Below are 72089 nucleotides of genomic sequence, written 5' to 3'. Positions count from 1 at the left end.
ACTACGTGACAAAAGGTGAAAGTCTATAAATACTCCACATCTCTCATTGAGAAACTGACTGAATAATCTGATATAAAACTCCCTTATCTCTCTACAATATACTTTGCCAAGTTAAACATACAATTTATCCCTCTAAGTTTACTGACTTGAGTGTCGGAGTGAGTACGCTCGGCCCCAAGCCGAGCCCTCAGTTTGTTCATCTTTACAGGAAAGGGAGAAAGGAAGAGACGAGCAACGACATCATTCTACAAGCTTAAGTGGTCACAATCCTGCTCTGGAATTACACCCGGAACAATTGGCGCCGTCTGTGGGACACACGTACTAAAAGCTAGTCACCTACATTAAAAAAAAAAAAAAAAGAAACCATTCAGCGAGCTAAGAAGATGTCAAAGCAACAAGAAACTGTGAGTGAGGGAACTGCATTCTTCCAGGATGACACGTTCCATAATTCTGAGATCGGGATGTCGAAAGAGCCAGAAACACCGCTGCCTACCGACCAAGTCACCGTCATGGGACATGTGGTCGATGCGGCCAAATTAAAGCTATTTCTGGACCTGATGGGTAGTACGCCGGTTACCCCTGTCACGACGACGGGGGTGGCAGCGCATCCACAGGTGACCAGGGCCCATAGGGTGACTCCGAACAACTTGTCCGGAGCGATACAAGGAGCTGGGCATGCTAGAACGCCAGCAGAGCCCGTGGTGCCGTGTGGCGGACACGAGTCCTTCCCCCACTCGCGGGAGGACAGCGTCGCCGCGGCAACAACGAGGCCAGCCCCGAAGGAATGAAAGAAGTCCGACTCACCAAAGTCGGACAATGACCAGAAGCCCTTCCCGCCAGAGGGAGATAAGCCGGACTAAGGTTGCGTGGAGCCGATCGCCGCGTGTCATTCGACACGTGGTCAGACAGCCCCTCAGCACCTATGTCCTCGAGATCCTTGTGCCGACTAAGCTGAAGCTGCCGCCCTTATCATACAAAGGGGATAGCGACCCGACCGACCATGCCGAGGCTTTCGAGTCGTACATGTCGGTATGGGAGCAGCCTGATGAGGTGTGGTGCCGAGTCTTCCCAACGACCCTGCATGGGATGGCTCAGAGTTGGTACAAGGGGCTACCTAATGGCTCGATATACTGTTATGCCGACCTGAGAGACAATTTCATAGCCCAGTATGCTTGCAACAAGAGAAGGGCCGTGGAAACGTCAGATCTCCTAACTATCCGACAGGGGGAGGACGAGTCCCTCCGAAGCTACGTGAAAAGGTTCGACGCTAAGGTTCAGCAGATCCGTGAGCTGAACACCGAACTGGCGGCCTTCGCGCTGATGAAAGGCCTCCCGAAAGGCGAGTTCAAAAACGAGCTGATCAAGTGCGAAGACCTCAACTTAGACTCCGCCAGAAAGATGGCCGACCGAGCCGTAAAGGTGGAAGACTATCACAAAACCTGGGTAGGCCACAGTGAAGCTGGGCACCCAGAGAGGAAGAGCCGCCGGGACTACATAGATGAAGGTCGCCGTGACGGGAATAGGTCACGGCCTTAGAGATCTAATAGGAAACAGCACTCGGCGGGCACCGGGGGGAGTTCGGGACCATACAACCAGAAGCGGTACAGTAGTCTCACCCCCTGGTTGCCTCTCCAGCCGAGGTCTTTACCCTAAGCAAGAATGATGGACAGAAGTGGGCAAGGCCCCCCAAGGCGAGGGGGGGATGGTGACACAAGCCAGTTTTGCGAGTACCACGGCCACACCGGCCATAAAACTGACAACTGTCGACACCTAAGGAACGCCATCGAAGAGCTAATCCGAAAGGGGGGCCTCAGCAAGTATGTAGCTGGAGGCCCAGGAACAAGCGCCGACGGGGCGAATAGAAAATCCGGTTTTCAATGGATGGGAGTAATCCAGGTTGTCATCGGGGGAAATGAGAACGGTGGGTCAGCTAATGGGCACAAACGGCACCTAAATGAGTTATACCAAGCCATCAACTTTGTGCCTAAAACAGCGATCCCCGCCTCCACCATCCCCGATATAACCATTGGAAAGAAGGACTACGAGGGAGTCGTCGCCCCGCACAGCGACCCGCTTGTAGTCCACCTGGATATAGCCAACCACTTGGCAAAAGGTGCCTGATTGACACAGGAGCCTACACGAACATCATGTTCAGGGAGTGCTTTCTCAATCTCGGTCTGAAGATTGGAGACCTGAGCCCCTGCATTAACCCGCTATACAGCTTCTCCGGGGCCTACCGTACCCCCGGGTCAATCGACTGCGGTGATGTTCGGCCAAGGGGATGCGGCTAAAAATGTTTTATCTGAGTTCGTGGTTATCGATGGTTCGTCTGCCTACAATGTTCTCATAGGCCGGGTCACTTTGAGCGAGGCCGATGCAGTGATGTCCATCCGGGCCCTGACATTGATGTACGTCTCGGACCGGGGGGAAGCATAAAAGCTCGTCTCAAAGGACGAGAAAGATGAAATAGTCAATATCCAAGTGTCTTCCAGGGGGTGCAACATGCAATCCCTCAAAGTGGCGAAGAAATCGGAGAAAGGGAAGAGCCCATCCTTGCAGCAGGAGGGCGAACCGATGAATACTGATGTCGGCATGGTCGAAGGTGCCGAGACCGAGGAAGTGGAAATTGACCCAGGGCGCACCGTAATCGGTGTGCGACACGAGCCAAAATTCAAACCGATCTCCTAGACCTACTGAGGAAGAACAAAGATGTCTTCGCATTTTCAGCTGCCGAGATGCCAGGCGTGAGCCGGGAGGTGATCGTTCACAAGCTGAACGTACTCTCCACCGCTCGGCCTGTCAAGCAGAAGATGAGGAACTCCTCGGCCGAGAAGGATGAGGCCATCAAAGCTGAAATAGACAAATTATTAGCGGCGGGCTTTATCATGCCTTGTACTTACCCTGAGTGGCTAGCAAATGTTGTAATGGTGAGGAAATCGTCAGGGGCGTGGAGGATGTGTGTTGATTTTACCAATCTTAATAAAGCGTACCCTAAAGATTGCTATCCCTTGCCTCGAATAGATAGTTTAATTGACGCCACGGCAGGCTACACTATGCTAAGCCTGCTAGACGCCTTCTCAGGGTATCATCAGGTATTTATGGCCGAGGAAGATATGCCTAAGTGCGCATTCATCACCAGTCACGGCACATTCATGTATAAAATGATGCCGTTCGATTTGAAGAGCGCTGGCGCAACTTACACTAGGTTGGTGGACAAAGTGTTCCAAAATAAAAAAGGGCGAAACATCGAGGCTTACGTCGACGATGCTATTGTAAAAAGCAAGTCTGACAGCGAGCACTTAGCCGATTTAGGCGAAACATTTTGTTCACTAAGGAAATATAAAATGAAGCTTAACCCAAAGAAATGTAACTTCGGTGTCCGGGCCGGCAAGTTCCTCGGCGTGCTTGTCAGCGCCAGGGGAATTGATGCCAATCCGGAGAAAGTCAAAGCAATACTAGACCTACCGGAGCCGAGAAATCGAAAAGAGGTTATGACGCTGACCGGAAGGATGGCGGCTCTCGCCCGCTTCATCTCTCGGTCGGCCGACAAGAGCACTCCGTTCTTTAAAGTGCTGAAGGGGAATAAAGACTTTAGCCGGGGAGGAACAGAGCACGGCTTTCGTGCAACCGAAAGCCCACCTTCGACACCGCCGACCCGTCCAGTGCCGACGCTGGGGAGACGCTATATCTATACTTAGCAGATTACCTCGGCCACGGTCGGTCCGTAATCGTCGTGGAAGAAAATAAGCAGCAATACCCAATTTACTTTATCCGCCATACACCGCTGGCCGCGCCGAAAGAAATTACCCACTAATCAAAAAAGGCGCCCTCGCCGTCGTCGTTGCCGCAAGGAAGCTGAAACCCTACTTCGACGCACATCCCGTGACGGTCTTAACCGACCAGCCATTGGAGAAAGCATTAGAAAAATTCGAAAAATCCGGCAGACTTCGATAAAGGGGCAAGCGCTTGCAGACTTCCTGGCCGAGTGCACGTATCAAGAAGAATCACATCCCGGCGTGTGGGAAGTGTATACCGACGGGTCCTCCACGGCGAATGCAACGCTCAGAGCCGGCATCCTTATCATCAGCCCTAACGGAGACGAGTTTGAGTACGCCTTGACGTTTACCTTCTCGGCCTCAAATAACGAATCCGAATATGAGGCGGTGATAACTGGAGTCGAGTTAGCTAGAGCTGCCGGGGCGGAGCATATTGTGGTGAAAACAGACTCGCTCTTAGTGACTAATCAAATCCGAGGAGAGTATGAGACTCGAGACGATGGGATGGTAAGGTACCTGGAGAGGGTAAAAGCTGACACCTCAAAATTGAAATCTTTCCAAATACAGTGCATCCCCAGGTCTGAGAACAACCGAGCCGACGCTCTCTCAAAACTTGCCAATTCAAGCATAAAAAATGTCAGTGGAACCGTGCTGGTGGATATCAGAAATGCTAAAAGCATCACTGAGACCGTCGACATGGTGGGCGACATCGAAGCCGAGACGACGTGGATGACTCCGATAATGAAATACAAGCTGACAAAAGAGTTGCCGGAGGACCGCAGTCGTTCTCAGAAGATAAGAAGGATCGCTGCAAGGTACTTAGTGTTTGAAGGAGAATTGTACAGAAGGTCCGTAATAAGACCACTCTTGAAATGTGTCGGCCCAGCCGACGCGGAGCTTATACTGACAGAGATTCACGAAGGCATCTGTGGACATCACATGGGGGCGAGAACGCTAGCCCACAAAGCTCTCCGAGCCGGCTACTTCTGGCCTACCATGCTGAAAGATTCCAGGGCAAAAACCAAGAAGTGCAAGAATTGTCAGATGCATGCTCCGTGTACATGCACCTTCCCGAGACCTCGCAACAAGTACTTAGTCCCCTACCATTTGCACAAAGGGGATGGATTTATTAGGACCATTTCCGACGGCCTCCGGAGGAAGGAAGTACCTGATTGTCGCCGTTGACTACTTCACCAAATGGGTCGAGGTCGTCATGGTACTGCCAAAACCACGGCGGCCGTAAGAAAGGTGATTTGGGAGAACATCATAACTCGTTTTGGGTTACCCCAAGTCATTGTATTTGACCACGGCCGAGAGTTTTGGAGCGACATGGTGATGAATTGGTTGGAAGAGCTCGGTATCAAATTTTCATACTCCTCCGTCTGCCACCCTCGTAGCAACGGGCAAAGGAGGAGGCGGCTAATAAAACAATACTGAACGGGTTGAAGAAGAAGGTTGAAGATCTAAAGGGAAGATGGGCTGATGAACTACCCGGCGTCCTGTGGTCCCTTCGAACCACGGAGAAAGAAGCAACAGGTGCATCCATTCCACCTAGTCTATGGGTCCGAGGCCGTCCCGCTAATTGAAGCAAGGTGCCGACATTCGAAATGCAAACCTTTAACCCAGTCGAAAATGAAGAAGGCCTGAGAGCCTCCCTAGACCGGGTCGAAGAAAGTCGAGATACGGCACGGCTCAACTTGGCAGTATATCAAAACCGAATGAGAAGAGCCTACAACCGTAGGGTCCACAAAAGGGACTTAAGAGTAGGAGATCTAGTCCTGAGAAAGTTGGCCGCAACCAACAAAGGAAACATCCATGGTAAGATGACGACCAACTGGGAGGGACCCTACAGGGTGGTTGAAAAAATGAGGCCGGGGACATACCGGCTGACAGACATGGAGGGTGTGCCTCTAATGAGCCATTGGAACACAGACAACCTTAGGAAATATTTCGTATAACGGCGGAGGTGTCCGAGACTGTTGTGGGCACCCCAACGCGTGATTATATCTTATGAAGAGTGATCCAAGTTTCACATCGAAATGCTTGTCCCCTCCGTAGTCGTACCAAAGTAGACGCCACGGCCAAAGCCGGGCAGTCACTACAAATGCAGTTGATACTCGCGAAAGCGACCAACATGCTTAAGAACGTATAAGTACAGTTGAGAAACGCAAAATCTGACCGCCTCGGCCAATCCGGGAGTGGCAGAGGAAGCGATCAATATGTCTATAGATACGAATGCAGTCGAGCCGTAACCTCGATTGCCTCGGCCAAAGCCGAGAGTGACGGGGGAAACGACCGATATGCTAACATGTTTACAACAGCAGCTGGGAAGCGCAAATCTGACCGCCTCGGCCAGACCGAGAGTGGAGGAGGAAGCGACCGACATGCCAAAATGTTGCTGAGCAAATTGGGAAACGTGAATCGTGCTACCTCGGCCTGTTCAGGTGCAGCAGAGGGCACGACCAATATGCTAAAAACGTTTAAGTACAGTTGAGATACGCAATCTAACTGCCTCGGGCCAAGCCGAAGGTAAAATGAAAAAGCGCTCAATATGTTTAAAAACGTAAGAAGACAACTGAATGGAGGATGAGATCAAAGCCTCGGCCAAGCCGAAGGCAAATAAACAAACTTCATTAAAAATGTTTACAAGTGAGACAAAATAAAGTCGACGGCCGTCCCCATAGGGATAGCCTAAACTCAACCTACCATAGTTTAACAAAAAAGAAGGAACAACAAAAGATTACAACATTAAGACATGAAGCGCCAAAAGGATGGCAGGGAGGAAAAGCTCAATAGTTGGCCCCCGAACAGCTAAAGCTGTCCGAAGGGCCAGGTGAATCTGGTGACGACCGCCCGTCTCCCTATGCTTGTTGCCGCTCGCCACCGGCAGCAGCAGCAACATCACCATCAGTGGGCGGCCCAGAGGACGACTTGGCAGCTTCACTTACCTTTTCCTTCTCAGCCTCCTCTCTAGCCTCCTTCACCTTAGCATCATGGGCCGCCTTGGCCGCAGCTTCCTGAGCAGCCTTCGTCGCCTTCGCATCGGCCTTGGCCTCCGCAGCAGCCGCCTTCTCATCCAGAAGCTTGTCAAAATCTTGCCACGGAAAGGTACCTTCAGGAAGGAGCTCCTTAATCGCATCCCTTGTAGCATCTTCAGCTTGGTCCCGGTACCGGGCACACATTTCAGGGATGATGACGGTTTTCAGCAGCTCAATATCCTTCTCCCTCTGAGCAAGGATAGGCTTTGTGCCCTTATGTTCCTTCGCCTCGGCCGAATGCAGGTGATGCGTGTTATTTATATGATGTTTTACATCCCATTTTACACGCATTTCAGAGCTCATTCTTGTAGTTTGTGCTACATTTCTCCCTATTTCCGTCTACTTCCGTATTTTGTACATTATTGCAGAAATGTGAAGAATTCAACGGGAAATCAAGCCAAATCCGTCCCCGAGTAAACTGCATTGCAAATGACGTAAAGGAATCACTTAAGGAACGAGCTTGGTGCGCAATCCAAGGCCCAAAAGACAAGTCCACGAGTTTCAAGAAGTCAAGTAGCAGCTCCATTAGTCGATCGACCACCACCCTCAGTCGATCGACCAAGGATCGGGTTCCAGAAGCTACTGTTTGCTGAGGAGCAGTCGATCGACCAGCCTTATCAGTCGATCGACCAGATTGCTATTCCAGACGAGAATTAGAAGACCGAGAAAGCGCAAGCCCATGATGCTAGGTTTAGGAAATAAGATGTTACGTTATTTGCTATATAACGTAACATAAAACATTCAGTTTATTATCGAAGTTTTTATCGAAGTTTTTATCTAAGTTTTATACAGTAACTTTCAGTTTTGGTTTATTCGAGTGATTAGGGTTTGGAACATCGTTTTAGCATTGGAATTCTGTTCTTGTTCTTAATCTTTCCTCTGAAATCTCGGTATTCCTTCTACCCTAATTCCAGTTTATTGCTTTACTTTCGTCATTAGTATAGATTTGCTAGTTAGTATCCCAAAAGCCAATTATCGTATTATCGCTGTTTGTTATTTACTTTAAGCATGAATTCAGTAATCGTTATTAGATTTATTGTTGTTATCACTTTCATCATGAGTAGCTAATTCTTTAGTGCTAGGATGTAGGTGATTTATGGCAAAGGCGGCATTAGATTAGACATGGACTGTCTCGCGTGTTGGTCGATCGACTGACATTGTCGGTCGATCGACTGACCTCGTAGGGTTTTCCTTCGTTTTAATTGAATTTAATCCTGTATTTAACGAATCGAATGCATGCGACCAGTTAGATACTTATTTTGTGACTGACCCATTAGATCGAAAGATAGGGGAAGTTATTAGACCATCAATGAAATCGACTAGACTGTGCTAAGATCGAAAGATAGGTATAGTTTAGACCGCTAGTCACTTTTCAGGACGAAAGTTAGTATTAGTGACATTAGGGACCTATAGCGAGATCGAAAGATGCTATTTGTTAAGAGTGGACCGAGAGGACCTCTTTATCTCCCGCCTTACCTGTGTTTGATTCAGACCGACTTAGTTTGCTGCCGCCGAAGCTATAATGAACCGACCATCCTAGTACCCTTCTTTTATCTGTTTAAATCGTTTATTTAGTTTACTATCTTTATTCACTTTTAGTTGTAGACCAATTCAATTCAACCCCCACAATAGTTACCTCAGACTGAACATAAATCAACTAGAATTTACAACTGCCTCCTTGTGGTTCGACCCTGTTACCACTAGCCTAGGTTAGTCTTAATAGGAATTATAAATTTTATCTTTGGTACTCACAACGACGGGTATCAGCAGGGTCTTCCATCTTTCACTCTGCTCAACCATGGCTTTATAACCGCCCTCAAATTTGTTTCTCTCCTCCCGCAACTTAGCGGCATCAGCCAACGCGGATCCAACCTTAGCTCTCTCGGCCAGGACCACCTTCTCAGTGTCCTCCTTAAGCTTTCGCTCAGCGAGGACGTCCTGCTTCACCTTCTCGGCCTTCTCCCTAGAAGAGACAAGCTCAAGCCTAAGCCGTTCGAGCGTAGGGGCAGTTTGAGCCACGAGCTTTTCTTGCTCGATAAGATGAGTGCCGGCAACTTCAGCCCACTTCACCAGCCTTTTGGCCAACCTAATGCCGTCCGCCCTGAGCTGAACGAAGGAAGCCTTCTTGGACGAGGCGTCGGCGGCGACATTTTTGTCGCCCATCTCGCGTTCGCTTCTCCAATTGCCGTTCGGTGAGAGCAACAAACAAGCGACGGCCGATCTAGAAAAACCTGCAAAGCGTCCATGTCAACATTCATCGACATATCGTAAAGCCTGTCATCGGAATGCATAAGGAACCTGCTAAATCCGAGCCATGGGTTAGATCCGTACCAGTCCTAGCCTTCTTGGATTGAGGGCCGGCTGACCCCTTCTCTTTCCCTGCCTCGGTAACAGCAGCAGCGGCAGGCGTTGTTTCTTTCCTCTTATTTGAAGGAGGAGGACCCTCCAGAACGGTGAGGTCCTCGTCAACAACATTGACGACCTCCTTATCTTTTTGGACTATGGGGATTGGAGATCGAGTTGGAGTTGACGTCGTAGCCGCCGAAGACGTTGCTTTTGGTTTTCGGCGCGACGTTACCGCCAATCTGCGCTTGAGTCGCCCCACGTCCATTGCTTTCAACGCCTGCTCCATGAGTTCGTGCGGGGCCTGCTTGCGATCACGCGGCGCGGCCTTAGGGTGCAGTTCAACAACTCTCCTGTCCTGGTCAAGTCCCAACTTGCTTAGGATGGAGACAGAGAGATCCCGGCCAAATCGATCTGCATGAAACAAAGCAGGAGTTAAGCAAAAGAAGTAAACCGAGGCTTAAATATCGAAGCATAAAAGCAAAGGGTTGGCCTCATACCGACCCCACTCACCCTGGCTGAGGGCCGGTATGAGGCCGACGTGACAAAGCGGCTCGTCTTGAAGGACGATCTGCGTCGGAGGCATCCATCCCTTCGGCGTGCCATCCCTCTCAGCCTCGAACATGCTCATTGCCCGCACTTCGTCGTCCTTAAGATAGACCTTCTTGGCGTCCATCTTAATCTTATTACGGAGACATATCTTTCATGCTCCCCCGACTCTCACAACAAGAAATTGACGCGACCGAAAGGACCGGGCAAAGTGGATAGTCCTCCGGAACCTCGACGTATACCCACCGCCCCTTCCAGTCTTTGCAGGATGTCAGCTTGGAGACGGACACGTAACCCGGCTCGGTTTGCACGCTGTACCACCCCATGACGCCTTGGGTAGACTGCCGAAGATGGTGGAGCCGGCGGAAAAGGTTCACCGTTGGGGCCACCCCCTTAAAGAGACAAATTCATACGAAGCCAATAATCGTCCTAATGGCCAACGGGTGCAGTTGTGCCACGGCGACATTCATGGCTTTGATTATGGCCGAGACATGTTCATTAAGAGGAAAACGGAGCCCATACTCCAGATGTCTAATATACACGCCTATACAACCTTCGGGAGGGCAACAGACTGCCTGATCACCCACAGGGACAATAATTCTATACCCCCTGCCGAAGTTGTAGTGGTCTTCAAAAAGTTCAGGCCCGGAGACAGAAGCGAACTTGTTCGTCCAAACGCGATCAGGTTTAATCGAGCAGGCTTCGCCGTGCCACGAGTAATGCGGCCTCTCTGAATCAGATTGGGTCTTTTCCTCCTCCTCATCATCAAAATCCTCGAGATATTTCTCGTCGATTTCAGGAGAAGGCGACTTGCGACCACCGAACCCTACCGGGGTGACAACCAGTGGCTCCTGTTCATCGGGACGCGACGGTTCGCCCCCCGGGGTTGAGGTACTAGGCGGAGCGTCAGCAGCAGACATGATGGCAATGAATACTTAACAAATAAAAGTTGGGGAAGAATTTGTTTTTTACCTTGAAAGAAAGTGTTACGCCGAGTAGCACTTCGAAAATTAGAGAGAGAAAACTCTTCGAAAACTAGAGAGAGGAAATTTTTCAAGAAAATGAAATTTGCACAGCAAAATGAGGGGCATACTGCTCTATTTATAGAGCAAAGCCCATTCAGTGGACCAATCAGAGCAAAGCCCATGAAGCGTCCACCAATCGGACTCGAGCCACGTGTCAAGCATGCGACCCGCAATCAATCGACATACAGTAACCAATCTTCTTCGACACGCTCCTTGGTATCTACTTGCCAACGGCCACCGATCAACCAAGCTTGGCAAAGACCGGCTGGGGCAATCAAAAGCACACGGCACTCTCAATCTTGGTCTCGGCCAGCGCCATTTCCTTTTTTCACATTCGATGTCCATTACACAACAATGTGGAGGGGGGATATGGTACGGCCTGAACAGGACCAAGCCGAGGAAGAAGTTCGACATGCGCAGAATACGCTCAACACGCATCGAAGGTCCATACCACGGCATAGACTACGCTGGGGGCAAATTGATGGGGGATATTCTGCACCCGCTGACCGAGTCAACATATTGACCAAGGTCAAAGCTAAAAGACAACAAGTCAAAAGAAAAACGGCCTAACCGACAAAGCCTGTCGGCTGTCACTGGGGTCTCGGCTCGGAACTAGCCGGCCGAGAGGCATATCCGTGTACTCACATCCAGTCCCCTCGACATGGAGTCAACCAGGCCTGCCGGCCTGTCATGGGTCCCTCGGCCGAGGGTAAGACAGTCTTTCCACCTGCTACGCCACTTGGCCACTACGTGACAAAAGGTGAAAGTCTATAAATACTCCACATCTCTCATTGAGAAACTGACTGAATAATCTGATATAAAACTCCCTTATCTCTCTACAATATACTTTGCCAAGTTAAACATACAACTTATCCCTCTAAGTTTACTGACTTGAGCGTCGGAGTGAGTACGCTCGGCCCCAAGCCGAGCCCTCAGTTTGTTCATCTTTACAGGAAATGGAGAAAAGAAGAGACGAGCAACGACATCATTCTACAAGCTTAAGTGGTCACAATCCTGCTGCGGAATTACACCCGGAACAAATGGGAAAAAACCACGGGCACCAAGCCAGGAGAGGATTTCACTATGTAATTGGGAGAGTAAAAGTATGATAATGACAATATTTGTAGTATTTCTCTAAGTATTGTATGCGTAGAAGTATGCTTTGTCTTGTGATGATGATCTCCAAAATGTTTCCCAAATGTTCTTTATATAAGCTCTAGCTAAACGGCTGCCTGATGCTGGAATTAATGCAGATTATTCTCCTTAATTGCCCGTAATAATTGACAATATTATTTCCTTAATTGCTGCATTTACTGCGAGATCTTCCCATTTAATGCTGCGTGTATATTCATTTTATAATGTGAATTCCTGGTCTGATATCGTCCTGATATTTTGACCGTTGTCCTCTCCATGGCCTGGCGCCTATCTTCATGTGTCCTGATAGCCTGACGTCCTGACAGCCTGATAGTCAGGTTAAGATGAGATACTGATCAGGGAGGTCTGCGGATTTCCAGGCCTAACAAGGATCATGTGAGAATACTCTATCTTTTTGATGATTGAGGATTTCGTTACAATATCAGAGGTTCTTCAATACAATATCACAGGTTATTCGATAAAATATCACAAAAAAAAAAACATCTGTGCAAAATAAAAATTATAATTTTTTTTTCTCAAAAAACAATTTTTTTTTGGCAAATTAAAGGTCATATTTTTCGTGATATTGTATTGAAGAACCTGTGATATTGTATTCACTATTCCTCAATCCTCAAATATTTAGGAATTCTCAACGGATCACGACTCTCTCTCTATATATTCTCTCTCTATATATATATTCTCTCTCTCTCTCTCTCTCTCTATATATATATATATATATATATATATATATATATATATATATATATATATAGAGCCTATTTTGCATACTATTATAACATTCTATGGTCATTTTATCCGTCAAAACCTTCCTATTTGCTTTTCTATCGAATTTCATATGTTTTGTAGAAAAGGAGATAATAAGGCGGAAATTCCCGTCTTTCGTGCATATTTGGAAGCTTATTTGACGATATTAGATGGACTAGTATGAAGAGGAGGCAAGAATGATGACCAATGATGTAGGAATAAAGAGTATATAGAAGGGTCATAAGGTTTAAAGCAAGGAGGAAAAGCAAGGAAGCCATTCATGAAGAAAATTGCTCGGAACGCAAACCAAGAGTTGCTCCTTTGGCTCTGAAAATATGCTAGATGGAACGGCGTCGAAAAAACAAGCGATCTAGGCTTTTGAATCACTCCAATAGGAGTCCGGATGAGAAAATGACGTCCGTTTTACAATCCGAGCTCAAACAAAGAAGTCAGACAGAATCCGCGCGTCCCGCGCTTAAGACGCTCGGATTGTCCCAAATCCGCTCGGATTGCTCCAAATCCGCTCGATTCCTCCTTGCTACAATCCGAGCGTCTTGCTCCAAATCCGCTCGGATTCCCTTGCTACAATCCGCCCGTCCCGACACCAATCCGCCCGGATTCCAGTCCAGCGCAAATTCGTTCTTCAAGCTTTCAAGAAAGACGCCCTTCCTTCGAAAAATACCGGCTCCTCCCTGCTCTAAACTCAAAAGTGTAATTACTAGTTTAGCCCTTAGTTAACCCTAATGCATCCACCTAATTTCCACTATAAATACCCCATTTGTAATAATCAAACCAACAAGTTTTATTAGATTAGAACCAAGTTTTATTAGATTAAATCAAGCTTTCTTAGATTAGATTAGGAGTAGATTAGAATAGATTAATCTCAATCTTTCCACACAAATTACACATTAATCTCTCCTTAATTATTGTTCAAGCTTATTATTCAAGTTTATTATTGGGTAATTGAAGATTATTGGGTTATTATTGGGAGATTGACAACCTTCCATCAATCATCAATTTCTTCTATTATTCTTTGCATTATTATTTTGGAATCTCCATAGGTATAACTCTCTTAATCCTTGTTTTAATTATTGTTAATCTTTCTTACTTGTTCATCATGTTTTACCTTGTTAATATGATTGACAACCTTGTTAGCATGTTAAACTTGATAATGAGTGAGTAGTCTCTTAAGCTAGGATTAGTGGGTAATTAGGGGAAACCAACATGGGATTGATTCATGCTTAATCTAATATGTTCACATGATTAAATTGCTTGCTTGTTGTGATGTCAACTTTATGCACATGTTGTGTTTGATGAAATGCTAAGCCTATGAATCCTTGCATTTACAACCATCTCTTATCTACTCAACTTGACTTGTAAGATATAACCCAACTCGAGTCTTGTTAGACCATGCATAGAAGTTGATTAGGAGGAAAGTAAGTCGACTTGTAGGTGTTGTACAATCTAATCGATTCGGCTCCGGGACCCAACTCTTCCTAAGAACCGTAAGATATAACCCAACTCGGTTCCTCCACAACATTAATTGCTTGCAACCTTGTAAACATGTTTGTATGATCAACACCATGAATCCCCTATGACCCCATGATATCCTAGCACTTTTAACCATTTGTTTACATCCTTCATTTTATTATTTGTTTTACTCTATCGCTTTTATTAGTCTAGAACACAACTACAAACCCAACCAAATCGTGACACTAGCACAAATTAAGATAGATAGACTTAGAACCCAAAGCACACCGTCCCATGGATCGACCTCGACTTACCGCTAACTAGTTGTATGTTGAGTATTATAAATGTGTTTGATGGACGTGTGACGACCAACTCTTGTCCTATCAAAATGGCGCCGTTGCCGGGGATGGTGCTATGTGATTAAGTTCTTACTTGTTTGTCTATTTTAATTGTGCTTTCACCTTGAGGAATCGTTTTTACCGTTTTCTTGTAGTTTCCATGTTTGTAGTTGTATCTTTATCTTGGCTATGATGATGACCCAAGACTTGGTACATGGAGTATGTGGTGGATTTTTTGAGTATGACTATGGGTATGGGGAGTTTGAGGAGCGAGTCAACACAAACCTACCTTATTATTTGTACAACGAAAATCCTAATCACTACCCCAATTTTCCCCACCAAAATCACCACACCCAATATCAACAACAACCACCCACCCGATACCCATTTCACAATGAACTTCAATCGCCACAATACAACCATTTTCACACCCGCCCACAACAAAAAGATGAGCCCATTCAAAATGTGATTCTCCAAATGATGGGAGATCAACAAAACTTCTTCAAACAAATGTTAGAAGAGAGCCGAAAAGATGATAATGTTCTTAAAGACATTGTTATCCAAAGAGAGGAATTGGGGATTCAAATTGCCCAATTAAAAGAATCCCAAGCAATCACTCCCCACCGTTCTTTAGACATTGAGCATGAATGTGAATTTGAGGCAATGACCTTTGATGAAGAAGATGTGAAGTGGGAAGAGCCAATCTCCTTGAGCTCTTGTGAGTATGAAAGTGTGGTATTTGATGATGAAGACATGAGGTTGAGTAAGCCAAATACTCTTAGCCTTTGTGAGTATGAGGGTGTGTCATTTGAAGTGGATGTTGAGATGGTGGAGGAAGAATTAATGAAGAGGAGTGAAGCTCCCATCTATGATTCATATGGAGATAGCGATGATGACAAGCCTATGGAAGAAGCTTATACGGGATATGTGTCTTGCAATGAAAAAGAGGAATGGAGTTGTGAAATTGCCTTACTTGAGGAGCCCATCCTTGAGAAGTTTGAGGTATGCTTCCATGAAGAAGATGAATTCCTTTTCCCCATTTCCCATGAAGACTACTTGGCCCCTACCATGGAGCCAATGATTGTTGGAGAGGATATGGTGGACCTTCTTCAAAAGGTCAAGGCATCATACAAAAGCTACTTGGTGGCAAAGCTCAAAGAGAAACTTGCACGTGAAGCTACTTGTGGAAATTTGGCACCCACAATGTCCACTTCCAAGGAACTTGGTCATCAAGATCATAAAGATTCTCCTTCTACTCATGAAGGATTGATAAATTCAAATGCTATCATCATCACCGAAAGTGAAAGAGAAGGTGGTAAGTGGAAGTCTTCGGATGGACATGAACCATACTTCATACCTAGTGTTGACAAGAATCATGGGCTTATTACTTTGAAGCATTGGGAAAGCTCTAGTGCCAAGGACAAGGTGAAAGAAAAGATATATGACAAACTTCCTTGGCCGAATTTCATGTTCAAATGGAGCAACCCATACTTATGCTTATTTGGAGCTTGTTCACAAGCTTTTGATCTTCTATTGAGAGCCTTGAGCTCTATGGACAAGAATTTCTACAATTTGAACTAGTTTGGTGGAGTCCTACCTCAAACCACCATTTGTAAGATACCCTTTCCTTTCACTTTTCATTACATTTCCACTTGCATTTAGTTATATACATATACATTTAGCTTGCATTTGTATTATATTTCATATTGCATTTACATTAGTTAGTTCATAGTATAGTTGCATTGTAATATAATTCATATAGATAATTGCATGTAGACTAGAATTCATGCATTGTCACTAAATGGCCAAACCTATTCATTTCTACACTAGAAATAGTGTTTAAATCGGTTTGGGGAGGTTTGATCATAGGTGACCATAATTTACTAGAAATCATGCATCATCTAGTATAGTGTAGATTGCATTCATTTGTTATATATCTCATATAGAATTGCATTTAGTTAGAGCATGCATTCATTCATATCATATCATTGCATTTGTACTTCAATTTCCATAAAATCAAAAATCCAAAAACATGTTTTTCTTTTTATTCCTACTCCTACATGTACATTGAGGACAATGTCCAAAATAAAGTGGGGGATGGGAATTTATATTCCAAAAATGCATAAAAATTGAAAAATTTCGAAAAATCACAAAAATATGTCTTTTAATTTCATAAAAACAAAAACCATAAAAATTTGAAAAATTGAAAAACCCAAAAACAAGTTCATTTCCTTTGTATATATTGTGTTTGTTTTATCCTTGTTCACATTGATTGACTACGCCACATCCGAGACATGAGGATATTGAAGATCGCATGGTATGATCTTTCCAATCTCCTTTTTCCTCTTTATGTTAATGACTATGTGGCTTTATTTTGATTGATGCGGTATAACAATGTGAATCTAGGACTTGCATTTAGATTATATGTCATATTAGTTGGTAGAATCATTTGCATTAGGATGTTTATATGTTAGTTGCATCATGGCATGTAGTTGCATGTTAGAAAAATTTGGCGAAACCATCTACTTGGGAAGCTTGACAAGTGTATATAGGCCCTAGTAGATGCCTTTTGTTCTTAAGACTTTGCTTGTTAGAATGCTTGTAAAACACCCTAGGATGTGTCATGCTAGTATCCTTTGACCCATGGTTTAAGGCCTAGTCAAGAGTACCTTGTGGTGTGATAACTCCTTGGCTACCGTTTATTCCAAGGTGACCCTTGAAACCATGCATCCATCCATCCATCATCCATGTTCTACCACATTTTGTCATCAAAGGGAATGGGCACAAAAAAAAAAAAAAAAAAAAAAAAAATCAATTTGAGTTCAATGAAATGAAAAGTGAAAGAAAGTTTGCAAAAATGCATCAAATGAAAAGAGGAGCAAAAATAGAATCCTAAAGCTTCAAATACAAGGCACCCTCGTTACTAATTGGGGTGACTTTGAAAATGTTCAAAAAGAAATGCAAAAAGTTGTCAAGTGTTGAAATGCCAAAAATCAAAAAGAAATGGCAAGAAAGTGTTCTCAAATGTCAAATGCCAAATGAAATTGGGGGGAAAACAAAAACAAAAGCAAACTCCCAAAGTGAAACTCAAAAATCTATCGATCCCTTTATCCATCGTATCCATTTTTGTGCATGGTAGAGAGGGGACGACCCTTCTTCTTGTCTAGGCAAGAGGGGGAATTCCGCGATCCTCCAGTGTTTCTAACACCATAGGGAGTCTACTCTTGACAAAAGCATTTAACGATTGAGGACAAAGGTACCCTAGCTTGACACCTTTTGGAGGTGATTTATTGGTATCCTTCTAGGCTTAGTAGTTTGAAGAAATTGTATCTATGAAGGAGTGTGTACCCTTGAATTGCTTCCCTTGTAGGTAATTTCCGCCACTTAGATGAGGAAAGTGGCTATTCTTTTGTAGATGCATCCATTACTTGATTTTGTGTGCTTAATGATTGGATGTGTCGCCATTTTGGCAAGACCCACCTTGCCTTGCAAGAAGGCATCCTACCTCATGGTTGTCTTGTTGTAAGTTGAAGGGGCGGAGTGAGACCCGCTAATTGTCTCATATCGGCTATATTATTAGGTTAGTTTAAATAAAGGTCTAGTTTTAGTCACCTCTTTACTCGGGACGAGTAAAGGTTCGGTTTGGGGATATTTGATGTGAACATTATTTGCGCACATTTAGTCCCCTAATTGAGCCTATTTTGCATACTATTATAACATTCTATGGTCATTTTATCCGTCAAAACCTTCCTATTTGCTTTTCTATCGAATTTCATATGTTTTGTAGAAAAGGAGATAATAAGGCGGAAATTCCCGTCTTTCGTGCATATTTGGAAGCTTATTTGACGATATTAGATGGACTAGTATGAAGAGGAGGCAAGAATGATGACCAATGATGTAGGAATAAAGAGTATATAGAAGGGTCATAAGGTTTAAAGCAAGGAGGAAAAGCAAGGAAGCCATTCCTGAAGAAAATTGCTCGGAACGCAAACCAAGAGTTGCTCCTTTGGCTCTGAAAATATGCTAGATGGCACGGCGTCGAAAAAACAAGCGATCTAGGCTTTTGAATCACTCCAATAGGAGTCCGGATGAGAAAATGACGTCCGTTTTACAATCCGAGCTCAAACAAAGAAGCTGTACAGGAATCCGCGCGTCCCGCGCTGAAGACGCTCGGATTGTCCCAAATCCGCTCGGATTGCTCCAAATCCGCTCGGATTCCTCCCTTGCTACAATCCGAGCGTCTTGCTCCAAATCCGCTCGGATTCCCTTGCTACAATCCGCCCGTCCCGACACCAATCCGCCCGGGATTCCAGTCAGCGCAAAATTGTTCTTCAAGCTTTCAAGAAAGACGCCCTTCCCTCGAAAAATACCGGCTCCTCCCCGCTCTAAACTCAAAAGTGTAATTACTAGTTTAGCCCTTAGTTAACCCTAATGCATCCACCTAATTTCCACTATAAATACCCCATTTGTAATAATCAAACCAACAAGTTTTATTAGATTAGAACCAAGTTTTATTAGATTAAATCAAGCTTTCTTAGATTAGATTAGGAGTAGATTAGAATAGATTAATCTCAATCTTTCCACACAAATTACACATTAATCTCTCCTTAATTATTGTTCAAGTTTATTATTCAAGTTTATTATTGGGTAATTGAAGATTATTGGGTTATTATTGGGAGATTGACAACCTTCCATCAATCATCAATTTCTTCTATTATTCTTTGCATTATTATTTTGGAATCTCCATAGGTATAACTCTCTTAATCCTTGTTTTAATTATTGTTAATCTTTCTTACTTGTTCATCATGTTTTACCTTGTTAATATGATTGACAACCTTGTTAGCATGTTAAACTTGATAATGAGTGAGTAGTCTCTTAAGCTAGGATTAGTGGGTAATTAGGGGAAACCAACATGGGATTGATTCATGCTTAATCTAATATGTTCACATGATTAAATTGCTTGCTTGTTGTGATGTCAACTTTATGCACATGTTGTGTTTGATGAAATGCTAAGCCTATGAATCCTTGCATTTACAACCATCTCTTATCTACTCAACTTGACTTGTAAGATATAACCCAACTCGAGTCTTGTTAGACCATGCATAGAAGTTGATTAGGAGGAAAGTAAGTCGACTTGTAGGTGTTGTACAATCTAATCGATTCGGCTCCGGACCCAACTCTTCCTAAGAACCGTAAGATATAACCCAACTCGGTTCCTCCACAACATTAATTGCTTGCAACCTTGTAAACATGTTTGTATGATCAACACCATGAATCCCCTATGACCCCATGATATCCTAGCACTTTTAACCATTTGTTTACATCCTTCATTTTATTATTTGTTTTACTCTATCGCTTTTATTAGTCTAGAACACAACTACAAACCCAACCAAATCGTGACACTAGCACAAATTAAGATAGATAGACTTAGAACCCAAAGCACACCGTCCCATGGATCGACCTCGACTTACCGCTAACTAGTTGTATGTTGAGTATTATAAATGTGTTTGATGGACGTGTGACGACCAACTCTTGTCCTATCATATATATATATATAGAAATTGAATCATGTGAGGCACCCTTTTTAGGGTGAGGCAGCTGTACCCATCCTAAACCATTGGATTAAACAACTATAAGTGGCTCAGATGTTGACACGTGTCCCTTTATATAACCCAACAAACTGCTGATTTCCCCTTATACGCATTTACTCCGTTCAATTTCCCTCTCTTCAGTCTTCACCCAGATTTCGACGCCATTTCTCACCGAGCTTCCGTCCACCATTATCACCGAGCTTTTCGATCTCCATTATCATTCGGAACTTGGGTAATTTCGATCAACTAATGTTCAGATGTAAGCATTCTTTGTCCAAATAGTCAAAAAGCTTACCTTACACTTGTCTAATGCGATCATGATGCTCTTGTATTTTCTTCATGTTAATTCTTATTTTATTGCTTCTTGTTGTACTTACAATGACTAGCGCTGTTTACATCCAATTCTAGGATTCTGTTTTACTTTTTGAATTCTGCTGCCCAGAGCAGCTCATTAGTTTAATTTTACTGATTCATGATTAGGCTCTCTGCCCGAGTGTGGTCAGGCAAATGGTTTCATTGATGATTTGATTACGGGTGCATTCATCCTGATAAAGTCCAGCAGAAGGGTGCTAACCTGCAGCAGAAATATGTGGCCGAGAAGGTGTTTGACTTGTTGAAGGTATTGAACTTGCGTTTTCTTACGAAATATTACCAGTTGTATACTTGTATTATTTTCTGTGTTTCGTACACCTTGCTAATTTTGAATACCTGATAGGGAAGCTTTCTACCAAGTCACTTGCTTTCTTATCATAGCTATGTACATCTATTAAAATTCTTGACCCCATTTCCATCCTGTGTGTTTCAAAGTAACACTTCCTCTCTTCAAATCATAGTACCCATAAATTCTAAATCCCTCTTACGAAAAAATCCTAGTACTCATACTCCAACTCCTTGACAAATACATTATGTATTCTATATGTACAAAAGTTAATTAGGAATACAAATATAAACTCACTGTTTTTGCTCTTTTTTGCCCCTCAAAGACAAATATAATTATAATCGTTGAAGCGCAAAAAAGATAAAAAAAACACAAAAAATGGTAAAATCTACTCGCTTAATTATTTGTATAATTGATAGGCAATTGTAAAATGGAGGGAATATCTACATCAAATCACTAGTGTTTCGATAGGTTTGTTATTTGTTAATACATAATTTTTTTTTGACTTATATAATCTATTAGCTCAAAAGGTAGAGCATTGTGTTATAGCGCAAGATGTGAGTTCGAGTCTCATATAGATGAACAAATATAAATATAGGATTTTATTTACTTTGTTAATGCCAATGTACGTCAACAGTTTCTCAACCAGTTCTTAGATTTACAAAATAAGGTAGAGGTTCACAAAATAAGGTTTTAAGTTTCACAAAATAAGGTCCAAGTTTCACAAATCAGGTCTAAACTCAGGTGAGGCAGACTACCTCGCCATAATTAACAACCCTACCCGATTGACTTCAACCATTTATAACCAAGTTTCACAAAATCAACTTCTAGTTTCACAATATAAGCTCAAGGATTCACAAAATAATATGTTCAGTCACTTCGGAAGGAATCAACTTGTTGGTGAAATTCCTCCTCAGCTGTTCAATGAGAATATGACATTGATTCATTTGTAAGTACCAATGAAGATATTGCATACAAATACTAGTTTCATAGTTTCATCTTCAACATGTTCTTACGGTTTATTTGTTTATGTCATCGTATCAATCTCTCGGTCTATTTTATCATACTGTATGTCCTTTTCGCTGATTGAGAGGGAAGATAGGGCTCAAACTGCTGTTTTATACTTTTATTAGTTATTTTATCAGTAACTTACAGAATGTTCATAGTTGAACTTGTTACCTTTTTTTTATATTAAACTCTGACTGATAAGCGTTGCTGACAGACTTTTGGACAATAATCAACTTACCGGCAGTGTCCCATCGACTTTAGGCCTAGTGCAGAACCTGAAAGTCGTGTAAGCCTCCTCTGGTCATACATTGCCAACCGTATTTGACAGTATAAGTGGCTAAAAGGTTGTTTATGTGTGACTAATATATACTCTTTCTTGACATGCTTGCATATCAGACGACTTGACGGGAATTCCCTGACTGGATCTGTTCCTACCAATATCAGCAATCTTACTAACGTTACGGATATGTAAGTGATCGAAACAGCTGACTATTTGTGATCACATTTTCTGGAAATAGGTATAAAATCTGTGCAGCCCTTGTACCCATGGTATAAAATCTTAGTTTGAGACTTCATCTAGGAAATAGGTTGATTTGGCTTGATCTCAGTAGCTGCGAGACAAATGAGGCAAATATCACCTCAAAATGTTATCTCATTAACATCCAAATTTAATACCATGTTTAATAACTACAAAATTTACAATTTTTGGTCAGTAAGATTTACAGAATTCGGCATTTGGTTTTTTCCAGGTCTCTATCAAATAATCAACTGACTGGCGCCATACCAGATCTTACTGGCATGGACCTTCTTCGTAATCTGTGAGTGTATGGTCATGTCGTATTTCAAAGTTGCCAGAATACAGGTGTAGATCGCCATTATGCTGGCCTACTTATACAACTATCATATAACAATCTTGGTTATTTCGTGTTCAGGGACATGAGTAATAATACCTTTGAAGTTTCTGAATTGTCGTATTTCTAATGCTTTTTATGAGTACATTGGCTTTGTCGATGACTTAAACTACGAGAAGATAGCGATTTTAGCTGGTACGAGTATCATCTACTTCTAAAAGAACTGTTAGCCCTTAGGCATTAAGTTGTTTCCCATAGAGCCGTTAGCAAGAGTTAGTCATGTATAGCAATTGTCCGTTAAAATGTAATTTAGGTGTGTAACTGTTGTCTAATATTTACTTCCGTAGTTCTGTCAATACTCTACGTATCAAGATCAATAATGAAATAATGAACCAATCTTTCCCATATTTCGAATTTTCGACTTCCTTATTCCCTGCTACCTTCGACATTCTCCTGAACCGGCAATGGATTTCTCTTGTTAAGAAGTATTTAGTATGTGTATTACTTCACCTGAACACTTTTCATGTGTGATTGGGATCAGGATTAGTGGTGATTTTTATGAAATGATTATCCAGTATAAGACCTATCTAATTGTTTGTCTGAGCTTTTCACTACATATACATGAGAAAGCGTGGCACTAAATAGGTTAGTGCATATATATTTACAGTTCATAAACCTGCTTTCGGATGAAAGTGCATATATATTTACAATTTTCCGTGTTGGCAGGATTATTTGAAGTCGTTTTGCAAGCAAATGATCCTTCTGAGATGGACATGTGTTCAATAGCGGAGGTCCGTTGATTCAGTAGGCTAGTTATGGATATACTTTTTCTGTCTCGTGTCATCTTTATAACGGGAAAAGGAAGTGACATTTATAGCTTGTTAATGGCAGATACCAGATGTTATGTTGCTTAACTTGTAACTTGTATTAGTTTGACCTTCAAATATTGTATTCAACGGTCCTATTGGTGTCAATGTATTAAGTTTTCATAATGAATTGCTTATTAATTATTTAGCTTGTGTCTAAGTTTCACAAAGTAATATGTAGGATTCACAAAAAAGGGTGTAGGATTCACAATTTGTGATCCTACATCTTTGTATTAAGGCAAAAATTCAGACCCTTGTTCAAAGTAAACGATTTCACACATTTAAGTCTAGGCTTCAAGAAATCATCTTCCAGTTTCACAAATTAAGGTCTAAGATTCACAAAATAAGGTCCAAGTTTCACAAAATAGGTGATTTCAACCATTTATGACCAAGTTTCAGAATATTAACTTACAGGTTCACAAAACAAGCTCTAAGATTTACAAAACAAGGTTTGAGATTCACCAAAAAAAAAAAGCAAAATAGGTAATTTCAACCACTTATGAAGAATTTTTACAATATTGCCTTCCAATTTCACAAAAGAAGCTGTAAAATTCACAAAACAAGGCGTATGATTCACAAAATAAGAAAAATAGCAAAATAGGTGATTTCAACCACTTATGACCAAGTTTCAGAATATTTCTTCTAGGTTCACAAAATAAGCTATGAGATTCACAAAATAAGGTCTAAGATTCACAAAATAAGGAAAAGAGCAAAATAGGTGATTTCAACCATTTATGAAGAATTTTTACAATATTGCCTTCCAGTTTCACAAAACAAGCTGTAAAATTCACAAAACAAGGCGTATGATTCACAAAATAAGAAAAATAGCAAAATAGGTGATTTCAACCACTTATGACCAAGTTTCAGAATATTATCTTCTAGGTTCACAAAATAAGCTCTGAGATTCACAAAACAAGGTCTAAGATTCACAAAATAAGGAAAAGAGCAAAATAGGTGATTTCGACCATTTATTGGAGCATACAATTATGCGCTTATGATGATTTGAGAGGTTTAAACCCAAGAGTAATGAGAACAAGAAGTTCTGAAATTAATAGTAATCAAATGGAGGGCAAAAACAAGAAGAAGTGTTTGTTTTTGTGAGAGAATTTTATGGTTTAAGGAACAAGTAAATGTAAAGATATGAAAGACTTAATATTTCTACTTAATTCAGCCACAAAGGTCGAGATTAAGGTTACTCCACAAAGGTAGTAAGCTCCACGAAGGACGAGTTTTTTGCACAAAGCAAGGTTTTTTTTTCATTAATCAAATTCTACCTTTTACAATGAGGAACAAGCTTTTATATAGGCAATACAAGTAGGGATTCCTAAGATTAAAAGTGCCAGCAAAGGAGGTTCTAGCAGCATCCAACGGATGAGAATTAAACAGTACAATGCAATTCTAATAAGAAATAAACTAGTGTAAAACTTGGAGAGCAAGGTGAGTTGTGAGGCTTCTATTTTGTCTTCATTTGAAGAAGAGTGGAGTAGATGTTGTCTTTGGTGGTGCTCAAAATGGCTGTAGTTCAGACCATAAATCCCAAACTGTCATGTTTAAGAAAAGGACAAAGTGAGGACCACAGGTTTGGTGTGCATTCCTTCTCATTTCTGATTCTTGAGCTCAAATCCTTATGCCATATCCATCTCATCACCTCTATCATATTGAAAACATTAAAGCCCCATGCGATATCCTTTTTAGGATGGAAGATGGGTGTTTTGGAAAGGACAATAATGCATTTTACATAACTCGGCTTCAACAGGAACTCAGCAGTACTGTCAGCTTTAGTGTCTACTTGCAGCACCCATAAATAACTAATACCTTGGAACTACCAGCCCCAGGCTATACCATTTAGTAGCTATACGTGTTAGCTATCAAACCCAAAAAGAAACACCCATAAACATGGCCTAGAACTCAGTATATGAAGGTTTGAATGGTAGCAGGTCACGGCTGAGCTCTGCTGTATGTGGTTTTTTGCAGACATCATAACTATTTCCTCAGGATGAACCAATGTATGAGCCATATACCAAACGAAAGCTAATTGAGTTTGCTACCACCTCCAAAAAGAATTACCCCAATATGTTTCCTAGTTTAGGAGATATGATCTGTTTAGTACTGACAGGTCAGTTTCAGGAATGGTATAGCATTCACGCGTGACAATCTTTGAAGACTTCTTGGGAAACATACCCTCGGTAAAACTTGTTGATTCCAAAGCCATTGGAAAGTAGACTTTTTCAAGATTTTATCCATGTAAAGAACGTAAATTTCTCCCATGTATAACTCCAGATATGAAGCAAAAAACATGACCATAGTTCTGAATTCGAAACAGAATGATGTGCATTGATATTCTTTGCTTAGGGAGTTTATTTCCTGGATTTAGCATTTCCCCTTTGATTGGTACAAAACAACATAACCATATCTCAACTCCTGTTGCAAACTCCCTTTCTTCAAAAGAGTTTGTCCTCAAATTTCAAGATGTGAGTTCGAGTCTCATATAGATGAACAAATATAAATATAGGATTTTATTTACTTTGTTAATGCCAATGTACGTCAACAGTTTCTCAACCAGTTCTTAGATTCACAAAATAAGAAAAAGAGCAATTAGGTGATTTCAACCATTTATGACCAAGCTTCGGAATATTATCTTCTAGTTTCACAAAACAAGCTCTAAAATTAACAAAACATTGTCTGAGATTAACAAAAAAGAGCAAAATATGTAATTTCAACCATTTATGAATAATTTTTATAATATTGCCTTCTAGTTTCACAAAACATGCTGTAAAATTAACAAAACAAGATCTATGATTCACAAAATAAGAAAAAGAGCAAAATAGGTGATTTCAACCACTTACGACCAAGTTTCGGAATATTATCTTCTAGTTTCACAAAACAAGCTCTAAGATTCACAAAACAATGTCTGGGATTCACAAAATAAGAAAAAGAGCAATTAGGTGACGTCAACCATTTATGACCAAGTTTCGGAATATTATCTTCTAGTTTCACAAAACAAGGTTTAAGATTCACAAAACAATGTCTGAGATTCACAAAAAAGAGCAAAATACGTAATTTCAACCATTTATGAATAATTTTTATAATATTGTCTTCTAGTTTCACAAAACATGCTGTAAAATTCACAAAACAAAATTTATGATTCACAAAATAAGAAAAAGAGCAAAATAGGTGATTTCAACCACTTACGACCAAGTTTCGGAATTTTATCTTCTAGTTTCAAAAAACAAGCTCTAAGATTTACAAAACAATATCTGAGATTCACAAAATAAGAAAAAGAGCAATTAGTTGATTTCAACCATTTATGACCAAGTTTCGGAATATTATCTTTTAGTTTCACAAAACAAGCTCTAAGATTCACAAAACAATGTCTGAGATTCACAAAAAAGAGCAAAATACGTAATTTCAACCATTTATGAATAATTTTTATAATATTGCTTTCTAGTTTCACAAAACAAGCTCTAAGATTCACAAAACAATGTCTGAGATTCACAAAATAAGAAAAAGAGCAATTAGTTGATTTCAACCACTTACGACCAAGTTTCGGAATATTATCTTCTAGTTTCACAAAACAAGCTCTAAGATTCACAAAAAAATGTCTGAGATTCACAAAATAAGAAAAAGAGCAATTAGGTGATTTCAACCATTTATGACCAAGTTTCGGAATATTATCTTCCGGTTTCACAAAACAAGATGTAAAATTCACTAAACAATGTCTGAGATTCACAAAATAAGAAAAAGAGCAATTATGTGATTTCAACCACTTATGACCAAGTTTAAGAATATTATCTTCTAGGTTCACAAAGGTCTGAGATTCAGAAAAAAAGAGCAAAATAGGTGATTTCAACCACCTATTTATCCAAACCTTTTGCCCCGCTATTTATCCAAGGACACCACAAGAGACAATGAACTCGGATAATCCCCAAACATTATTGGATCCAGAAACCTGATTATACAGAACATCATTGTTAAGTACTCCGTAGTGATATTTTCGTAGTTGCATTATTTTCTAAAGTATTTCGAGTTGAAAATCATAAGGCATGGCAACTTATTTCAATCAACCCCGAACATCGTCGGCAACTCAGGTCCGCTACATTTATACGTGCATTTACATTAACTCTACATAGAATAACATCTTTGATTGCCCTCCACAAGAATACCCTAACTTCTGGAGGAATTTTAAGCTTTCAAAGTTGAGTCCAGTAGCCATCATTATTTGAGCTTGAGGATGCTTGTACCATGTCTGTCATATTTCTCACAAAATGATATGCAGACTTAACAATGAATAACCCTTTCTTTCAAAATGATCTAAGATTCACAAAACAAGGTCTGAGATTCACAAAATAAGAAAAAGAGCAATTAGGTGATTTCAACAACTTATGACCAAGTTTAAGAATATTATCTTCTAGTTTCACAAAACAAGCTCTAAGATTCACAAAACAATGTCTGAGATTCACAAAATAAGAAAAAGAGCAATTAGTTGATTTCAACCATTTATGACCAAGTTTCGGAATATTATCTTCTAGTTTCACAAAACAAGCTCTAAGATTCACAAAACAATGTCTGAGATTCACAAAAAAGAGCAAAATACGTAATTTCAACCATTTATGAATAATTTTTATAATATTGCCTTCTAGTTTCACAAAACATGCTGTAAAATTCACAAAACAAGATCTATGATTCACAAAATAAGAAAAATAGCAAAATAGGTGATTTCAACCACTTACGACCAATTTTCGGAATATTAGCTTCTAGTTTCACAAAACAAGCTCTAAGATTCACAAAACAATGTCTGAGATTCACAAATAAGAAAAAGAGCAATTAGGTGATTTCAACCATTTATGACCAAGTTTCGGAATATTATCTTCCGGTTTCACAAAACAAGATGTAAAATTCACTAAACAAAGTCTGAGATTCACAAAATAAGAAAAAGAGCAATTTGACTGAGACTCTCCATCAGTAGTTGGTTCTGGTGTCTGATCTTTAGGAGACAAACGCATGGATAAACTGCTGGTAAATCTTGCAAAAGCCGACTTCCCTGAGTTCCCATCTGGTGAATCCTCTTGTCCTCCAGCCAAAGGTTGTGGAATTTTCAAGTTCTTTGCCCATGAAGACAACCCCGAGAGTGATTGCTTGGGGATGCCTCATTTGCGTGCTATTTATCAAGCATCACCGGGACAAGAGGGGCACTATGTCCGGCGGTGTGGTAGCAGTGTAGTTGATGTGTCCCGAGACTCAGTATCGATCTTAATAACCACTTGAGTCAGAGCTCAAAGCTCATACATTTAACTTATGTATGTTATGTACTGCATTTAAGAGCACAAAAAAAATTTGACTATCAAAGGTAAGTTACATAGCACGTTAACCGTATCTCAATCAATAACTTCAATTTGGCTTTTTAATTGATTAAATTTAACTTCAGCCTGTCTGCAGTTCTCACACTTTATGTTACTCTTCCTAATAATTAAGGTTTGTTGATACTACACAAATTTCTCGAATGGATGGCAACAATTCATACCCTCGTGTCGCTATTTCGAGCAAAAGCAACAAGTGAAACAGAACCTTAGAAACAATGGCGTAGCAAATTAGCAATCTAATCTTTTTATCGAATGAAAGAATCAAAGATCATAATATATTCTAGCTAATTTTACGAAATTGGCGATTTCAGCATCTGTAATTTCTTATAATCAGTGACCTATCTTAATATGTTGAATGATCATTCGTCCCAATCATTTGTTTGACTTCGATTAAAACACCCCTCACAAATAGAACCTTATATTTAGGAAATCACTCAATTTTGATCAAAATCGAGCCTAATATCATCTATTTATGAGTGAATTAACAGAATTATATGAATGAATATGCTCAATTTTGATCAAAATTATGAAATTACCTGGAAATTAATCGAAATCTTCTTCTTAAATTGCTGAAATCACGTTGTTGCATGCTGTTTTGATGAAATCTACGAGCAATCGTTGCACTTGATTTTAGCTGATTCGAATTTTGGAGAACGAAAAATCGCTGTGATGGAAGAATTTAGTTTATTATATTTCAGAGATAGAGTGTAAAGTATTTTGTTATTTATTTGTTTGTGGCAGATAATTTGGGACAAATTTTCAGCCTATATTAAATGAGTCGTGCTAACAGTCCGCCCAGTTCAACGAAGGAATTTGGTGAGGCCGTCCGCCTCGCCATAATTAACGGCCTCACCGGATCCGGCCTATATATATATATATATATATATGTATATATATATATGTATGTATGTATGTATATATATATGTATATATATATATATACATATATATATATATATACATACATATATATATATATATACATACATATATATATATATATACATATATACATATATATATATATATACATACATATATATATATGTTCCGGGTGTAATTTCGGAGCAGTGTTATGACCACGTAAGCTTTGTTGAATGATGACTTTGCTTGACTCTTCCTTTCGCTCTTTCCTGTTTAAGATGAACAAACTGAGGGCTCGGCTTGGTACCGAGCGTACTCACTCCGACGCTCAAGTCAGTAAACTTAAAGAGATTAAGTTGTGTGTTACTTGGCAAAGTATATTGTAGAGAGATAAGGGAGTTTATACCAGATTAATAGTGAGTTTTAGGGTGAATTGTGGATTATTGGATCGTTTTCTCAATGAGGATTGAGGAGTATTTATAGACTTTCACCTTTTGTCACGTAGTGGCCAAGTGGCCAAGTGGCAGAGCAGGTGGAAAGACTGTTCTACCCTCGGCCGAGGGACCCATGGCAGGCCGGCTGGCCTTGTTGACTCCATGCCGAGGGGTCTTGGATATGAGTACGCGGATATGTCTCCCGGCTGGCTGGTTTGCCTAGCCGAGACCCAGTGACAGCCGACAGTCGCGGTTGCTTAGACTCTAATATGTTGACTTGCTGTGGATGTCTTTGACCTTGCTCAATATGTTGACTCGGTCAGCGGGTGCAGAATATGCCCCATCAATTTGCCCCCAGCGTAGTCTATGCCGTGGTATGGACCTTCGATGAGTGTTGAGCGTATTCTGCGCAAGTTGAATTTCTTCCCCGGCTTCTTCTTCCTCGGCTTGGTTCTGCTCAGGCCGTATCATATCCCCCCTCCACATGGATGTGTAATGGACATCAAATGTGGAAAAGAAAATGGCGCTGGCCGAGACCGAGGTTGAGAGTGCCGTGTGCTTTTGATTGCCCCCGGCCGGTGCTGCCAAGCTTGGTTGAACAGGGGGCCGTTTGGCAAGTAGATACCAAGGAGCGTGTTGAAGAAGATACGTCGATTGGCATTCTGTCAAGGAGCGTGTTGAAGAATATACGTCGATTGGCATTCTGTCAAGGAGCGTGTTGAAGAAGATACGTCGATTGGCATTCTGTGGCTGCATGCTTGACACGTGGCTCGGTGTTGATTGGTTGACGCTTCATGGGCTTTGCCCTGATTGGTCCGTTTCATGGGCTTTGCTCTATAAATAGAGGAGTTAGCCCCTGATTTTGGCCACCAAAAATTCATTTTCTCAAAAAAAATTTCTTCTCTCTAGCTTTCTTCGAAGAAACTTCTCTCTAGTCTTCAAAGCGTTACTCGGCGTAACACTTTTCCAAAGTAAACAAACAAATTTTTCAACTTTTATTTGTTAAGTATTTGTTGTCATGTCTTCTCACGATCTTTGGACCCGGTAGATTTCGCGCGGGGCGAACTGTCGATCTGATGAAGAGGAGGCGCTCGGTTGTCACCCCGATAGGGTTTGGGGTCCCAGTCTCCTTCTCCCGAAATTGATGAGAGATATTTGGAGGGTATTGATGATGACGATGATGAGGCGACCCCTTCGTCGTAAGGAGGCCGCTTATTTCGGGCACGGTGATGCCTCGCCGATCGATCATGACCGTGCTGGACGAACAAGTTCGCCAGTTGTTCCGGTTCTGAACTTTTTGAACACCATTACTCCTTCGGCAGGGGGTATAGAATTGTTATCCCTGAGGAGGGTCAGGCCGTCTGTTGCCCTCCCGAGGGTTGTATCGGCGTATACATCAGACACCTGGAGTATGGGCTCCGGTTTCCTCTGAATGAATACGTTGCTGCTATTATTAAAGCGATGAACGTCGCCGTGGCCCAACTGCATCCGTTGGCCATCAGGAAGATTGTTGGTTTTGTATGGTTGTGTCTTTTCAAAGGGGAGACCCCAACGGTGAACCTCTTCCGCCGGCTCCACCATCTTAAACAGACTACCCTAGGCGGCTCGGGGTGGTACAACATACAGACCGAGCCGGGCTTCTTCACCATTTCCAAGATGACGTCCTGCAAGGACTGGAGGGGGCGGTGGGTATACGTTGAGGTTCCGGAGGACTACTCGCTGCCCCGGTCCTTTCAGAGCCGCGTCAATTTGCGGTGTGAGAACCAAGGGGAGCATGACAAATATGTCTCCCGGAGTAAGCTTAAGATGGACGCCAGCAGGGTCTATCTTAATGAGGACGAAAAACGGGCAATGAGGCTGTTTGAGGCTGAGAAGGATGGGACGCCGAAGGGATGGATGCCCCCGACGCAGATCGTTCTTCAGGATGAGCTGCTCTGCCATGTCGGCCTCATACCGGCCCTCGAACAGGGTGAGTGGGGTCGGTGTGAGGCCCATCTTTGCTTTTTATGTTTCTGTATTTTGAATCTTGGTTTATTTCTTTTGTTTAACTCCTGCTTTGTTTCTTTTGCAGACCGATTTGGCCCGGAACTGTCTGTCTCCGTTCTCTAGAGGTTGGGACTTGACGAGAATGGGAGAGTTGTTGAGCTGCATCCTAAGGCCCAGCCACGTGATCGCAGACCGGCTCCTAACGAACTCATGGACCAGCAGTTGAAGGCACTGGATGTGACGGCGGCTCAGGCGCAGATTGCCAGTAAAGTGCCGCGCCGCAAACCAAAGACAACGTCTATGGCGGCGACGGCGTCAACTCCGGCTCAGTCTTCAATCCCCGTGGTCCAAAAGGAGAAGGTGGTCATAGATGTTGAGGAGGAGGTCACTGTTGCGGAGGCTCCTCCTTCTTTGAATAAGAGAAAAGAGACCGAGTCTGCCGCCGCTGCTGTTACCGAGGCCGGTAAAGAAAAGGGTCCTCCAACCAAGAAGGCCAAGGCTGGTACAGATCTAACCTATGGCTCAGATTTAGCTGGTTCACTAGGCATTCCTGATGACAGGCTTTCTGACATGTCAATGAATGTTGACATGGATGCTTTGTCCGAATTTTTTGTAGATCAACCGTCGCCGGCTGCCGGTCCCACTGAACGGCAATTGGAGAAGCGGCCAGTGCAGACGGGTAATCAAAATGTCATCGTCGACACCTCCTCCCTGAAGCCTTCCGCCGCTCATCTTGTGGCGGAAGGCACAAGGTTGTGCAAGAAGCTGGCAAAGTGGAATGAACTAGCCGACGCTCATATTATGGAGCAAGAAACGGTCATGGCTCGAGCTGCCCCTGCGGTTGAACGGCTTAGGCTCGATCTTGCCGCTGCTAAGAAGGAGGCCGAGAGGTCGAGGGAGGACTTCCAGGCCGTCAAGAAGGACCTCCTCACTGAGCAAAAGCTTAGGGAGGACGCTGAAAAGGCGGTCCTAGCCGAGAGAACCAAGGCTGAGGCTACGGTGGCTGACGCTGCTAAGCTGCTGGAGGAGAAAGCCAAATTTGAGGGCGGCTATAATGCCATGGTTGATCAGAGGGAAAAGTGGAAGTCCCTGCATTCGACTGAGGTAAAGGAGCACAAGAGCACAAAGGCTGTCCTTGCCCAGAGGGAGAAGGACATTGAGACGCTGCAAACCGTTGTCATCCCTGACATGTGTGCCCGGTACCGGGACCAAGCTGAAGAGGCTACCAGGGAGGCAATCAAAGAGCTCGTTCCTGAAGGCTCCTTCCCGTGGCAAGCTTTTGACCGGCTTCTAGATGAGAAGGCCGATGCTGCGGAGAAGGCGGAGGCGGCGAAGGCTGCTCAGGAAGCTGAGGCCAAGGCGGCCCATGCTGCAAAGGTGAAGGAGGCCAGAGAGGAGGCTGAAAGGGCAAGGGCACGTGAAGCTGCCAAGCCTTCTTCTGGGCCGACCACCAAAGATGATCTTTGCTGCTGGTGGCGGCGGCAAAGAACAAGCATAGGGAGACGGGCGGTTGTCACCAGACTCACCTGGCCCTTCGGATAGCTTCAGCTGTTCGGGGGCCAACTTTTGAGCCTTCTCTCCCTGCCATCCTTTTGGCGCTTCATTGTCTCAATGTGATAATTTTTGTTGTTCCTTCTTCTTTTTTTTGTAAAATTTTGGTAGGTTGAGTTTAGGCTATCCTTATTGGGACAAAACCGCGACTTTTTTTGTATCACCTGTAAACATGTTTAATAAAGTTTGTTTATTTGCCCTCGGCTTGGCCGGGGCTTTGATCACAATCCTTCATTCAGTTGTCTTCTTTCGTTATTAATTGAGCGCTTTTTTTTTTTCGTTTTTACCTTCGGCTTGGCCGAGGCAGTTAGAATGCGTATCTCAACTGTACTTAACGTTTTTAAACATGTTGGCATGTCGGTCTGCCGCCTCCTTCACTCTCGGTCCCCGAGCCGAGGCGTCAGATTTGCGCTTCCGAACCGCCGTTGTGAACATGTTAGCATATCGGTCGTTGTGTCCCCGTCACTCCCGGCTTTGGCCGAGGCAATCGAGGTTATGGCTCGACAGCGTTCGTATCTGTAGACGTGTTGATCGCTTCCTCTTTCACTCTCGGTCTGGCCGAGGTGTCCGATTTGCGTTTCTCAACCGTACTTATACGTTCCTAAGCATGTTGGTCGCTTTCGCGAGTATCAACTGCTGTTGGCAAATCGCGTTTCCCTCGTCACTCCCGGCTTTGGCCGAGGTAACCGAGTTTACGTTTCGACTGCTTTCCGTATCTATAGACATATTGATCTCTTCCTCTGCCACTCCCGGATTGGCCGGGGCAGTCAGATTTGCGTCGCAATAGTGCTTATACGCTTTTATACTTCGGTAGTGACTGCCCGGCTTTGGCCGCGGCGTCTACTTTGGTAGTGACTTCGGAGGGGACAAGCATTTTGATGGAAAACTTGGACCACTTTTCATAAGGTATAATCACACGTTGGGGTGTCCACAACGGTCTCGGACACCTCCGCCGCTATATGAAATATTTCCTTAGGTTGTCTGTGTTCCAGTGGCTCATTAGAGGCACTCCTCCATGTCTGTCGGCCGGTATGTCCCGGCCTCATTTCTTCAACCACTTTGTAGGGTCCTTCCCAGTTGGCCGTCATTTTACCATGGATGTTTCCTTTGTTGGTTGCGGCTGACTTTCTTAGGACTAGATCTCCTACTCTTAAGTCTCTTTTGTGGACCCTACGGTTGTATGCTCTTCTCATTCGGTTTTGATATACCGCTAAGTTAAGCCGTGCCGTGTCTCGGCTTTCTTCGACCAGTGTCTAGGGAGGCTTTCAGGCCTTCCTCATTTTCGATCAGGTTAAAGGTTTGCGTTCGAATGTCGGCACCGCTGCTTCAATTGGCAGGACGGCTTCAGACCCATAGACTAGGTGGAATGGACTGTACCCCGTTGCTTCTTTCTCCGTGGTTCTAAGGGACCACAAGACGTCGGGTAGTTCATCAGCCCACCTTCCCTTTAGATCTTCAACCTTCTTTTTCAGCCCGTTTAGGATTGTTTTGTTAGTTGCTTCCGCCTGCCCGTTGCTCTGAGGGTGGCAGACGGAGGAGTATGCAAACTTGATACCGAGCTCTTCTAGCCAGTTCATCACCATGTCACTCCAAAACTCTCGACCGTGGTCAAATACCATGACTTGGGGTAACCCAAAACGAGTTATGATATTCTCCCAGATTACCTTTCTTACGGCCGCCGTGGTCTTGGCAGGTACCGCGACAACTTCGACCCATTTGGTGAAGTAGTCAACGGCGACGATCAGGTACTTCCTTCCTCCGGAGGCCGTCGGAAATGGTCCTAGTAAATCCATCCCCCATTGTGCAAATGGCAGGGGACTAAGTACCGGTTGCGGTCTCGGGAAGGTGCGTGTATCACCGGAGCATGCATCTGACAATTCTTGCACTTCTTGGTCTTAGCTCTGGAATCCTCAAGCATGGTAGGCCAGAAGTAGCCGGCTCGGAGAGCTTTATGGGCTAGCGTTCTTGCCCCCATGTGATGTCCACAGATGCCTTCGTGAATCTCTCAAAGATGAGCTCCGCGTCGGCTGGGCCGACACATTTCAAAAGTGGTCTTATCACGGACCTTCTGTATAGTTCTCCTTCGAACACCAAGTACCTTGCGGCGATCCTTCTTATCTTCTGGGAGAGACTGCGGTCCTCCGGTAACTCTTTTGTTAGTTTGTATTTCATTATCGGAGTCATCCACGTCGTCTCGGCTTCTATGTCGCCCACCATGCCGACGGTCTCAGTGATGCTTTTAGCATTCCTGATATCCACCAGCACGGTTCGGCTGACATTCTTGATGGTTGAACTGGCAAGCTTTGAGAGAGCGTCGGCTCGGTTGTTCTCAGACCTGGGGATGCATTGGAATTGAAAAGATTTCAATTTTGCAGTGTCAGCTTTTACCCTTTCCAGGTATCTTACCATCCCGTCGTCTCGAGCCTCATACTCTCCTCTGATTTGATTAGTGACTAAGTGTGAATCTGTTTTCACCACTACATGCTCCGCCCCGGCAGCTCTAGCTAGCTCGACTCCACTTATCACCGCCTCGTATTCGGATTCATTGTTCGAGGCCGAGAAGGTAAACTTCAAGGCGTACTCAAACTCGTCCCCGTTTGGGCTGATGATAAGGATGCCGGCTCCTGAGCTGTTCGTCGTGGAGGACCCGTCGGTGTATACTTCCCACACTCCGGGATTTGGTTCTTCTTGATATGTGCACTCGGCCAGGAAGTCTGCAAGTGCCTGCCCCTTTATCGAGGGCCTCGGCTTGTATTGAATGCCGAAGCCTGATAGCTCTACTGCCCATTTGATGAGCCTGCCGGATTTTTCGAATTTTTCCAATGCTTTCTCCAATGGCTGGTCGGTTAGGACCGTCACGGGGTGTCGTCAAGTAAGGTTTCGCTTTCCTTGCGGCAACGACGACAAAGAAAGGTCGCTTTTTTCGATCGGTGGGTAATTTCTTTGGCAGCCAGCGGTGTATGGCTGATAAAGTAGATTGGGTGTTGCTGCTTGTCTTCTTCTCTCGACGATTACGGATCGACCGTGGTGAGGTAACTCGCTATGTATAGATATAGCGTCTCCCCAAAGATCGGCACAGACGGGGTCGGGAGAGTTAGAAGATGAGCTTTCGGTTACTGAAAGCTGTGCTCTGTTCCTCCCCCCAGCTGAAGTCTTTATTCCCCTTCAACACTTTGAAGAATGGGGTGCTCTTGTCGGCTGACCGAGAGATGAAACGGGCGAGAGCCGCCATCCTCCCGGTCAGCATCATAACCTCTTTTCGATTCCTCGGCTCTGGTAGGTCCAGTATTGCTTGGACTTTTTCTAGATTGGCATCAATTCCCCTGGCGCTGACAAGCACGCCGAGGAACTTACCTGCCCGGACACCGAAGTTGCATTTCATTGGGTTAAGTTTCATCTTGTATTTTCTTAGTGAACAAAATGTTTCGCTCAAGTCGGCCAAGTGCTCGCTGTCAGACTTGCTTTTTACAATAGCATCGTCGACGTAAGCCTCGATGTTTCGCCCTTTTTGATCTTGAAACACTTTGTCCACCAGCCTAGTGTAAGTTGCGCCAGCGTTTTTCAAACCGAACGGCATCATTTTATACATGTATGTGCCGTGTATGGTGATGAATGCGCACTTAGGCATGTCTTCCTCGGCCATGAATACCTGATGGTATCCTGAGAAGGCGTCTAGCAGGCTCAGCATAGTGTAGCATGCCGTTGCGTCAATTAAACTATCTATTCGAGGCAAGGGATAGCAATCTTTAGGGCATGCTTTATTAAGATTTGTAAAATCAACACACATCCTCCACCCCCCTGATGACTTCTTCACCATTACAACATTTGCTAGCCACTCAGGGTAAGTACAAGGCATGATAAAGCCTGCCTCTAACAATTTGTCTACCTCGGCCTTGATGGCCTCATCTTTCTCGGCCGAGGAGTTCCTCATCTTCTGCTTGACAGGGCTAGCGGTGGAGAGCACGTTCAGCTTGTGAACGATCACCTCTCAGCTCATGCCTGGCATCTCGGCGGCTGAGTACGCGAAGACGTCTTTGTTCTTCCTCAGCAGGTCTAGGAGATCGGCTCTGAATTTTGGCTCCAGGCCGACACCGACAGTTACGGTGCGTCCTGGGTCAATTTCCACTTGCTCGGTCTCGGCTCCCTCGACCATGCTGACGTTGTTGGTGCTCATCGGATCACCCTCCTGTCGTAAGGATGGGCTCTTCCCCTTCTCTGATTTCTTCGCCACTTTGAGGGATTGCATGTTACACCCTCCGCGTATATTTGGACATTGACAATTTCGTCTCTCTCGTCCTTTGAGACGAGCTTTTGTGCCTCCCCCGGTCCGAGACATACATCAATGTCGGGGCCCGATGGACATTACAAAGATCGGCCTCGCTCAAAGTAACCCGGCCTATCGAAACATTGTAGGCGGACGAACCATCAATGACCACGAACTCGGATAAAACATTCTTGGCCGCATCCGTCAAAGGCCGAACATCACCGGCAACCTGATTGACCCTGGGGTACCAGGCCGGCCCGGAGAGAAGTCAGTATAGTGGGTTGGTGCGGGGGCTCGGTCCTCAATCTTCAGACCGAGATTGAGGAAGCATTCCCTGAACATGATGTTCGTGTAGGCGCCCGTATCAATTAGGCACCTCTTAACCAAGTGGTTGGCTATGTCCAGTGTGGACTACCGGGTCGTCAGTGGGGGCTACGACTCCTTCGTAGTCCTTCTTTCCGATGGTTATATCGGGGATGGTGGAAGCGGGGATCGCTGTGGTGGGCACAAAGTTGATGGCTTGGTAAAGCTCATTTAGGTGCCGTTTGTGCCCATTAGCCGACCCTCCGTTCTCGTTTCCTCCGATAACAACCTGGATCACTCCCATCCTCCGGAATACGATTTCCTATTCGCCCCGTCGGAGCTCGTTTCGGGGCCCCAGCCTACGTACTTGCCGAGGGCCCCCTTTCGGATCGCCTCCTCGATGGCATTCTTCGATGCCGACGCTTGTCGGTCTTATGGCCGGTCCGGCGTGGTAATCGCAAAATTGGCTTGCGTCGCCTTCCGCCCTCGTCTTGGGGGTCTTGCCCACTTCCGCCCTTCATTCTTGCTCAGGGCGAAGACCTCGGCCGGAGATTTGACCAGGGGGTGAGACCGCCGTACCGCTTCCGGGTGTATGGTCCTCGAACTCCCCGGCCCGCCGAGTTCTCATTTCCTATTAAATCTCTCAGGCCATGACCGATTCATGTCACGGCGACCTTCATCAACGTTGTCCCGGCGCTCCTCCTTTCTCGGGTGCCCACTTCACCGTGGCCTACCCAGTCTTGTGGTAGTCCTCCACCTTTACGGCTCGGTCGGCCATCTTTCTGGCGGAGTCGAGGTTGAGGTCCTCGCACTTGATCAGCTCATTTTTGAGCTCGCCTTTCGGGAGGCCTTTCATCAGTGCGAAGGCCGCCAGTTCGGTGTTCAGCTCACGGATCTGCTGAGCTTTTGCGTCGAACCTCTTCACAGAACTTCGTAGAGACTCCTCCTCCTCCTGTCGGATAGTGAGGAGATCCGACGTCTCCACGGCCCTTCTCTTGTTGCAGGCGTACTGGGCTATGAAGTTATCCCTTAGGTCGGCGTAGCAGTATACCGAACCATTAGGCAGCCCCTTGTACCAACTCTGGGCCATCCCATGCAGGGTTGTTGGGAAGACTCGGCACCATACCTCATCAGGCTGCTCCCATACCGACATGTAAGACTCGAAAGCCTCGGCGTGGTCGGTTGGGTCACTGTCCCCTTTGTATGATAGGGACGGCAGCTTCAGTTTGGTCGCCACGGAGACTTTGAGGACATAGGCACTGAGGGGCTGTCTGACAACGTGTCGAATGATACGTGGCGATCGGCTCCTCGCAACCCTAGTCCGGCTTCTCTCCCCGTGGCGGGAAGGGCTTCTTGTTGTCCGACTTTGGAGAGTCGGACTTCTTTCTTCATTTCTTCGGGGGTGGCCTCGTTGTTGCCGTGGCGACGCTGTCCTCCCGTGAGTGGGGGAAGGACTTTGGTCTGCCACTGGCAGCACGGGCTCCGCCGGCGTCCTAGTATGCATGGCTCCTTGTATCGCCCCGGACAAGTTGTTCGGGGTCACTTTATGGGCCCTGGTCACCTGTGGGTGTGCTGCCGTCACCGTCGTTGCGGCGGGAGTGATCGGCGTACTACCCATCAGGTCCAGGAATAGCTTCAGTTTGGCTGCATCGACCACATGTCCCATGATAGTGACCTGGCCGGCGGGCAGCGGTGTTTCTGGCTCACTTGGCATCCCGTACTTCACCGGCTCAATCACTCGGCCGGTGGGGGACTGCCTGATCTCAGAATTAGGAAACGTGTCATCTTGGTAGAATGCAGTTTCGTCGCTCACTATTATCTCTGGCTGTTTTGACATTTTCTTAGCTTGCCGGGTGGGTTTTGTTTTGTTTTTTTTTTTTTGTAAGGGAGGTGACTAGCTTTTAGTATCTATTCCCCACAGACGGCGCCAATTATTCCGAGTGTAATTTCGGAGCAGTGTTATGACCACGTAAGCTTTGTTGAATGATGACTTTGCTTGACTCTTCCTTTCGCTCTTTCCTGTTTAAGATGAACAAACTGAGGGCTCGGCTTGGTACCGAGCGTACTCACTCCGACGCTCAAGTCAGTAAACTTTAAGAGATTAAGTTGTGTGTTACTTGGCAAAGTATATTGTAGAGAGATAAGGGAGTTTATACCAGGTTAATAGTGAGTTTTAGGGTGAATTGTGGATTATTGGATCGTTTTCTCAATGAGGATTGAGGAGTATTTATAGACTTTCACCTTTTGTCACGTAGTGGCCAAGTGGCAGAGCAGGTGGAAAGACTGTTCTACCCTCGGCCGAGGGACCCATGGCAGGCCGGCTGGCCTTGTTGACTCCATGCCGAGGGGTCTTGGATATGAGTACGCGGATATGTCTCCCGGCTGGCTGGTTTGCCTAGCCGAGACCCAAGTGACAGGCCGACAGGCTGCGTCGGTTAGACTGTCTAATATGTTGACTTGCTGTGGATGTCTTTGACCTTGCTCAATATGTTGACTCGGTCAGCGGGTGCAGAATATGCCCCATCAATATATATAGAGGTGGGATCCGGTGAGAACGAACTAGATATATTGAAATATAAGTTAGATACCTTTTTTTTTAACAAAATCTGAGGTACACTTTAATCTATCGTAGATACACTTTTTTTTTTCATAATTCTAGATACGTTTTTTAACAATGTAAATACGTTTTTTTTTTTTAACTAAATCTCGGGTATACTTTCAACTATCGTAAATACACTTTTTTTTTCATAATTTTAAATACATTTTTTAACACTGTAGATACATTTTTTTCCGTGCTAGATACATTTTTCCCCACGCTCGATACAAAAATTACAAATTATCTAGATACACAAAAATAGTGCTCTAGATACATAAATATGCTCACTAGATACACTTATGACAAATTATCAAATTACAAACCACCGCCATAACTACCACCGCTCCACCACCACTACGCACCCATAGCCAGCACCACCTCTGATCCTACCTCCCACCTCAACTCCCGTACCACCAGCAACCATACCGCCACCACCACCAACAACAATTGCAACTCAACCCAAAACCATGACCACCACCACACTAATCCATCGACGTCGCCAGAGAAGTACCAGTCAACTAACTCTTGACAATCAACTCCGACGTGCTACAACTACTTTCCTGTGCGCATATCTTACCTCCCGACCACCCTGTGATAGCGACCATCGGATCTGCAGAAATCTTAGATTTAACGACCAAGATTCTTCAATCGATCAATTCTGAACGAACTCCAAAACCCCAATTCGCGTGCGACCAACAATAACAACAAATCAACCCACGACATGATCGACATCAATTAATTCATCACTCGGAGATGAATACGAGTACTTGCCGGTGTCGATTGAGATTAGATAATCATCAGTGAAGGGAAGGGGCAAAATGAGGGAAAAATGTGAAGAAAAAAAGCTACTGAAACAGACACCAATGAACAAAACTGAAACGACGACGGGGGTTGATGTCTTTGTCGGCCTTTGTATGCTGAACTAGTACTCGACGACGGGAATGAGCTGTTTCTGGTGACAAGTATCAACATAGGAGTTGTTTTCGGCGATTCAGATAAGGAGACAGGGACATGAGTGCTCGTTGGCGTCTTGTGGTGGTGTTCGTCGGCGTCGGCGTTGGGCGGTGGTGGTAGGAGTGGTTGGTCGTGGTAGTGCTGGCTTATGGTGGTGCTGACTCATGGTTGTGTTGGATGAGGATGAGATGCATATGATTTGTATCATCATTGAGATAAATTAAAGAGTTTGGTTGTTATGAGCAACAGGGGTGTGTCCGTGTGTAGTGTTGGTTATTAAAGTCGTCCTCACCGTTCTCACCGAGTGTCCGTTCTCACCGGATCCTAAATCTCTCTCTCACTCTCTCTCTCTCTCTCTCTCTATATATATATATATATATATATATATATATATATATATATATATATATAACAATGGTGGCATTGATCTGAGTAAGAAGCTTGCCTGTGTGAAAGAAGTCATGTATAGCTGCACATATATGTAGACACCTCATTTCTACACCTTCCACCAACCACCCAGTGATGATTGGGCCGGATGTTTGGTACACGGAACGCTTTATGACAGTCCGTTAGTTTATCGTAAGGTGATAGCTCAAACACTCGAGTCTACTCCTTGGTCGTCATCTACGCACCGATACGGCCGTTTTGACAGTAATTAGAGTTCATTTGGAGTCCGGGTCAAAAACCGCTTCATTTTTCTAAGAAACCGTTTAAAATTCCGAGTTGGAATGTTCTAGAATATTCTAGATATTTATTCCCAATCAACTTTTATATCTTTTGCTAAAATATATTCCGTATATTATATTTTACGGAATAAGGAAGTATAGATCTACCGCAATTCCATAACAGAAACACGGAAATATTTTTCCGGAGGAGGAAACCTCTGGGGAAATGACGCAGATCTTTGCGCCTCTTGAAGAACCGCAGCAGTTGCTGCGCTTCTCCCTCTCCAAAAGTTTTTTTACTGTTTACGGAATATTTCTGTGATTTCTTTCCAAAGTTTGTGTCATTCCAAAACTCCTTCACATTTTTTTGGTATAAATAGAGACCTACGGTCTCCATATTTTTCACGCGAGTGTCCGTTCTTCTCTTCTCTCTTTGCATTCTAGACCTTGCTCTAAGCTTTAGACGCCTACGTGCTTGATCAATCGACCACGTAAGCTCAGATCATTCAGAGTACCAATCACGTTGCATGACCGACCAATTTGTCCACTACACGTCAATCAATCAATTAATTTAAAATCCTCCAACGAGGGCACTTTCTACATACATTCGAGTTGAGCAATCACTAACGTTAACTTAGTCAATCTCGATTCATCAAACATGTAAGTCTGAGGGTGTAAATACCACTTTTATTTTATTACTTTTGTACCAATTAATGTAATGTTTACGTCAAAAGTACATTCAAAACCGATTTTAAAGTCCCTTCTGTAAAACCATTTTTACACAGCAGTGGAGATCAGACGTCAAGAAGAAACGCAGCAGCAGCTGCGCCTCTGCTAGAGGCTGCTTGCTGCTCCTGCTCTTCTTCTTCTTCCTCGAGTTTCCATTGTTCTGCTTTTTTTTGTCTTATTTTCTTACTTTATTTCATTCTTTCAGTACATAAACTTCCTTTAATAATTCCCTTTTAAAGTTTTAACCATAAAGTTTTATCTAGACTCAAATACCTTATAATTCGATATTTGCGGGTTTTCGTCACTAAATAAAACCCGGATTTTAGGAACTCGATTTGTCCATATCAAGTTTCTTGGATTCGTATTTTGTACATACTTTTCATATTCTGTTCTGTTTTGTTTTCCAACCGTCTTAAATCCAAGTTTAGTAAATAAATTAATTCCGACACCGTAAATAAAATCTAACTTGATTTTAATTCGTTTTAATCTGTTTTTGTCGCTTTTATGACGGTTCCATATGTATATAACCTGCTAAATAACTTTTTACTCGAGTTCCCAATCAATAATTGATCTTAAATCTACCAATGAACATTAACAGACCGCGGTTCTGACTTCACAGACACAGCCCAACTCAAGAATAGACGCAGGAGGAGCTGCGCCTCTTCCAGAGAACGCAACAGATGATGCCACTGTTCTGAGGTGATTTCTGTCCCTGAACTCTTTCTCGCTTGGACGTAACTTCTAATTACGTGTTGAATTAATTAATAATCGTAGTATCGCCCCTAATCTGACCTTTTTTATTACTTTAATTTCCAACCTTTTATTTTTCCTCTATTTTTATCCTCGAAATTCCGTTTTAAGTTTACTTTTGACGTAAATCAGATGAGAGTTGTAATTATTGTTATTATTTGATTATTGTAATTTATTTATTCATTGTTATGTATGTTTTCACATGTAATCAATTCTAAATCTCAATTTCGACATAATTAATCGCTAAATTATTTGTTCATCGACATAGTTAATTTTCATGTTAGGATTAATCCGTGGATGTTTTTTTTTGTTGGGAAAATGTATGTTTCATTAAAATCAATAATGTCCCATACAAACAAACTATTGGAGCCAAGCTCCCATCAACAATTTTTGCCTCATCTAAGACCTAAGATACTCTACCCACTTCAAGACTAGAGCATTCTTACTTCTAATATCACATTGGCCTAGACGTATTTTCACATCACATTTGACATTTGCTAAGACCACTGTAGGCCTGACAACATATCCATCAACTCGACACCTATTTCTACAATACCATACATGGTACAACAATCCTGACACAATCATAGCAATCACTTTTTTCTTACAAGCAGCCGCCTGTCGAAGTTCAATCCACCATCTGATGCAGTTCTGCTGTGGTAGCTGAAACCTGCACCAATCACTAACCAACTCCCTGCATTGCCTGCTAAAAGGACACTCGAAAAAGAGATGATCCATACTTTCCTCCTGCAGACCACACAAGAAGCATATATTACTCTGTATTACTCCCATTCTCAGCAATTTGTCTTGGGTTAAAAGACGCTTATGTGCTAGCAGCCAACACATAAACTGCTGTCTTGGAATCAACCACTCATTCAACATCCAAGGATACCAGGGAACTCTTCCTGCAGTAGGTTTAAGCCACTGATATCCCGCTTTTATAATGTACTGCTCCTCACGAGATAAAGAAGATAAATAAGGTTGCAATAATTGTTTAACCTGGCAAATTTTTCGCCATGCCCAACTACAACCAGAACCGTGGATATTGCATTGCATGCATATAATCGACGACATATCAAATATGAATAACTTCCCTAATCATTAGTAGAGGCCGCTATCGAGGCGGCCGGGATTAGATGTTCAAATAAAGAGCTTCCTAATACGTACCCTCACCCCTTACTTCAGATCTCTGTGAACATCCATGTTCATTGTCATCTACGAGAGTCATTTTAGACATAGAATGCTAAGGGTAACGAGTTCTTAGTGTTCATGTCTCTACTTTGTGTTTTGACATGACACGAAGTATTCGAACGGTTCCAATTTTCCATAAAAATTGGTGGCGACTCCACAAATGCAGGCTTATTCAACCTTTCACCGGTTTCAATGCCTCACAAATCGGTAACGGCCCATGACGTGCTTTGGCAAACCAAGGTTCCATGGGAGAAGTGCCGCCGCCTCGAACACACAATGCGCGGGTGGCCCATGCCCACAGTTTGGCGACTCCGCTGGGGATGATACACTTACGTGTTACCTAGGGTGAAACTTGAACGAGTTTAGGGAATATTTTCTACGAGACAGTTGTCGGTTTTGATTACTCGACCTTCTTAAGGCGTTTTATTTGGCCTTCATAGGCTTAACCCAACCCATTCGACCAATCGTCCCATCTGGACGGTCCAAATTCTTATCTGGGCCTAAAGATAGATAGCGATTGACGTCAACCATACCGTGGTACATACTCTTGTTTGTATCAAGGGCTTTCACTACTCGAGGAAATACTAGGAACTGACCTTACTCTTGTTTGGCACGTACCTCTCCATAGACCAGGGTTTGATTGCTTGGTATGACAACCCACCTTTTAAGCCAAAACCCTTTAAATGTACTCAGCATACCGTTATAATGCCTGTATGAATATTTGTATCATATACGTGATCACCATTTTGTAAACAAAACCATGACGAGATTTTGTAAAATAAAGTCCTTTTCAAAACGTAAGTATTTTCAAAAGTGGCCTAAGATATCACAAAATGAGTCGAAGTCTGTCCAAATGTCCCGTCAAAATTCGGGCCTCAAAACCCATTTTAAACCTCACTTCGAGTCAGCACTCCTACAACTACACTACAGTTGCCTTGGACAAATATTTCAAAATTTGTCATTTTCAAACCTCACTTGACGCAGTGGCACACGCCCATTTCACGAGTCGAGTCTCTTTTTGAGAAAGTGTGCTAAAATGGTCGATCATGTTTTGATTCGTTATCGATCTCTTATTCCCAGTTTCCAAGATGGCGGGAACTAGTCACGGAAGCATTAATGGTCGATCCGAACAACCCGTGAATGGTAATGATCAAATCCTAGCCGCGCTTATTCGTCTCCAAACAAGCCAAGACCAAGCTTATGCTCGTCTCAACGCTATTGAAGGCCGCATTGTTGCTGTAGAAGTTAGACTTCCTCCTGCAGAGGGTCCTATTCCTGACATGCCCTTTCATGATAATCCTCCACCTTTTGTTGGACAACCAGAAACCACTCCAGGTCTCACTGAAGCTGAAAAGCGACTCCAATACTTGGCGGAGCAACTAATGTACCTTAAGGGAGATGACATCTACAGGGAGAACAATCGCAAATATGAAGCAGTAAGCGCTCAACTACCAACTTACTTCAACATGACTGACACTCCAAAGTTCAAGGGGCATGAAAACCCTTTGAACCACATTCGTGCCTTCGAATATTACATGTCTATCAAAGGCATTAAACCATAGATGTTCTTAAGGATCTTTCCTTTATCTCTTGATACCAGCTCTAGGCAATGGTTTTACTCTTTAGAGCACAAGAAAATTGTTACCTGGGACGATGCCGCAATTGAGTTCACTAAAAAATACGCGGATAATGCCGTAATCCAAGTCAATATGCGCACTCTAGAGGTTCTTACCCAAAATGAGAAAGAAGGCTTCACCGACTTCCTAACTAGGTGGAGAAAGACTAGCACACAACTTGTTGAACGCCTAGACGAAACCAGTCTTGTGGAAAAGTTCGTGGATAATTTGAGACCCATTTATGCAAACCGTTTAAGGTACCAAAACATAAAGTCTTTCAAAGACTTGACTGTGCTAGGAACGAGAATTAAAGACGAAATCCGTAAAGGACTCTTGTCCAAAACGGTAGGTCGCGGATATCAGGGTTCAACGAGTCATTCTTATGGCTCCACTAACAAGACCAATGAGGTTAACCTTGTCGAATCATCTACTAAGAAGAATAACCCACAGAGGAAATTTACCTATGTTGGTGAATCATATTCCGCTGCTCTGAAAAGGCTGATGAAGCAAGGTAAGCTCCAACCCATAGGACCTACACCTGACCCAGAGAAGAAGTCTAAATTCTGGGATGAGAACGCATACTGCGAATATCACAGAGGCAAGGGACACGATACGGAGAAATGCTTCAAATTGAAACATGTCATTCCGGATATGATTGAAGATGGTCGTTTACCCATACCTCCCGCAAGCAAGCCTAATAATATTCAGAATCCTCTTGGAGTATTGACAATCACAGATGAAGAATCCACCTTGGATTGTTCACACCTCATTTCTCCAGTCGAGGACGAGATTCATGCACTAGAAAATGAGGGGATTTATTCCACCATCTCTCCTACCATTGCTGATTTTATCGCATGGGCAACGAGTGTATGTAGGCAAGTTTTAGAGCAAGAAGTTTTAGTGGCATCCCTACGCAATCCAAGCACTATACCTAAGGGAAACGTGCCCCTGCCCCCAACTCTATCTCAAGAATCTACGATGCAACAGGTAATCGCAGTAGTCGAGAATCTAGTCGAGCAAATAATCAGTCTAGAAGCTGAAATCATCAGGTTGAGAGAGCTCAGTATCGTCAACAGAATATGGGCGGATGACGATGAAGATGAATACCTAATGGAACACTATCTAGTTAAGGTCAGTGAGGATATAGTCAAGGCTAGCAAAGGTCAAGATATAGACCACCTTACTCGCTCAGGACGTCCATATCAAAATGTCTCTCAAAACGGTCCTACTGTTAATGGTCCAGCTACTAACACCAATGTCATCACACCAAATGATGGCGAAGATACATCTGCTGACCATCTACTAAAACAACTACAAAAGACAAAGGTTGATCTTTCACTCTGGCAACTAGTTGCGAGTTCATTTCCCCATCGTCAAGCTTTACTGCAAGCATTGGCTAAACTGAACGTAGCGCACGATTCTACGCCTGATGACGTAGTCAGCCTAGTCTTCCAAGACTCAGTCAAGCTAAGTAACCCAGTTACTTTTTCAGATGAGGATTTGCCTCCTTTCGGCGCCAGTCATAACCTCGCTCTATACATTACGGTCACATGCTTAAAGAAGAATGTACCAATGACTTTGGTGGATGATGGCTCCGTAGTCAAAGTCATACCACTGAAGACAGCATACAAGTTGGGCATAAAAGAATCAGATTAGACTCCTACCAACCAAGGTGTTCGAGCATACGATGGAACATGACGTAAAGTAGTAGGGCTAATTAACCTTAATATACCCACAGGGCCATCGAGCGAAAGGTTAATTTTCAGATAGTGGACATCGAGGCGTCCTTCAATATACTTCTAGGAAGGCCCTAGATTCACGCTTCTAAAGCGGTAATATCCACCTTGCACCAGAAGATCAAGATCCCTCTAGATGGCAAAGTAGTGACGATCACTTCGTCACCTATCAAGGCCGTGAGAGAGAAAATGTCAAGCAACCAAGTAGTCACAGACCCAGTATACGAGCTTGGGGGATTTCAAAGCATAAATCTTATACAGAGCGAGCTGGCGCCTTTATACTTCAACCCATACTCCAATTTAGTGATCAACCATATACTCAAGTCCCAGGGATACTTCCCAGGAATGCCAATAAACCCTGCCAAGAAGAATACCTTTGCACCTTATAAGGAAGGAAATTCTCAAAGAATACCATTAGGTTTGGGATACAAGCCCACGAAAGCATAAGCCTTAGAAATGCTTACTCAGTTCCAAAACCGTAAAGACAAAGGAATCCAGATGCGATCCTATCTCCCTACCCTAAATGGATACTTCGTCAGGGAGGGGAGTCATGAATACTTTCACGAATTTCCCGAACCTTGGCATTATAGGGGAACACAACTAGCTGGAATCGAGGTCTTCCACGATTGCTACTTTATCCCTTCAGAAACGGTTCCTACCGTCAAAACTCGTCAAACACCTTGTCTAGACGAACAAGCCGTTAGCCTTCTGTTTAGAGAAGACCGATTCGTCAGAGCAGCGCAGGATGAGATCATTACCATGATACTTCAAGATGACCATTTCAACCCAACAGCGCTAATTACTAAAACCAGCTCAAATCAGCCAAAAGGATGAAGGAAGTCGATAAAATGGACCAACAACCAAGGAAAGCTCTTCAAGGTGACTACTGGAGAAGGAGAGATGTTCAAAAGAGAACCCGAAGACGATGAATTCGAGTCAGAGTTGGAGTCCGAGTCGGAATCAGAGTCTGAGCCTAGAGAAGTCGCTAGAGAGTCTTCTTCTGTCGTCACTCCTCATTCCGTTGTTTCTCCTAGCATAGCATCACATAGTAACAGCCGCTTGGGAAATGTCCCAGCAGCTGTCCCTTTACCGCCACTAACTACTGAATATATGGCTTCTTTGTTTAAGCTCTTTTCAAAATTTAATATGAATAAATCTGATTCTACTTACTTCTTGTGTTTTTCTGAATGCAATTCTATATACGATGATAATGAGGATGATCCTAACCCAGATTTAGTCGAATTACCTCCCTATATAATTAAAGAGATACTACAAGAGGGGGAAGGAGCACAAGTTATAGAGAACACCGAACCCATCAACGTAGGAACCGAACTAAAACCCCAAGTACTTAGGATAGGGACGACCTTAGACCCAACTGAAAGGGCCAATTTCATCGACCTCCTACACGAGTTCAAAGACGTTTTCGCTTGGTCTTACAAGGACATGCCAGGGATCGACAGGGATATTGCAGAACATCGCATTCCAATCAAGCCAGGTTTCAAACCTGTAAAACAGAAGCTCCGTCGGATGAGGACCGAGTGGGCTCTTAAGATCAGAGAAGAAGTCGACAAGCAATTCAAAGCCGGGTTCATCAAAGTTTCCGTATATTCAGACTGGGAGGCTAACATAGTCCCCGTACCCAAAAAGGATGGGCAAATCCGGGCTTGTGTTAATTTCAGAGACCTGAACAAAGCGAGTACTAAACACGACTTCCCTCTACCACACATCGACATATTGGTAGATAATACAGCAGATCATGCGTTGTTATCCTTTATGGACGGGTATGCAGGGTATAACCAGATCAAAATGGCCATAGAAGATATGCACAAGACAACCTTCGTCACTCAGTGGGGCACATATTGTTATATTGTCATGCCATTTGGGCTAATCAATGTAGGGGCTACATATCAACGCACGGCGACCACTTTACTACATGACATGATGCATAAAGAAGTAGAAGTATATGTAAATGATATGATCGTTAAATCTAAGGATAGAAAAGGGCACATCGATAATCTTCGCAAATTCTTCCTAAGACTGCGCAAGTACAACATGAGGCTCAATCCTCAAAAATGTGCATTCGGAGTCACATCAGGCAAGCTTCTAGGATATGTAGTTAGCCAGAGAGGGATAGAAATTGATCCATCCAAGATCAAAGCTTTAATCGAAATGGCACAACCCCAAACAGAAAAGGAGATTAGAGGATTTCTAGGCAAAGTGCAGTATATAAGCCGATTCATGTCGAAGCTCACTATAATCTGCGAACCTATTTTCAAAAAGCTAAAGAAAACAAATAATACCATATGGGACGACGACTGTCAAAAGGCGTTTGACAGGATTAAAGAGATATTGGCCAAACCACCAGTGCTAATGCCTCCCCAACGAGATCAACCTCTTGGTTTATATCTCACAGTCACCGAAACGGCCATAGGGGCTATGCTCGCACAGACCATTTGAAAAGAGGAAAGAGCTATCTACTACCTTAGTAAGAAGTTTTTAGAGTATGAGAGTAAGTATACACCTCTCGAAAAGACATGCCTCGCTCTTGCGTGGGCAACAAAGAAGCTACGCCACTACATGTTTAGCTACTCTGTCAAGGTGTATTCTAAAATGGATCCCGTTAAATACCTCTTCGAGAAACCCGTCCTCAACGGACGTTTGGCAAGATGGACCTTAATGCTCTCAGAATTTGATCTCGGGTACGTACCTTTGAAAGTCATAAAGGGGTGCGCCGTTGCTGAATTCTTCGCAGATAATCCTATCAACGATACGCAAGAAATAGACACGTATTCATTTCTAGACGAGGACATCCTACAGACCAGTATAGACTTTTGGGATCTTTATTTTGATGGGGCATCGAATTTAAGAAGATTTGGAATAGGAGTGTTGCTGGTCATTTCCCCTGAAGGCGAGCATACACCACTTTCTATCAAACTCGACTTCGAGGTGACAAATTATGCAGCAGAGTATGAAGCTTGCCTCATTGGTCTACAAGCAGCAGTGATCTTAGGTATTAAGAATCTTCGAGTTCACGGAGACTCATCCTTGATCATTAACCAAGTTACAGGATCTTGGAAAATCCGAAGTGAAAGTCTAGCACCCTATCAGGCTAGGATAGATCAAGTCGCCCAATTCTTCGATCAGGTCACTTATCTACACCTACCTCGTGAAGAGAATCAATTTGTAGACGCACTTGCAAAACTTGCATTTTTTATTAATATGCCAGACAACATGGTTAAAATGCCTTTATGCATCGAACGGCGGCTAGAACCGGCTTACGTACACCTCCTTATAGATGAAGAAGAAAGCCCAGAGGAACCTTAGTTCCAAGCCATTCTAAACTTCAAACTTAATGGTACATACCCACCAGATATGGACAAGAGGGGACAACACGCCATACGTCTACTCGCCTCTCAGTGCCTCCTTATGCAAGGAGAATTATACAAAAGAACACCACTCGGTGTCATCTTGCGTTGCCTCGATCATTCACAAGCACAGAAAGTAATGGAAGAAGTTCATGATGGAGAATGCGGTCCTCACATGAGTGGACCCATGATGGCAAAAAAAATCACGCGTCTAGGATATTACTAGACGACAATGGAGTCAGATTGTATTAAATACGTCAGACATTGCAACAATTGCCAGATCTTCGAAAATGTGCAACATGTCCCTCCCTCAATGCTTTACACCATGACATCTCCTTGGCCATTTTCTACTTGGAGAATAGACATCATTAAGAAAATCACTCCAGCTGGAACAGGTGGTCACTGTTTCATTTTGGTAGCTATCAACTATTTTACTAAATGGGTCGAAGCAGCATCCTACACTGCTCTTACAGCTAAACATGTGGCAAAGTTCATACAAACCAATATCATCTGTCGATATGGTTGCCCGCATGGGATCATCAGTGACAATGAGTCACATTTCCAGGCCGAAGCTGCACAATTACTAGCCAAATACAAAATTAAGCATCACCATTCCTCGCCATATAGACCCCAAACTAACGGCGCGTTAGAGACAGCTAACAAGAATGTCGTCATGATCCTCAAGAATTGATCGACAATTATCGCGATTGGCCTAGCAAAATACCTTTTGCGCTATGGGGATATCGCACATCAGTTAAAACGCCCACTGGGGCTACTCCTTTCTTTTTAACTTACGGCATGGAAGCTGTACAACCAGTTGAATTATAAATACTATCCCTACGCATTTTGCTCGAAAGTTAAATCCCAGAAGCTGAATGAAATAGGGATAGATATGAGGAACTCATCCTCTTGGATGAACGAAGGTTGCGCGCATTACATAATGTGCAGACATACCAGGCGCGTATCAAACGAGCCTTTAATAAGCGGGTTACGCCCAGGAACATCAAAGAAGGAGATTTGGTGCTCAAATCAGTTAGAGCTCGCCTACCTGTCGATCCATGAGGAAAGTTTAAACCTAACTGGGCCGGACCTTTCTTAGTCAAGTCCATACTCTCAGGGGGCGCGGTTAGGATTACAGACTTAGATGGGAATGAATTTTCTAACCCTACCAACCTAGACCAATTGAAACGGTACTACCCTTAGAAATAGGATAAATAAATAAAAACGCGCCTCGCGTGACCCACGAGCCGCTCATGCGACATGAAATAAAATCGGCCCCTGGCTAGCTGAAAACTTTCGTCATTTCGCTCTTGCGTTTTGGACATTTCAACATCCTCATATCATCAAATAAATTAAATTGCACTTCCTTAGGATTAAGTAATGCACATGCTTATTCTTCTAAAGTTCATTACAAGCTCTTGCTTCGAACAATTATTCTTTTACATTTACTCGAACTAAGCACAAGGTTTGATTTCATTGTTTCAAATGAATACGTAGGCAATCCTTCACAGGATACAACCCATTATTTTAAAATGTAAATAGAAGGACATTTGCATTTGCATTTGAAATTCGACAAGAATAATAAAGGAAAACTCATAATAGTTTCTTAACTAATAAATATTTTATTCATTGTTCCATAAATAGTAATAATATGCCAAATACATATAAAATAACAATGCTTAAAATAAATGATAGGCTAGGATTCTAAAAACCCCGCCATTTATTACAACTTAAATAATAATAAATAATACTATAATAAATGACTAAGGCTATTCTTCCATTTTCCCTCTGCCTTTGTCACCCTTGCATATTTCTTCTCTCGACCACGAGCCAGGCGCTCTTGTGTTATCTGTGACCTAATCACCAACGGTCGTTCTCGCGGTCTAGCTTTACAATTTCGATCCATCACCATCTTCTCGACGGAAGCAGTTTTCGGTTTCTTTGATGGACGAGCGACTCGGAATCCGGCCTCTTCTTCCTCCTCAGTCAAGTACTTTTGGTTCTCCTTTGCTACTTCGCGGATTTTATAGTCCACGGGCTCGTGATTCCTCAGCTTCTCACGCTCTTCAGGAGTACCAGCCTTTCTCCATTGCAAATATCAGTCAGATACCCATAAGGAGCCAAAAGGAACTGGTATGAACCACAGGTTCCTCTGGGCCCACCGAATTACCCACTCTCCACAAGTTTCCGAAGTATGTGCCACGGCAGTTTGAGGAATAGTATCCAGCTTCGGAATTTTCTACCTAAGGCCCACTTGCCTCATCAATCTCTCCGGAAAAATGCAAACCATGAATTCCAAGCCAGGGACACGAATTGATCGTGTCGGATCCAAAGATGAGACTCTAGTAACTGATCTGAGATGCCACCATGGCACAATCCATCGGATCAAGGGGCCACCTTCACTCTTCAACTTATTTTCCCAGTAGTTGCATACCCGAGTGAAGTCCACCATGTATAGCCTAGTTCTCATTGCAATTGATCGAGCATGATATCCTATCATATTAACTGGGGGCTCGATCAGCCGCAGTCGTTCCATCAGCCAAACCTGCAAAAAGTGGACGGGAATTAATACCCACATATCGACCGAAAAAAAACGAAAAATAAAGAAACGAAAAAAAAAGAAAAAAAAAACGATCGAATATAAGATTGGATTCTTACCTGCAGAATGATGGGACTTCCCAGATAAGGAAGCTCGCGGTTGGCCTTTCTATTATCCAAACCAACGATGGTCTCTTCTAAGACTAGGCATGCTCGGGTCCTGCGCAGCTCCATTTGCTCTACTATGCTCAGAAAACGAGGATCACCCCTCGTCTCCTTATCAGCATGCCCTTGAAGGACATAGCAATGAAGTAGACAAAACCTGAAGGCCCTGTGCCTCGCTGGTCGGACTCTCTTGAGAGGTTTAGTTTTCGGTACTTGTCGTTAGGAGCACCTAGACCAAAATAATATTTATAACTCCACAAACAACTCTACAATTAGTAAAGAGGCAAGTAAAGGTCGGATCCCAAGGGACGGGAATTGAGATGAGATTTTCAATTGCAACTAGCGGTGTCTAGGGGTGTCACAATTTGGGATTTGAATAGAAGATCATTAAACTAAATAGCTATGAAAGTAAACAAGCAAGATGATTAAAAAGGGATGTAAACAATTGATAAAAGGCACTAGGGTGTCATGGGGTCATAGGGGATTCATGGGAATTGATCATACAAACATATTCTCAAATTATAAGCAAGCAATTATTGTTGTGATGGATCGAGTTGGTTTATATCTTACAATCCTAGGAAAGTTTGGGTCCCGGAGCCAAATCGATTAGATTGTACAACACCTACAAGTCAACTTAATCTTCCCTACTCAACTATATGCATGGTCTAATGAGACTCGAGTTGGTTTATGTCTTACAAGTCTCATTGAAAAGATAGGTGATGGGTAAAAAATGCAAGGATTCATAGGCTCGCATTTCATCAAACATAACATGTGCATAAGTTGAGATCACAACAAGCAAGCAAATAAACTATGAAAACATATTAATTTAAGCATGAATCATCCCCCATGTTGGTTTTCCCTAATTACCCATTAACCCTAGCTAAGGAAACTACTCACTCATTATCATGTTGAACATGCTAGCAAGGTTGTCAATCATACCAACAAAGTAAAACATGATGAATAAATGAAGATAATTAACAATAATTAAAAAGGGATTAAGTGGATTATACCTACTAATGATTCCAATAATAAAGCAAAGAATAATAGAAGTACTTGATGATTGATTGGAAGGTTGTCAATCTCCCAACAATAACCCAAATAATCTTCAATTACCCAAAATGAAAGATGAACAAAAGAGAGATTAAGGAAATGAGATTTGTATTAAGACTTGATTAAAAGTTGATTACAAGATTAAAGAGAGATTAGATTGATATAAACTACACTAGAGATTGATAAAAAGAACATGATAACCTAATTAGACTAATGGGGTATTTATAGTGGGGATTAGGTACACAAATTAGGGTTTACTAAGGGCTTAAATGACGATTAAGTCCTTGAGGAATCGCTCCTCTCAGAAAAATATGCGAGTCTCCTTTTTGCTAGTCTTTCCTGAGGTATGCGCATCCTTCATAGAACAAGTAGAAAACGAAATATCTGTCACACAATCCGAGCGTCCAGGGCACGGGACGAGCGGATTGTGGGTCTTTTGGAAGAGCGGATTTGGTGGGTGGACGGGCGGATTGTGGTGGTTTTGGACGAGCGTCCTTCTGAGGAAGACGCTCGGATTGCTTGTCTTGGACGGGCGGATTGTGGGCAATCCGCTCGGATTGTAGATCAGCTTCTTCCTTTCTTCTTTTCTTCCTTTTTCTTCATAAAATCCTTGAGGATTTCCTCGGGGATGCAAGGATCTTTTCTCATCATTGCCCATCTACTACAATATGTACAAAGGCCTTCTAGTCTTATCTTCTCTTTGATGCTTGGTCATTGAATTCAATCAATTTAGCTCCATTTTGCCAAGAAAATGCAAGGTTTGCACTCCTTTCCTACCAAGGGATCAAAACCTCAAAGAATATGCAAAACAAAGGACTAAAGACAATAAATGACCCAAATATGCACTAAAAAGCATGGGAACAAGGCTAATTCGGGGACTAAATATGCTCAAATAATGGTCACATCAAATATCCCCAAACCGAACCTTTGCTCGTCCTGAGTAAATAGGTGACAAAGACTAGGACCGTTATTTAAACTAACCTAATAGCATAGCCGATATGAGACAATTAGCGGGTCTCACTCTGCCTCTTCAACTCACAACAAGACAACCATGAGGTAGGATGCCTTCTTGCAAGGGAAGGTGGGTCTTGCCAAAATGGCGACACATCCAAGCATTAAAGCACACAAAAAACAAGTAATGGATGCATCTACAAAAGAATAGCCACTTTTCTCATCTAAGTGGCGGAAATTGTCTACAAGGGAGGTAATTCAAGGGTACACACTCTTTCATAGATGCGATTTCTTCAAACTACTAAGCCTAGAAGGATACCAATCAATCACCTCCAAGTTGTGTCAAGCTAGGGTACCTTTGTCCTCAATCGTTAAATGCTTTCGTCAAGAGTAGACTCCCTATGGTGTTAGAAACACTGGAGGATCGTAGAATTCCCCCTCTTGCCTAGACAAGAAGAAGGGTCGTCCCCTCTCTACCATGCACAAAAATGGATACGATGGATAAAGGGATCGATAGTATTTGAGTTTCTATTGGTAGTTTGCTTTTGTTGTTGTTTTTCCCCCCAATTTCTTGTGGCATATAACATTTGAGAACATTTTCTTGCCATTTCTTTTGATTTTTGGCAATACAACACTTGACAACTTTCAACTTTTTGCATTTCTTTTTGAACATTTTCAAAGTCACCCCATATGCAGTGAGGGTGGCTTATATTTGAAGCTTTTGGAGTCTATTTTTGCTCCTCTTTTCATTTGATGCATTTTTGCAAACTTTCTTTCACTTTTAATTTCATTTCTTGAACTCAAATCAATTTCTTTTTGTGCCCATTCCCTTTGATGACAAAAATGTGGTAGAACATGGATGATGGATGCATGGTTTCAAGGGTCACCTTAGAATAAACGGTAGCCAAGGAGTTATCACACCACAAGGTACTCTTGACTAGGCCTTAATCCATGGGTCAAAGGATACTAGCATGACACATCCTAGGGTGTTTTACAAGTATTCTAACAAGCAAAGTCTTAAGAAGAAAAAGCATCTACTAGGGCCTATATACACTTATCAAGCTTCCCAAGTAGACGGTTTCACAAAATTTTTCTATCATGCAAACTACATGCCATGCTGCAACTAACATATATATATATATATCCTACTGCATATGATTCTACCAACTAATATGCCAAATAATCTAAATGCAAGTCCTAAATTCACATTGTTTATACCGCATCAATCAAAATAAAGCTACATAGTCATTAACATAAAGTGGAAAAAGGAGATTGGAAAGATCATACCATGCGGTCTTCAATATCCTCATGTCTCGGATGTGGCGTAGTCGATCAATGTAAACAAGGATAAACAAACACAATATATACAACGATATATACAAGACTACGCTACAAAAGAAATGAACTTGTTTTTGGATTTTCAATTTTTCAATTTTTTTTGATTTTTTTCGAAATTTTTCGAAATTTTTGATTTTTTTGGATTTTTTGAATAAAAGTTAAGTTAGAATTTCCCATCCCCACACTAATATGGGCATTGTCCTCAATGGCCAATATGATAGGAAACTATGCAAGTATAATGCATGAATTCTATACTAAATGCAAGCTATACTAATCTACACTACATGATGCATGGGTTTTTATTTATGACGGAGAGCGTAATTTAGATTACCTCTCGTTGCGTATGCATGTACTTCCCCAAACCGAGATAGACATTGTTTCTAATGTCTTAAATTTTGGGGTAGTTCATGCACACAAGATGCAATGCATGAAACTAATTGTTGTCATTTTGGATTTTTCAAATGGGAACAATAAAAGAACACCTCAATGTGGCCGAGGTGTTAGTCCTCGTGTTGCTAGGACTCTCCAAACTATGATCAAGATAAAAATAAAGAAAACAAAGAAAGAAGTAGACAAACCTCAAGAGGGTAGGAGCCTCCAAAGTTTGCTAGTCCTCCACCATATCATCATTGTCATCATTTTCCTCCATATAAGCGGAATCATCTCCACTCCTCTCTTCACTTCCTTGCTCACTTCCTTCATTATCTTCATTAGCCTCTTCTTCTTCTTCATCTACTCTTCATCAACACCCTCATCATCAACAACCTCATCATCGACATTCTCATCTTCACCCGGTCTTTCACCACTAGATGTGCTTGGAAAGAAGACTTCCCTATCCGCCCAACTAGGCAAAGGACATGAAGGATCAAGTAGTCCTTGCCTAGCTAAATGAAGGAGGGGTGGCTATTGGACCAAGTATGCAACTACTCGATCATTGTAAGCTTGTTTATGCATCTCTTACATAAGTAGAGTCATATAGTCATTGCCCACTTCAACATCTTTGGGTTTGAACTCTTGATATTTGAATGGATAGGGTGGTGTGACAATGGAAGAGGAGGGCTCTTCAATCTCGCCCCTTTGTTGACGGATGATGTACTCGGCGCCCTTGGAGAGTGGAAGAAGGTAGTTTGTTCGATGAGCACTCAACCGGCATATCTTGGAAGGCAAAGTGAAATATCTAGCATCATTGGTTAGCCACCCATAGTTGGTGTCAAGAGAGTTATGCTTGATCCACTTGTACTTGTAAATCATGGCATCCATGTCAATGAGATGACCCCCTTTGATCGCCACATAGGTGTTATCCTTGTTGAAATTTGCGTCAAAGTGCTTGGCCAAGAGAGTAACTAGACCTCCATTTACAATATGAGAGGTGCCTTCCTTACCACAATCAACATTAAGCCATCTTTCCATCAAAAGCCTTAGAGCATTGTAAGGCTTAGTGAATTCCCTTCCAACATTTAAGGCCGACTCAAGTAGAACACAATCGAGCTTTGTAAAGTGATTAGTGCCTTTTCTTGCAATTATAGTATTCCCGATGACCTTGTGCCACACTCTAATGCCCGGATGGTGGACTAATAGAGCGCGACAAGCATGAAAGCTCACAAATTTCTTCTCGGAAATCGCCTCCCAAAGAGGAGCGGGGTCATACTTTTCGGGCATCTTGTGATAATATGGTGTATCACTAAGGCCTAATGCTTTACTCAAAACATCAAAGGTGATGCGCCTATTCACATTGGCAAGGCGAAACTCGATGTATTATCTAGTCTCTACCTTAGTCACTTTCAATGAACTTAAGAATTCCAAGGTAAGGGAGGGGTATGTCAATTCTCTTGTTGTAAACAATTTTCCCAACCCCATGGCTTCAAAGAAGGCTTTTGTTTGTTCAAGGACACCCAATTTGTTCAAGGCATCTTCACAAATGAATTTGGTGGGCAAAATGGCTTTCTTAGCATACTTGGCAAATGTATCCCTATGGGAGTCGGAAATGAAAATTACCTCCGGATAGTTTGATAATTGAGCGATTTCCGGAGTTGTTGTTGTTGTTGCTTCCAAGGGAGGATCTTGTTGTTGTTGAACTTCCAAGTTTGCATTAGCAACCACCATAGCCATTGAAGCTTTCTTTGCTTGAAGGCTTTGTTGCCTTTTTGAGGGTGCCTTTGCCTTGAGTGCCTTTGTTGCTCCTTTTGTTCTTGCCATTGTTGATTATACCAAGAAAAGGTTGAAAATATTCAATTTCTAATTATACCCAAATCGATTTACGATGAAAGGATTTGTCTTTGTATTTCAAAAATCGACTCAAAGGTTGAAGATTTTGGTGCTTCGATTGATTATTGTTGCAAAAGGAGTGATTAATTGTTGTTGTAAGGAAGTTTGGATTTGATTTTGTTGAATTTGGTTGAGGAAATTTTGTTTTTGGTGATGGAGAGGATGAGGGTTTTGGGGTTTATGGGTAGTGTTTGAATGTTTGAATGAATAAATGTGGGAAGGGGTATTTAAAACACCCGAAAATTTCAAAACTGCAGGGGGAAGACGAGCGGATTCCTATCGGGACGCTCGGATTATGCTCAAATGGGCTTCAGGAAAACTCGCCTAAAGACGAGCGTCTTTTAGTGAAGATAAGCGGATTCTTCAATTCAGGACGAGCGGATTCCCTTAAAGACGAGCGGATTCTCTTACAGGAACTTTGCTAAATTTGCAATGGCAGAAAGACGAGCGTTTTTCTACAAAGACGAGCGGACAGTTTCAGACGAGCGTCTTCTGAGCTTGGACGCTCGGATTCTCTAACAGACTAAAATTTTTCATTTTCCAGCTCCTTTGGACAGACGGATTCTTCCACAGACGCTCGGATTCCTATAAGACGAGCGGATTACCCTGAAGACGCTCGGATTCCACCTGGTCTACCCGGATTCAGGACCATCCGTGCACTTGTATAACCCGTGTCATTTTCATTCTTCAAATCCCGTGTTCTTCATTGTAGGGGCACTACGAAGGTATGAATAGCCTAGGCAATTGCTATCCCCACACTAAGTTAAAGCACTACACATCAATAAAATCATTAGTCCCTCCCTCACTTCTCTAAAAAATGATGAATATCTTGATCAAGGCACAAAAATCCAAAAATGACAAAAATGCAATGTAAGAATTAAAATGCAAGTTAAGGAGTTAGAAATATTTACAAATGGTGGTTTGGAGAGGACTCCACCAAACTCTCATCCTTAGAGAGATGTCATGGGGGCATGTCCAAGGTGTTGTTGATGTTACTCAACACCTTGAAGAAGTAGTCAAAGGCTTGTTCATTGTCATGATAAAGATCCTCAATAGATCTTTGCACTTGTTGTCCTTCATGTTGGTCTTGATCGATAGCATTGCCAATATAGGGATTGAAAATCCTTTCAAACTCATCGTCCCAAAGACCGCAAACTTCATCTACTTGGTCATTAAAGATCTCTTGAGTTGATAGAGACAACTCTCCTCCTTTATTGTTTTGGCCAATGAGGCCATCCTCTTCACTTGTCATGGGTGAGCTTTTCAAGCTCTCTTTGTTACAATTCTCTTGCTCTTTTGGTGGAGCATCATCAACTTTCTTCTTCCATTGGAATTCTGACTTCTTCTTATCATCCTTCCGGCTATAATGATCAACCATAAAACATGGTTCAAGCAAACGGGGAGCTCTCATGGTCTTGTCAAGATTGAAAGTTATGCTTTCATCTCCCACCTCTAGAGTGAGCTCTCCATGCTTCACATCTATCACCGCACCCGCGGTGTGCAAGAAAGGTCTACCTAGAATGATTGGAATATTGGAGGCTTCTTCCATGTCAACAATGACAAAGTCCACCGGGATGAAAAATTTCCCAACTCTTACGGGAACATCTTCCCATATCCCTAATGGTGTCTTCGTCGATCTATCGGCCATTTGGAGTGTAATATTGGTGCATTTAAGCTCTCCCATTCCCAACCTTTTACTCACCGAGTACGGCATAACACTCACACTAGCCCCTAGAGCACATAAGGCTTTGTTGATCGTTGTGTCGCCAATGGTACACGGTATTGAGAAGCTTCCCGGATCTTTAAGTTTTGGAGGTGAACTCCCTTGAAGGATTGTACTACTCACCTTAGTGAAGGCGATAGTTTCAAGCTTCCGGATCGACTTCTTTTTCGTAAGGATGTCCTTCATGTACTTTGCATAGGCCGGTACGTGATTGATTAATTCCGTGAAAGGAATCGAGACTTCCAAATTCTTCACAATTTAAATAAATTTTCCAAGTTGGTCATCAAATTTGGGCTTGGCTTGACGACTTGGAAAAGGAAGTCTAATCACAATGGGTTCCTTCTCCTTGGCCTTGTCTTCATTTTTCTTTGAAACTTCTTCTTTTGATGGTTCTCCATCCTTGGAGTTTTGCACAACTTCTTCTTTGTCACTAGCTTCCACAACTTCATCCTCAACTTGTTTCTTCGGTGCTTCATACCTCGTACCACTCCTCAAGTGAATGGCACTAACCGTTTCATGTCTTGGGGGATTACTTTGAGGTGGTAATTGCCCCTTTTGTCTTTGTGAGCTTGAAGATGCTAGTTGAGTCAATTGGGTTTCCAACATTTTGATGTGGGCTAGGATGTTGTTGATGGTGATTTCCTTTGCTTGACTATCCTTTTGCATTTGAGTGAAAAACTCTTGTTGATTCTTTTGCATTTGGAGGACCGTTTTTTGAACAGCAAAACCTTGGTCATTTTGTTGATTGTATGGGGTTTGGTTTTGGTAACCTTGGTTTTGGTTGTAAAAGAGGCTTTGATTTTGGTTTCTCATGGGAGGTGGGGTGTATGTTGGTTGAGGGTTTTGAACATTTTGGCTTTTGTATGAGAGATTTGGGTGGAATTTGGTGTTTTCATTGTAATAATTTGAATAAGGGGTACCACTCTTGTATGCTTGAAAAGCATTCACTTGTTCATTTGTTCCCCTACATTCACTTTGGTCATGTCCCAAAGTTCCACAATTCTCACATATCCCACTTGGGATTAATGAAGATGCCGTCATGGCATTAACATGATGCTTTGGTGATTTTGAGGCTTCTTCAAGTCTAGCCATAGCTTTTTCGAACTTCAAATTGATGGTATCAATGTGAGCACTAAGTTGAGCATCCAATTGAGTAATAGAGTCCACTTCATGCTTTCCTCCTCTAGTAGCCTTGCGAGGTCTACTATATTGTGAATTATGGACCGCCATTTCCTCAATCTTGTTCCAAGTTTGATTGTCGTCAACTTCGGTGAACATACCATTTGATCCCATGTTGAGAATGTTTCTTGAGTCTTCATAAAGACCATTCCAAAATTGTTGTACCAAGAACCACTCGCTAAGTCCATGATGAGGACATGAGCGAGAAATTCCTTTGAATCGCTGCTAAGCTTCATACAAGGATTCTTCATCTCATTGCTTAAAGCCCGTAATTTGAGCTCTTAGCATGTTAGTCTTTTCCGGTGGGTAGAACTTTTTGTAGAAAGCTAGAGCCAATTTCTTCCAAGAGTCAATTCCGAGAGTAGCCTTATCAAGGCCTTTCAACCATTGTTTTGCGGTGCCAATTAGAGAAAAAGGAAATAAGACCCATCGAATTTGGTCTTGAGTTACACCGGTTTGTGAAATCGCATCACAATAGTCACAAAAAGTCTCCATGTGAGAATGAGGGTCTTCACTAGGCATTCCCCCAAATTGGCTTCTTTCGACTAATTGGATAAATGCGGATTTGGCAATTAAATTTCCGGTTAAGTGTTGTGGTGTGGGAGTACCATTGGGTAGGTTCTCCTCGGTTGGTACGGAATGTGATGAAAATTTAGGCATTGTGGGTTGATTTTGTGTTGGATTTTGTGTTGGGTTCTCCTCACCTTCACTTGCAAAAGGGTTGACGAACTCAATAGCGTTTGGTTGAATATCTACAACCTCACCAATACCTCTCAAAGTTCTTCTAGCAAGTCTTTTATTGTTTGTCAAAGTCCTTTCAATTTCGTGATCAAAGGGTAACAAGTTACCTTGTGATCTTCTAGACATGCAAAATATCAAACAACTCGAAAATAATTAGAACAAACCTTGAGGAGCTTTACTTCCCAAGGCAAAGAAAGACACAACTAATAACAATCTAAGAAAATCTAAATCAAGTTAACACCGTCCCCGGCAACGGCGCCATTTTTGGTCGGACTCTCTTGAGAGGTTTAGTTTTCGGTACTTGTCGTTAGGAGCACCTAGACCAAAACAATATTTATAACTCCACAAACAACTCTACAATTATTAAAGAGGCAAGTAAAGGTCGGATCCCAAGAGACGGGAATTGAGATGAGATTTTCAATTGCAACTAGCGGTGTCTAGGGGTGTCACAATTTGGGATTTGAATAGAAGATCACTAAACTAAATAGCAATGAAAGTAAACAAGCAAGATGATTAAAAAGGGATGTAAACAATTGATAAAAGGCACTAGGGGGTCATGGGGTCATAGGGGATTCATGGGAATTGATCATACAAACATATTCTCAAATTATAAGCAAGCAATTATTGTTGTGATGGATCGAGTTGGTTTATATCTTACAATCCTATAAAAGTTTGGGTCCCGGAGCCGAATCGATTAGATTGTAAAACACCTACATGTCGACTTAATCTTCCCTACTCAACTATATGCATGGTCTAATGAGACTCGAGTTGGTTTATGTCTTACAAGTCTCATTGAAAAGATAGGTGATGGGTAAAAAATGCAAGGATTCATAGGCTCGCATTTCATCAAACATAACATGTGCATAAGTTGAGATCACAACAAGCAAGCAAATAAACTATGAAAACATATTAATTTAAGCATGAATCATCCCCCATGTTGGTTTCCCCTAATTACCCATTAACCCTAGCTAAGGAAACTACTCACTCATTATCATGTTGAACATGCTAGCAAGGTTGTCAATCATACCAACAAAGTAAAACATGATGAATAAATGAAGATAATTAACAATAATTAAAAAGGGATTAAGAGGATTATACCTACTAATGATTCCAATAATAAAGCAAAGAATAATAGAAGTACTTGATGATTGATTGGAAGGTTGTCAATCTCTCAACAATAACCCAAATAATCTTCAATTACCCAAAATGAAAGATGAACAAAAGAGAGATTTAGGAAATGAGATTTGTATTAAGACTTGATTAAAAGTTGATTATAAGATTAAAGAGAGATTAGATTGATATAAACTACACTAGAGATTGATAAAAAGAACATGATAACCTAATTAGACTAATGGGGTATTTATAGTGGGGATTAGGTACACAAATTAGGGTTTACTAAGGGCTTAAATGACGATTAAGTCCTTGATGAATCGCTCCTATCAAAAAAATATGCGAGTCTCCTTTTTGCTAGTCTTTACCGAGGTATGCGCATCCTTCATAGAACAAATAGAAAACGAAATAGCTGTCACACAATCCGAGCGTCCAGGGCACGAGACGAGCGGATTGTAGGTCTTTTGGTCGAACGGATTTGGTGGGTGGACGGGCGGATTGTGGTGGTTTTGGACGAGCGTCCTTCTGAGGAAGACGCTCGGATTGCTTGTCTTAGACGGGCGGATTGTGGGCAATCCGCTCGGATTGTAGATCAGCTTCTTCCTTTCTTCTTTTCTTCCTTTTTGTTCATAAAATCCTTGAGGATTTCCTCGGGGATGCAAGGATCTTTTCTCATCATTGCCCATCTACTACAATATGTACAAAGGCCTTCTAGTCTTGTCTTCTATTTGATGCTTGGTCATTGAATTCAATCAATTTAGCTCCATTTTGCCATGAAAATGCAAGGTTTGCACTCCTTTCCTACCAAGGGATCAAAACCTCAAAGACTATGCAAAACAAAGGACTAAAGACAATAAATGACCCAAATATGCACTAAAAAGCATGGGAACAAGGCTAATTCGGGGACTAAATATGCTCAAATAATGGTCACATCACTCGCAGCATAGGAAATGGTAGGGTCCTCCCTATTTATAAATTGATCGACAAAGTCAAACATGTGGACACCTTTTGAGGTCACAAGACGGTCCACCTCAGCCTTGGTTAATCCAAGCAAATCCCTGAATTTATTTTTATAGCCTTGAGAGCTAGGGGGTATAGCCGGTACATTTTCTGGATCCCATCCTCCAATAGCAGCTAGTTCTTCAGGAAAAGGACAAATTTCACCTCCCGGAAAGGCGAATACGTGAAAATATGGGTCCCAATACTCAAGACAAGCATCCAAGAAGGGCTTCACCACTTTCACTAACTTGAGACTTATGATCGATCCTAAATTGAAAGCACCCATGTCGTGTTTCTCAATATTTGTAAACTCATTCGTCCATTCCTTCAGACAGTTTTCAAAGGCATCCATAATTGTTGGAAACTTTTCGAGAGGATATGTGAGTTTTATATAATAGACGGAAGAAAAGAAGAAGGAATTGTGTGAATAAAAGCTCAACCGAAGCCTCTACTTATACTATTCGCTGTTTCCTAATTTTTATCGAGAACTGACAACCTGGGGAAATGACGCAGCATTTGTTGTGCCTCTTCGAAGAGTCGCCGCTCATGCTGCGCCTCTTCCCCAGTTTCTTTTTCCATGCTGCCAGCCACGGATCTTTCCTATTTTGCATTTAGTATAAGTTTCCTATTCCTATAGGAACTTAATTTGGTAATTTCGACTAAATTACCAAGTTTTATGTTTCCTAATCCTTTTCGGGTTCGCTTTTTGAGGCAAAATTGATTTTCTCGCCAAAACGCGCACACTTACTCATTTTCATTTCTTTTTTTTGGGGGGGGGGGGGGGTCATTTCACTCTTTCTCAATACGTTTCACACTTAGAAATTTCGTTTTAAATTTTTTTTAGGGGGTAGCCCTTCCTACCGTCCGGTCATTTTGCTCATTTCTGGGCATTTTTTCTCATCGTTTTGGGCATTTTTGTCATGTTTGCTCATTTCTGGGCATTTTCTCTCATCTTTTTGGGCATTTTTGTCATGTTTGCTCATTTTCGGGCACTTTTTTACTTTTTTCATTTTGTGCCAATTTAGGCCACCTATATGCTATGTGTTTTACTTGTAAGTTCTATGTAAATTTCGGCAGCATGACAGCACAAACCGTCACCTACCAAACCTGTTTTTTTTAAAGTTAACCTGCAGGAACAGCAAGCACCCAGCAGCAAAGGCACTTAGGCTATTATGTACACAACCAAAAGATAGTATATGCATCAAACTGGGGGCTCTCGCCCGAAACAAGGTCCGAAAAGTCCAAAATGTACAGATATACAAAACCAAAAAAAACAACAGCTAGTCCTGGCGACCCCTCAGCTCAGCTACAGTCGCCTCAAGAGCAGCTGTTTTGTATGAATTTTGCGCAAGGCGAAATTAGGTCAGGGTAGGTCTAGGCAGGGTTAACTAGCTCTAACTTATCCGTGGGTATGTATGACAGGGTATAAAATTAGAAGAGCAAAGCAAGATAAATAAACAATAGTAAGACAAAGAATTTGTACGTGGAAAACCCTTAAATGGGAAAAAACCACGGGCACCAAGCCAGGAGAGGATTTCACTATGATATTGAGTAATTCGCACAAATGACTATAATTTAGCTCAAGTATTGTATATGAGTATTGCTGGAGTATTGTGTTGTGTTTTGCAAAATGATCTAAGTGTTCCTTTATATAGTTCAATGTTGAATGGCTGTCGGGTTTTCCATCATCAATGCTGAATATTCTGCCTTAATTACTCGCAATAATGCTCATTATTGCTCCCTTAATTGCTGTCCTTTATTGCTAAATCTTTTCCATTAATGCTCCGTTTATTGCATGAATATTTGTCTATAATATAATCATCCGGTCAAATATCGTCCTGACATTTTGACCAGTGTCCTCTCCATGGCCTGGCGCCTGTCTTCTTGCGTCCTGATAGCTTGACATCCTGACACCCTGATAGTCAGGTCGGGGTAAAATATCTTCCAGGGGTATCTGCGGATTTCCAGGCCTAACAATTGCCCCTTATCTCCTTATTTTCGCTGGGTCAGGCCATGAATAAGGAGATAACTTCTAACTTTGGCAAACTGCTTCCAACGGTTGGATTATGACTGGTTGATCCTGTAACGGCTAGTTGGGAGTTTTAATGACGCGTGTTGCAATTACTGCAACTTCTTCAATAATTATCTTTGCAAGTTGCGGTTGAAACCCTAATTTTACCGAGTATAAATACTCTTTCACTTTATTGAATTGATCTTCACCAAAATCTACTCCCTTCTAACTTAATCTTCTTCTTCAAGTTCTCTTAATTCCTCGACTTAATTTTTAATAATTCTTCAATAATCTTCCAACAATGGCCGCAAAAAAGAAATCTTCCAGGGGAGGGATGTCTCCTGGAACTCCATTCGTTCAGAACCCTGAAGAAACCACCTCTGAAAATATTCCTTCATCTTCTGTTGCTCAACCTTCTGTGGTTGAAAAACCGATTGATTCTCCTCTCGAGATGATTTCAATTTTCCATGGTGAGTTTGAGTTCAAACCCACAAAAGCTCTAAAAGATGATTAGTCTCTTTCAAATCGTCTGAAACCTGAATTTGAAAAGGTGTTGAAGGATAAGGGAATTATTCCTGCCGATTCTGAAGTCTGGATCCCTGAAAGCTCTCCTGTCAGAGCTGACTGGGCATGTCCTGGTTGGTTATGTATTCATGACTGGGCCTTCAGGGCTAGTTACAAGCTTCCTTTTTCTCCACTTATGGTGGATGTCATCAAAGAAATTGGTGTGCCTTCTTATCAGCTGATGCCTATGGTGTGGAAAGTAGTATGCTCTGTCGAGTATCTCTGCAAAAAACATAATATCTCTTTTTCCCTTGAAGACTTGAAAGCCTGCTACGCTGTCATGACCAATAGTCCTGGCCGCATAAATTTAAGGTCAGGCCTTCTACTACTCCTCTTCTCAGTAATCTGGATAGCGGCCATGACAAGAACTGGCTGCTGGGTACATGTTTATCAGGACCAATTCTGTGGGCCCTGATCTGGCGTATCTGAATTATGATGCTTGTGTTGCTGGTGAGTACCCTGGTTTTTTCTTTTATCCTGCATGTTTATTAGTTAGTTTTTAAAATAAATTAAATTGAGTTATACCTCTTTTGTGCGCAGTTGATGATTGGGTTACTAAAATTAAGTACCCTACATCAAATATTTCTGCTTTTCTTACTATTCCTCAGTTGGAGAGGGCTTAGCCTCTTTGTTGTGGGGCTGGTCATCTCCCTCGTTACCTGAAGACTGAAGGCGTTGCCAGAGTGCCAAAGCCTTCAAAAGCTGCCAGTGCTTCTACTTCAGGCAGTAAGTCTATTTTGTTTTCTTTTTTCTTTTTATTTTGGCTTTTTCATGATAGCCTGTCTTTATTTCTAATATAGTGTCTCGTGTTATAGCTACTAGATCATCCGCTCGCCTTGCCAGGTTTGGTATGGCTGACCTTTCTGCCAGGCTGGCCAAGGTCAAGGAGGAGAGTTCCCAGAGAGGCGGTGATGCCGACCTGTTATTGATTTAACCGAGTTGCCTGATGCTTCCAAGGTTTCTACTGCTCCTGCTATTTCTGCTTAAACAAGTTCAGCAGCTCAGAAGAGAAGAATAGAGGAGGTCAATTTGTCTGCCCTAGTCAGGGAAGTGCGAGCCATGGTAGATAATGTGGAGGCTGCCAAGGTGAAGATCAGGGACTATGCTGCTTCTAAGTCAGATGTTATGCTCACCCTTGATCCTATTGAGACTGCTACCCAGGCAGTTGCTTCAGTAGATCACTCTGTCAACCTTTTGGCAAGTGCCTTGGCTGTTGTAAGGGAGCTATGCTATTTTTATTATTATGTATATTTCGTAATATGTATATTTTATTTAGAGGTTTTTATTATTATGACATAATATTTATATTATTCTTGTTTTTGTTCAGGGTGCTGCAGCCTGTCTCCACAATGCTTATCAGGCTACTTCTCTGGTAGCCAGGATTGACCTTATGAGATCTGACTATGATAAGCCGAAGTCTGAACTGGATTTTGCTCGGGCTGACCTGGCTGTAAAGTCTGCTGATTTGGCGAATGTGCAGGCTGAGAGGGATGCTGCCAAGGCTGAGGCAGGTTCAAGCAAACAACTTCTGCAGGAGGCGCTGGACAGGAACGAGGAACTGACCCTGGAGAGGGATGATTTGGAGTTCAAGCTTGATGATGCCTCCATGTACTTTTATATCAAGGGGAAAGTGGCTGCTATGTCGGAGCCTGTGGAGGCCAGGGCAAATTGGAACCCTGATACTGAGATGGCCTTCGCTGCTTCTAAGTATCCTGACCTGCATAACATGGGCAACGAACAGGAGGTCGATTCTCCAGGGGAGCAGGATGTTGATACTGAGGCTGATCAGGCCAAGAGTGGAACTGCTGACGCTGTCTCTGTTAGGTTCATATACCTATTATTAGACTCCTCTAATAGTGAACTAATTAACTTCTTAATTATTTGTTCTTTAGATCTAGTGCATGCATAACAAAATGAAAGATTTATAAGAAAAACAATGTTCCTTACATTGTTGTATGGTTCGAAATTATGGGCACAAGTAAGGTCACCTTCCTTCACTTGTTCTTGAGCTTATAATGATGGATGACACTCCTAAGACTCCAAGTTTAGAAGCCACTCCAATAAATTGCACCCAAGATTAATCCCAAAAATTTCTACTAATATTAACTAGATATGTAGTAGAAATATTACCTTAATAATACTAATAATCTTGTATTACTATCTTAAGTAATGTATGATATCTATTAGTATTTTGGAGAACTTTTATTTGCATTTGCATGTGAGGTATTTAGAGAGAAAACAAGTGAAGTAGCAACATCAAAAATGAGCAACAAAAGCCCCTTTTGTAAAGACCAAAACCGGGTTGGCTTTAGGGCTCCAAGGGAATCTCTTTTCTCTTGTTTTTATTCACTTGTATTGTTTAAGTAGAGTGTGTACGAGTTGGAATGATTAAAGCTAGCATGCAAGGTCACTATCAAGCTTTAATCATAAAACAATAAAGACAAATGAGCATCTTTTGCTCATCTTATTTGGCCGAAATATTGGCCCTTATATGGACCATTTTTGCCTTTTGTCATTTGTCCCACAAATGCTTATAAGTCTTATGTTCAACTATCTTACATATTTAATTATTAATGTAATCATTTAACACTTAAATATTACAAATAATAATATAATGTACACTCCACTTTTTGAGTAGTATACTACCATTATATCATCATATAATGGGTCCCATAATTACTAGTTAGTTAAAATTACAACTTCTTGTAACTTTAAATAACTAATTACCTCTACCTCAAAACTTATATTAATACCTCAACTAATTTAGTAATTTAACGCTTAATCACTAAATTTAATCTTTATTTAATCACATTAAAATAAGACGCAAAATTGCACTCGCACAATTAAGGAATTAATTAATTCGTATCGCATACAATTAATTAAATATCTATTTGGGCCTCATCCTATAGGTGTGACCTAAAGGGATCAACTGACCACCACCGTCTCACGACAGTAATGTCAAACTCTAGTCATCCAATCATTACTGATTAATGACGGTCAGTCGACTGTATAAAGAATCATCCCTCATGTATTCTTAATATGAGATTTACTAATGATATTTAAATCATGTGATCGCACTATTGTTGAGGACACATTTCCCAACAATCTCCCACTTGTCCTCGACAAGTGTGCGTCACCAATTCTCTTGTCCTATTACAATCTCCCACTCAATGCAAGGTGTCTTGCAGGTCGTACTTACATTTTGATCATATCTTGAGTGGTTTTCTCGATCTGAGATTAACGTCCGACCGGAATTATCTATCATCGATACCTTCCGAGCGTGGCCACGCATTTCCAGTTAACTACTCCTCGAGTGGCCTTGAGATTTCAAACAACCCGACAAGGGGTGGACAATTCCTATCGCCCTATTCCTTCGTTCACCACACCATCATAACCCAAAATATACCCAGTTTGACCTCATTTACGAAATCGTAGAGCATAAATCAAAGCTAATCAGAAGTTGTGCCAACTTGGGCGAATAGTCTCTAGTCAAAAGAATTGACCCATAAGAATACTATAGTAGCTCTTGCCACGACCAGGCTTTATGAATTACCGAACTCTATAAGCGGTCATCGCCGACGATTGTCCCATACATCTGCCTATGTGATCGACTAGTCATCCCATATGACTCTATGGCACTTGAACTTGCCATCAATCGCATCACACTCTAGTCACTTCG

General features: G+C 42.4%; 1 protein-coding gene and 1 non-coding gene across 2 annotated transcripts; one reads left to right on the top strand and one right to left on the bottom strand.

Annotated features, from left to right (window-relative positions):
- Positions 1-44267: 44267 nt before the first annotated feature.
- LOC141651524 (uncharacterized) lies at positions 44268-44924 on the bottom strand. Its single transcript, XM_074459232.1, has one exon. The coding sequence runs from the start codon at positions 44922-44924 to the stop codon at positions 44268-44270; it is 657 nt and encodes a 218-aa protein (XP_074315333.1).
- An 18242-nt stretch (positions 44925-63166) lies between these two features.
- LOC141654355 (small nucleolar RNA R71) lies at positions 63167-63273 on the top strand. Its single transcript, XR_012547915.1, has one exon. It is a non-coding gene; the product is annotated as a small nucleolar RNA R71 (small nucleolar RNA).
- Positions 63274-72089: the final 8816 nt, after the last annotated feature.

The sequence above is a fragment of the Silene latifolia genome, chromosome 4, assembly GCF_048544455.1.
Source record: "Silene latifolia isolate original U9 population chromosome 4, ASM4854445v1, whole genome shotgun sequence".
NCBI classification, from domain to species: Eukaryota; Viridiplantae; Streptophyta; class Magnoliopsida; order Caryophyllales; family Caryophyllaceae; genus Silene; species Silene latifolia.
This window is presented reverse-complemented; position numbering and strand designations above follow the sequence as displayed.

Coding starts and splice junctions, on each gene's coding strand:
- LOC141651524 (XM_074459232.1), bottom strand. CDS start 44,924: ATGCAATGCAATATCCACGGTTCTGGTTGTAGTTGGGCATGGCGAAAA.